Raw genomic sequence first — 61,064 nt, 5'->3', positions numbered from 1 at the left:
CTGATGCCATGCATTCATTTTTCCACAATGTAGAGTTGCACAGAGCTAGCCTTTGCGCCTGCGGCTCTTTTTGTGGCCCTTTTTGTGGTCTATGTAATTTAACAGTATCTGTTCTGCCTAACGGTTCTTAGGTTGGTACACAAGGTACATTGAAGGTTGTGTGGCTAGGAACAATTTTTTCTTATAAAGGTGACTTGTTCACTGTGATCCATCAGTCTCAAAAGTAAATTCTGAAGACTAATTTCTCTTCAAAGTTTTTGAGGGAAGCCTCCCTTAAACCTGTTCAGTTGTTGGTTTAATTTGATTTGCCTATTGTTGAGTACGTTATTATTTTCAAGCAGTTTCACTAGGTTTGAAAAACTTCACATGTACTCATTTTGTTGTCAATAATGGGGTTTCATTTTCTGAATCCCCCAAGAACTATTGAATGAGATGTTTGGTGATAGAAAACCCAAGACAGGAATATGTGTATACGGCATGAATTCAATTAGTCATTGAATTTCAGCTCAGTATCTATTACAAGGAATTAATAAAATTTGTGTATTCACAACATAAATCCAAGGCTCTAATATGTCTTGTTAATGTGAATCAGAAATAACTTTCAGTCCCCGGGAAATGTGGGAAATCAGGTCTCCTACTGTAACTTACGCTGAGTAACTTCAGGTACCATCAAGGAGTATGGTCTCAGGGATCAGGTTGCCCGCATCCCAATCTCGGCTCCACCACTTTCTTCCCTACAACATGCTGGTGATAGTACCTATCATGGGGTACAAGGTTTAAGGTGTGGGTGATGATATGGAAGAGCAGCCTAATAGAGGCGTATGTTTTGGGTATTAGGGAGAATGGTGAAGGCCAGTCGAGGTGCATGAACGTCACCATGTGCTTAAGCACTGCATGCCTCCCCTCTACAGAACTGGGGTGGTTCACGCTAACTCATACTTCGGGATTTTTTTGTTTAACCTCTTCTGTCACCTCCACAAAAACCAAAGAGTAAGTAGTTGCAATTATATGGAAGGGGGATTAACCATAAAAATCTAATTAAACTACTTTAATATTGCTGCTCTTCAACCCCCTCCCGCACCCTCCCATCTCCACTGATTTCCTGCACCTTCCACCTGAAAGAAATGGAAGCCTTGCATGGCTTTAATAATAAAGAACTAGGGTAGAAAAGCCACTTCCTCCAAAATGCATTTGAAGCCCAAATTGAAATGTTTTGAAATCACATTAAGAGATTTGTCTTCATCTTGTGTTGATAACACCAATAAGGTGTTATCATTGGCTTATAATAAATTACATGAGTTTTATTTAGAAATGTTATAAAGTCAGTAATTCCAGTTAACCAGACTTAGTAATTCCATTTAGTGATTCATCCTACTCCATTGTTTCTTCCCTCATTGGTCCTCTACTGTTTTCAATATCATTTTTTAAAATTGTGCAGTTTTGTTTTAACTACTATATGGATCGGCCTATTCCCTCCCTGCAACATCACCTCTCAAAGCAGTGGAGAACCTCACTAGTTAGGGTTTTTATCATTTTGCCATGAAATTAAGAGGCTTATTTAAACCATATAAATGTCTAGACATATGCCTGAACTCAGTTTTTTTAATCTTTGAAGTCATAACCTGTAGTAGCAACTGCTTTAGGGATGACTTCAGCCGTGGTTTTTCACAAGTTTGGCAGCCATGGCAATAGGACAGTCTAATAGAGCTTTTGCTCTGAGTGTCTGCTGTTCCCACCTCAGACTGATGCCATTCACAAAGACTTAACTTTGTTGAGAACCAGTGAAGATGTAGACTACCAACACTGGGTGGTTTCAAGTTCACGTATCAGCTGGAAAGCCTTTTTAAATGCAAGTTTCTACATCATGTAGCTGCTTTGAATTAACACAAGTGCAGCAAGTATGAGGAATAAAGACAAACCAGTAGGTGATGGAGGCTTATGGCTGCTCATTGAGCTGATTGAGTGGGTTTTTCATCTCAGAACAACTCATTACACTGGAAGTCCCAGGGCTGGTGTAGTGGTCATGCAGGAGAATCAGTAGAGCGGTTGAGTGGAATACAGCATGTTCCCAGTCCCATACTCTCAAGATCACTCTTTCCCACTATGGCAACTCCTAATTCAGCCACTGAGAAATGGCCACAAAGGCCATAGAACTGGAACTGCTTTTAGAAGTTTACTTGGGCAGTTACATTTCCTTTGGTTGAGCTTGGGGCCCAGAGCATGCAGGAAGATTCACCCCATAATGAAATGCACCTCTGAATGTGAAAATGGGCATTGTGCTTGGTAAAAATGGAGGTGGTCAGAGGGGAAGACAATACTGCCAAGTGAAAAGCTTTTCACACCATTAATGTAATCAAAACCACTAACAGGACTGGTGGATTTATCAGCATCCCAGTGAAGTTTTGTTTGAGTAAAATTTAACGATGTGACTGATTTTATTTTTAAACCATGCATCTGGGAGGCAGCAGGGAAAGCGCTCCAAAGTCAGACAAGTCTGGGTGGCAGTCCCAACACCCACCTGCCAGTGGATGACCTTGAGAAGATCATGTAGCTCTGAGCCCTGTTCCTTAATAAAATGGAATTACTAACTACCAATCCAAACAGCAGCCAGAAGTAAATGATGTGCGTTTTTCTAATAAGAACTCAATGAATGCTAGCCCTCCCAACTCCACATATCTGCACTCCCAGTCTCCTTCCAGACTCTACTGAGAAAGCTCTAAGTGTCAAACACTTGGGCAATGATGAGAACTAATTCCAATCTCCTGTCTTAACTGACCAACAGAAAGCTCTTCTTAGGACCAAGGCTGGCCTATTGAAACTTTAAAGTTTATATATATATATATATATAAATATTTTGATTGTAGAGAGGAAGGGAGGAGAGAGAGAAACATCAATGATGAGAGAGAATCATTGGTTGCTTCCTGCACCCCCCTTACTGGGGATCGAGCCCGCAACCCAGACATATGCCCTTAGCCAGAATCGAACCTGGGACCCTTCAGTCCACAGGCTGACGCTTTATCCACTAAGCCAGACCAGCTAGGGCGAAACTTTAAAGTTTTGAAGGGTCTGTTTAATATTCCAATACTTCAGAATTCTATATCCATAAAAGAGGGATAAGTTTGTTAATACCAAAGACACATGTCCATTACTGTGATTTGTATACATAGTACAAACATCTGACTCCCTGCCCTTTCCCCATAAGGTTTAATAGGCTTGAACGTAAATAATTGCTCCAAAATAAGGTAAGACCACTCAGATTTTAAATCATACTAAAGATCCCAACTAAAAATTTTAAATGTAAGCCGTACTTAAACAAAATGATGTTTCATGTTATGTAGATCCACAAATACAGGAATAACTCAGATTACAGATTCAGTTCCAAAGCACTGCAATAAAGTGAGTTGCAAACCTTTTGCTGGTGGAGGGTCTTGCCTTCAATTTAAAAAAAAAAAAAAGAAAAGAAAGAGAAAGAGAAAAAAACACCAAACATCTGTGAAATGCAGTAGAGCAAATCTCAATAAAATGAGGTATGCTTGTAAGTAAAATAAGAGACAACATATCCCTTAAATTCCTCTCAACTATGAGAAAGAACTGTACAAATTGGAGAGAAAGAAGGAAAGTATACTCACAGAAACCCATGTAAGCATGTTGACCAAAGTAAAACCTGTTTTACCTCAGCTGGACTTCATTTCACATGTATTTCTCAAAACCTGAAGCAGCAGCTTGACTTTAACAGTCTGACAACTGGTGTTAGAATGCACCTCAAGTTTGTAGTTGTGACATGTTGAAATGGTAGCCAGTTAAAAAAAAAAAAAATCCAGCTATAGAAACCTTACCAAATATGCCTAGTCCACCAACTTAAAACAAGGGTTTGTAAGAATTTTGACAACTTGTCCCTGTTCATTTTGGTGAGGTTTATCAGTGTTTGGGATGTGAAGGTGGAGAGTGGCCTAAGTGGGGATGTTCTTGGAGTGAAGTGACCAGGGTGCCCTGAAAGTTACACATGCTGATCCTCTCCCCTTATCCAGTCTAGCTTTATCCCACCAGTGGGCCAGGTTTAGCTAGTACTACATGTGGCAATGACCTAATTCACCCTACAAATAAGTGAAGACCTCAAATCATACTATAAGTTATAGGAAAAGCAGTCTGAGGTTTATGAGGCCACTTAGTATAACCCGCTTCTTGTAGTTGGAGACTTCAGAGGAGTTTGGGGCCCTCTGATAGTGAAATACTAAGGCCTTTAGCTCTTCCTGTTAACCTTGACGCTCCCATCACATGCAAGATTGTAGCCCAAAATAAACACAGCCTAGTGTGTCTCTACTTTTAACCTCTCACCTTTCTCAAGTCTCTTGTAAAAATTAAATAAGTATCTACCCACTGAGCAATTAAGTACAATTTTTTGTTTTGTTTTCACAATTTATTTTAAACTAATGACATTAAAATAGGACAAAAGTAAAAAGAAATATTGTATAAGCAATAGAGATTATAGTTACTGGACAGTCAAAACTGTAAACACTGGAATACGTGGGGGGATTTTGTTATTGTTTTAAAATTTTTTCTCATATACATAAGTAATCGTGCCCAAACCTTAGAGAGACTATGTAACAAACTTTTCAGGTGGTGACACTGTAGGATCTAATTAAACTGGGTTAGATTGACTTTCCAGTAGGAAAACCAAGGTCCTTTAACATCATCCCCACAATGAAGCAATAACCAACCGGGTCTGAAATGGAACTGGAAAGAAAGCGTTGGTGCGTAGTCAGTAACTTCTCTTCAAGAAGGAGTGCTTCAGGAGCTGAACAGCAGAGGGGCGCTCGTGCTGGTCCCTAAGAGAGGAAAACCACATTAGAAGCAACATCCAAAAATGTGCATGCCAACCAGATCGACTTGACTCAAAATGCCAACTTGAAGAAGAAAGTACAACCTCTGCCAGTCAAACAGAGGGATTGAGCCCAGTCTGCAGTTTTCAGCTGTGTGATCTTAGGCAAGTGACTCAGACTTTTTCCTCATCAGTAACATGGAAATAACAGTAATGCCTAACTCGTTGGGAGAAATACATAATGTATATACAGCTGCTAAACAATGTCTGGCACATAAGTAATTGTTCAAAAAACAGTAGCTATTATGATTAAAAAGTAGGTCCTATTTTTCACATTGTGGTTTTGTTCAGTTTGTTTAGGGTATAATTTATACACAAGTAAAATTACAATTTTAAAAAAAGCTTAATGCACTTTTAACCAGCATTACATTTATCTTTAAAATTTCAAGGCACAGGAATCCAGAACAAAGGCTGTTAAGGAGACATTTAAATATGTGCTGGTGATTAATTGAAATGATCCTATTTGGGGCATTCTTGGAAGAGCATACAGTAAAGGGAGACAGTTGCTCAATTAGTACAACTGTGCTTTTGTTTTTTCCCCTCAAGAAATCAAAAAGCCTTTGCCAATGAACCAGTCAATGAATGAATGAACCAGCCAATAGTTATCTGCAATGACCTATTCCAAGGCATTCTTTTGGTTAAACTGGCATCTTTGGATAAGTTTTGGAGCAAATAACCACTAAGAATAGCCCAGGTGGAAATGAAATACTTTGGGAAAAAAAGTGATATAATCATTTAGAAATAAAAACCTCTCCCCTTCTGGGAGGCTCTTCCTCTAATACAATAAGGCACACAGCCATCCAAAATAACTAATGATGATTCCTTTTGGTACAAAATCGCTCCTTGATTTCATAATTTGAGTGGAGGTTCGAATGGGCCGTATATTGCAGGGGAAATGTGAGCTGCTTGAAATCTCTGGGCATTTATCTTCCTCCTCCTGCCTTCAGTTCCTTACCTGGTGAGGCACACGCGCACAAAGTCCGCTGCGTTTTCTGAGAAGTGTTCAGGTAAGGGTGGCATCAGCCCCCGGTGTGCGCCAATGTAGAACATGGCTGCCACCCGGTCCATGGATGCCAGCGGAGGCTTGCCTGTGGCCATCTCAAACACAGTGCAGCCCACACTCCAGATGTCCGACTTCCTCCCATAGCCAGACTCATTGATGACCTCTGGGGCCATCCAATAGGGAGTCCCATGCATGGACTTAAGCATGTCACTGTGAGTGCCATTTACGCCAGCCCAGGCCAAACGTTTGGCACAGCCAAAGTCGATCAGTTTTATTATTCCAGTAGGCATGAGCATAACATTATTTCCTTTGATATCTCGATGCACCACGCAGTTCTCGTGGAGATAAGCAACACCTTGCAGAATTTGTTCTGTGTATTTACAGAACACCATCTCAGGCAATGGCCCAAAACGGTTGATAATACTAGAGATTGAGCCACCAGGAACAAACTCCATGAAAATGCTCACGGTGTTTTTTTCCAAGCATGTCCCCAAGTAGGCCACAATGTTGACATGTTTCAGCGCTTTGAGCAAATCCACTTCTTCCTGCAGTTTCCGGTATTCTCTTTCAGTAGATAATTTATCAGAGGTATCCAAAGCCACCTGTTTTACAGCTATTAGCTCTCCTTGGCTAGTTAGACCACAATATACCTAGAAGCAAACCAATACCTATGATTAAATATAACCAGCGTTTCAGTGAAGCTAAGATGGGGATGAGCAGCATGGTGAGTGCATATCACAAGTGGCCTGTATTGATTAGATCCTGGCTTCTCCCATCCCCAGCTGTGTAACTTGGGTAAGTTGTTTAACAGTTGTGACTTCAGTTTTTTCTCATCTACAAAGCTGAGGTACAGTTCTTACCTCACAGATATCTACAATGACTAACTGAGATGGTGATTTGGGAAAGCTCCTTGTGTAATAACTAAAATAGGGCAATTTCAGTGCTAAAGTGCGGGGAAGCATGGGACCTGGTTGGAAAGTCTGTAAGGAGCAAACTCCAAAAGGTTGGAACCTCCAGGGTGAGTTGGCTGAAGGCAACCGCCCCTGCCTTGACCTTTCCAATCAAGTGTACGTGCAAGCTCCCGGGTGTTTACTGGAATCCTTATGCTTAGTCTTTAGACGTCCTTGCTTAAAGGACACTGCAGATGCACGTGTCTTCTCAAGGATGCTTACCCTACTTATAGTATCTAAAAGTTAATCTTAGTTCAGGCTGTTACAATAAAAGCCTAAGGAGACAGGTGAATGGGGCGGTTTGATTTCTCTAGCCAGGCAGTCCCTTAGCCCTCTCTTTCACAGAAACGTGTATCAGAGTAATCATTCATCCGTCACTCAGGGTCTGCTGGTCAGCCCCGGCAATAAAGCTCAAAGGAGACAGAGGAAGGCAGGCCCTGAGGAAATTCAGCAGTCACCTCTGCCATGTCTTCCTACCTTTTCACTGATTCCTCAAATGTCTCCAGCTAGAAGCGTAACATGCGTTATCTGGGGGACAGTCTTCTCTTTACCAATCTATGTAAATACTATCAATACTGCTAGGACTTCAAGTGACCTTTTTTCCAATTCACAAAATGTAAGGAACATCTTTTGTTTCTTCCACTCAGCAATGATTCTCCCCACTTCTGGTAACATACTGTGAGCTGCTGAACAAAGAGATTTCTTTCCCACTGGACTTGAACTTAGGAGAAGGAGAGGCTAGAAATGTGATGGCCATTGTACAAGCACAAGGAACCTGAGAATGAGAGCTGGAAGGCGATTAGAGAGGCCAGGTCCTGAGGACATTGTTTCACCCCTGAAACACCTTTGCCCGGAGCCAGACCTACTTGAGATCCTTTAGTTACATAAAGCAGTGAACCGCCTTTTCTCTAAGCCAGTTTGTTTGGGTTTCCTGTTACTCCCAACTGAAATAGTTCTAAATAAAAGAGTATGATGTGGGGTGGGGAGGGGAGGGCTCACTAAGAGTATTAAAGAAGAGGGAGGGGTCAAGGAGGAGTGGGGGTTTGGGGTTTCATCTTGTTCCCCATTTAACTTACTGTGCCGTAGGCTCCCTTCCCAAGGATCTCACCCTTGGTCCACAGGATGGCTTCTTCATACTTTAAACTATTTTCAGAAAATATCTTCTTTTCATTGAGAAATTTATCCTCGTCATATAATCCTAACCCATTACTATGCCTCTGGAAGAATGAGATAAAAAGAAAAGTCACCATTAAACTCTAAGAGGAGAGAAGAGGTGGCTTTCTTACTTCTAACTTAGGATCAGCTAGCTAGGAAAAGGCAAATATGCACCCCTAACTAATTACATAGGATGCCCCTTCTACTTAACCCATGCCAACAGCCTCCGATCAGGTCATACCTGAAGCCTTCCCTTTTTCCACTATGAAACTTTCCCACTCCTCTGCCTACTTCTGACTTGTTGCCAACTGCAAGTGATGGTGGCCGACTCCTTTGCTATAGTGAGCCCTGAAAAAATAGCCTTTGTTCTTCATTTATTTCCACAAACATACACACTCAAACACACCCATGTTGACATAAGCATATACTTGCATACACATATTTACATTTACACACAAACATACAGATGAGATACTCTCTCATGCACACACCCACAACCAAAACAAGCAAATCTAGTAGTCAAGATCAGGTGCCACAGACTGAAGATGCATGGCCCTGACCCCTGATACTCAAGGGAGAACCTGCAGACAGCTGTATCAACATCACCTGGGTGCCTGTTAGACGGGCAGCATCTCAGGCCCCAGACACACTGAATCAGTGTCTGCATTTTAACATGATCCCCAAGAGATCTGCATTCACAGTAAGCTGTGAGAGGCCCTGCCCTGGAAGGGAGGAAACAAGTATCTCTTTGCAGAATTCAGATCATGTTTTCCAGTTGGTTGAGCCTGACTCCATGCTTTGTTTTGCTCTCTTTACGAGTCCTTAGAAATAAATGACGGTGGTGATGCCAAGGGATGGCGAAGGGCCTTCACGACCAAGACAACCTGCAGGGTCACCTTCCTCCCAAATGAGCGTGCGTGGCCCCAAAAGGGCATTCGGGTTCCTCCTTCCCACCCTTTCACATTTCTCTATCCAAATTGAAAGCTAAGGGCTCTGTGAAAAAGAAAAGGTCACAGAAAGTCAGTGTTTTACTCTAGGACTGCCAGATGGGGCTCTGAACGATTATATTTATTAGCTTGTTAGCTTTTTTTCCGTTTGAAATGGCAGAGTGGTAGACCCATCTCAGTCACACCAGCACCACATACCCCCATTTCCTACCCCAGCTTGAAGGCCTCTCTGAATCCCGATCTACCTCCCAGCAGACACCAAGGTCACCATGAAGGCAGAGCTGGCCTTTCAGGACAAGGAATATCTCCACAGTGACTAAGTGATTAAACGTGGGAGGCTGGAATCAGAATGCCTGGCCCCACCACTGACTGACTGGGTAATAAACGTCAGTTTCCTCATCTGCAACATGGGGACTTGCTAGTACCTTTAGTATTTATCTCATAGAACTGTTACGAAGCATATAAAGGAGGCAATATGATGCCCTCACTCATACATGGTAAGTTCTCAATAACTAGTTATGGTATAATTATTTACCTTGTATTCTGATCATCTATTTAAACTACTTATTCCTGATCCTGGTATAGTGTGAACTAGATGGTGAGCCACTTCAGGGCCCATGTTAATTTCTTTTTTTTAAATGTTTTTTATTAATTTAAAAAATTTATTTTTATTGTTGAAAGTATTACAGATGTCCCTTTTTCCCCCTCCATTGACCCCTTTTAGCCCACACCTGCTCCCGCCCCAGGCCTTCAGCACATCATATAAATTTCTTTCTGCTCACACACCACTGAGAGCACTGCTTTAGCCATAATTATCTCACTGCTGATATTTGTTGATTAAAAGCTTAATCATTGTATAAAAACATTGATCTATTTAAATAAGTAGTTTTGTTATAGTATTAACATACCCCCAAATTTTCCATTGTAGTGTGGGCTATCAGAATTCCAGAAGTAAAGCAGCATAATAAAAACATTTTAGCCCGAGAGTTAGAGGACCTGGATTCCAAACTTGCAACCAACGAGACCTGGACAAAACTATTTCATTGTTTACACTTTCTGATTCCTCGTTTGAAAATAAGGGATTTGAACCAGTTTATCCCTAGGGTCCTTTCCCACCCCAATTAAATCATTGATTCTAATTATACCAACCTGTATTTTGACCTTGGTTGTCTCTCCACCCAACTCTTGCATGGTATTTCCTCTCCTACTGAAGATGAGGTTTATGTTTTCAGGATCTGTTTCATTTGCCACTATCTGACAAGCGTTGCTATCTTTCTCATCAAGAGCTAGTAGTTTTTCAGCTAGACAACCTAATAGTTCATCTGTCAATTCTGGGTTCTTTATAGAGTCGAGATTTTCTTGGGAAATTGAATTTGCATCATTTAAAGTTTTTTCAAATGTTTGGTGTGTAATTGACTTATTAGCTAAACTATCATGATCCAAAGAATATGCCCAATGTTGATATGTTTGAGAAGATGCACTTCCTTGTGTGTCTTGGAAAGAGAGATTCATAAGTGTTTTAGATGTATCTGTCAAACTGTCAAACTCTACATCATTCGTCAAGATTTGGTTGGCAATTATTTTACCAAGAGATGCTAGATTCTGCTTTTCTTGTGGTACATGTTTGTTGAAACTCTTCTCACTGGTCACTGCCCTGCTGTATTCTGAAAGGAAAAGGGGGGTCTGGTGATGTAGCTCTTCAAGTTCATGCAGATCTCTGAGGCTTGTGGGAAGAATTTGATCGTTAGAAATGTCTCCTTCATCGGTGGACTCTTCCATAGAGACTTCTTCAACAATGGACAAATCTGAGACAGGAAGGAATTTGTTCTGTTCAGTGGACTGTTCATGAGTCTGAGTAAAGTTCATGGGCTGAATTTCGTCTTTGGAAGACAGGAAGTCATTTCCCAAAGACTTCACCTGCCGCTCTGGTTCTGAAATTCCACCACCATTTTCAGTGTCTTGTAGTTTGCTACCTACAGCCTCGCAACCCTTTTCTTTGGAAATTAAACTTTTGTGCCTGTTTCTAATTCCAAGCAACGCCTTTGGGGGTTTAGCATGTTGTCTTTTCTGAGAAAACCTTGTTCTGCTATTGCTGCTCCTCTCACCGTGTGAAGATCTACATTTACCGTTGATACATCTGCCTGACGGAGCTGAGCATATCTCTCGGTAATATTTGTTTTCATGCCGTTCAGCCTCTCTCATGTGACAATAAACTGGGGTCCCAAACATTTCATAGATTCCAGGTCCATTAGCAGTTGAGTTGATTTCTTTGAACATGTCACTATACTTAAGATCTAGGTAATTTAGTCTCGGCTCTATTGGTTGAACAGGGATAGGAGCTAAAGACTTTTTTATTCCTGGATTTTTACAGATGCAAGGAAATGTTTGCTTTTTAGGTTTCAGAGCCCAGTAAGTTGATTGCTTCTTTTCTGTCTGAGGCATTCTCCTTTGAAACTTGGGTGATGGCCGAGGTCTGGGCTCAACAAGCCCCAAAGAAGGGAAAACTTGAGTTTTTATGCTGGTTTTATGCACGGTAGGCTTCATGGGACCATCAATGGAAATCATGACATTCTGAGGTGTCCGGTTACTGGTCTTGGTTTTTGGATCGAACTTATTTCTATGGGTTTTCATCGTACGCCTGTCATTTTCTTGGTGTGCACGTATGTTGAAGCTGTTGTTATGAAGGGCGCCCTTTCTTTTTTGGAGGCTTGGCTTGGCTACGGCTGGTTCCTTGGGAGTCTCATCTCCAGGGAAAGTGATGTGGATAAGAGGCAATACCCCATTCATTTCTGATTTGCTTGCCTCTGCTATTGATATTTTTGTATGTGTCTCCATGTTGTTATGATCTTCCAGCAGCCTTTCAATGGGGCTGTCAGGAATTACACTGTACACACTTTTAAGTACAGTAAATTCCTCTAAAATATGGTTTGGTTCAATTAGTTCACCTTTATGCACTGAAGCGCTTTTTGAATCGTCTTTATCATTTCTAGTCCCTTTATCCTTGCTTAGAGTTGTTTCTGAATGCTGGGCTTCTTGGGACTTGATTGGCATGGTACATCCAACGTCTGAATTTTGTTCATAGTTTCTGGCTACGGAACCCTCTATCTTCCCCGATGAAAGACATTGAGAGTTCTCTTCTGCTTTTCTCATTTCACTGCCAGGGCAGTCCATATCCACTTCCCTGTCTGCAGGAAAGTTGCCTTCCTTCAAATTCTCAAAGGATACCGAAGACTGCCTTTTTTCAAAGTGAGAGGTTTGAATTTTGTCACATCCTTCTGTTTCCTTCAGTTTCCCATTCTCCTCCATCTTCAGGTGTTGTCTGTGATGGTTAGCCTTCCAAAAAGAGCACATGTTTCTGGACCAAATAGAGCTATTGGAGGACCCAAGAGTCTGATCCACAGACGCCTTGAATAAGGCGTCCAGTTGCTTGTTTGGTGGCCTTAACTCATCGGATCGACTAACAGGCTCAGAGGGCTTAGGTTCAAAAGATACAAGATTTTTCTCTCTCTCTTTTTGATACTTGTGATTTGGGGGGATAGTAAGAAGACCAGGTCTTGTGGGCAAGAATGACAATGGTGGCAGAGGGAACTAAAAGGAAAGAGAGAAGAAGCTAATGAGTACAGAAACATATATGCATATCATATTAACTGGTTTAAAGTAATCCTCAGAGATTCTAAGATTCTCTTTAGGGAGGCCTTGTATTTAGGAAGTACAAAGTTATCATTGAGATAATTTTAAAAGCTAAACGCAAAAAGAAAATTAAACATAAGAATTAGCTATTTTCCTCCAAGTTAAAAACAAACAAACAAACACTAAAAGCTCATTCCAGGGTTGTTGTTTTTTAGAACCAAGGTAAAATAATACTTTTAAAAACCAAGATTATCATAAAGATTCATGTTTCTATATTAAAAGAAGGGCCTTATAATGTAAGCATTAAAATATAAGATGAGACATTTTATTTCTCTCCTTCTTTCTCTTTATTTTCCAAAGAATTGATCTTAGTTTTTGTTTTTAATTTCCGCTTAGAATAGCTTAAAATTGCTGTTAACATTTACTTTAACAATGAATCACAGACTAACTCAGAATTTGTATCCAGAACACAACTTCTCCTCATTGTTTTGCTGAACTGTTTTGTTGAGGGTGGCTTTAAATGGGCCCACTATCTACTTGAAAGTTAGCAACCCTGATGGTTTTTAATTCTCCTTTGCCCTACACGTAGTTTCAAAATAAGCTAGTCTTTGTTATTATCAACCTCTAGAGGTCAGTGTAACCCAATATATACTGTCCAGTGTTCAGGTCATGAAGCTATAAACTCTTAAATTCCTGCTTCTATTCATTGAGTCCTTCCCTTGTGGATACAGATTTAATACCTAATTGCGGCAGAATATTTGTGGGCTGGATCTTGAGTGGCAATTGAGAGCTGTATGTTTCATTGTCATTCTGTTGCCACCTGTGTTTAAGAGGAAAGGAAAAGGAGAGGACCCTGACACCAGACATTTAATTAAGCTTTAGAACCAGGCAAGATGCAGTATAATCCCCTAGTTTTATTGACGATTTTCTACCATCTCTAAAAAAAATAACAGGAAATAAAGACAGATTCTCCCAGTGCTTAAACATCTCCCTAAGAGCAGCCATATTTTTGGGGTCAATAAACCCCTTTTACAGTAAGTTACCCAGGCATAGTACCTCGGCATTTTCTCAATGGCTCCTGGATACAGAAGAGTTAGACAGTTGAGAGCATTGCAAGGATCTTTCCAAATGCTTCTTTGATATATTAGATAACTAGGCAAATCTTTCTGCCACTGGAAATAAGAATGACCTAATTTCTAGATATGTTTTAAGAAGACAAATTTAAATATGTCTAAGAGAGCTCTTCATGTCATTATCTAGAGAACAGGAAACACCCTAGAAAAAGAATATACAAGGCAAGATATAATTTACCCAGCAATTATTTGCTACTCTATAAACTATATGTGAATTGTCGTTTTTCCTAGAAATAACTGCTGAGAAATTTGGTTTTGAGTTCTTTGATAGGGTTTTTTTCCAACAACAAAAGTTCTTTGGTGTTAATCCTTAAGTCAGTAACACTAAAACTAATCTTACCTCAATTCTTCGGCTGCTGTAGTTCTTATCAGAGGCAGAAAACTCTACAACAAGAACATTTAATAGAAGTTAGATATTCTTAGTACTAGAGTGAACACAGTCAGCCTCACACCAGAGTTTGGGTATGGAGTCATCTTGGTGCTGAGGTTTGAAAAAGTCAAAATTGAAAGTTATTCCAGCTGGAATCCATGTGGAAGGGGGTATGGTTTGATTACACAAAACCTTAGGCTTCTTCCACTAGAGGGGGTTGTTGTTTTATATATAATATTGTTTCTCATCCATGTATGTTATATGCATGTCTTATATATAACATTTGTATATATGTATGTGGATATATGTTTATATGTACATCTTGGCAGGAAACACGAGATCTCTGGACCAGAGGACAGAGCATTTGTTACTCACAGGGCATCACAGCACCAGTTCCAACAGGGCGATGCACTGAGAGCAGGTGTGTACCTGCACATTGCACCACCGGAATGAGCACAGAAATCGCGACTCAGCGTTTATACAGAGTGTTCGGCACTTCGGCTCATCTTTCCCTCCCGAGAAACGCAAGCAACTGTCCCCAGGAGAGAGGGGGCATGTAGTCTCTGGGCTTTATTGCCCTAGAAGGTGAGCCAACAGCTCCTGTGGAAACAAGTCTGAATCTCTCTGGAGCAGCACACTCTCTCTAATGGTTAAGACCCGTTTATCATTCAATCATCTTGCAACCTAGTTTCCTAGTGCCTTTTGCTCAGAAAGCCTGGACTGTGCAGAAATGTCAAAACATTCATGTATAATCGTCTCCCAACTGTTGTTTGAACTCATACTTGGCATCCATCAGAAGTTCTGAAGGGGAGCTGTGTGGCAGGGGGAGACGGGTTGACTAGGTAGTTGAAGTCTAGTTGTTGTCTTCTAAGCTTGGTTCCCCAAACCCCACCCACCGCCACAGCTTGATGTTGAAGCCGAAAGCGCCAGTGTGTCCAGAGTCACAGCAGCTCACACACCTGAGTGAAGTGGGACAGGTGGGGACAGCGTTAGGCTGAAGTCACATGCCCCAGCTAACGGGCCACCCATTGCCAAGTCCTAGTTGGTGCTGTCCATGCCAGATGGGGAATCCATCTCTGCGAGATCTCCATTGTCAAGAAAGCTGGCGACTTTATGTGAAATCTCCCTCACCTAAGATGAGGATCCCAATTGGAGGGGCACAGGCACTCCCCTCAGCCACACCTGGCCAAGGCACCTCCCCCAATTCTTAATGCCTAATTCAACAAATATCAAGTGCCTACTGAGTGGCCAACACTGTCCCAGAAGATGGCAACATAGTTGTGAACAACAAAGACAAATTCCTTGCCCTCATAGAGGTCATATTCTAGAGCAGTGATGGCGAACCTATGACACGCGTGTCAGAGGTGACACGCAAACTCATTTTTTTGGTTGATTTTTCTTTGTTAAATGGCATTTAAATATATAAAATAAAGATCAAAAATATAAGTCTTTGTTTTACTATGGTTGCAAATATCAAAAAATTTCTATATGTGACATGGCACCAGAGTTAAGTTAGGGGTTTTCAAAATGCTGACATGCCGAGCTCAAAAGGTTCGCCATCACTGGTCTAGAGGTTGAGATTTTCTACTGAAAAGATTCTACAACTTAATACCAGAAATACAACTGAATACAATTTATAGTGGGTTCACATGCATGGCTTCCTGAGTTAAGAAACCTTTCAGGCATTATTATAAACTAGAGGCCCGGTACACAAAAATTTGTGCACTCGGGGGGAGGAGGGGTCCCTCAGCCCGGCCTGTGCCCTCTCGCAGTCTGGGACCCCTCGGGAGATAACGACCTGCTGGCTTAGGCCTGCTCCCCGGTGGCAGAGGGCAGGCCCAATCCCTAGGTGCAGCCCCTGGTCAGGCTCAGAGCAGGGCCTATTGGGGAATTGGGGCACCACCCCCTGTCACCCACAGAGCAGGGCCGATCAGGGGGTTGGGGCGCTGCCACTCTCATACTCAGGGCAGGGCCAATGGGGAGGTTATGGCTCTACCCTGTCACACACAGAGCAGGGCCCGTGGGGTGGGGGGGTGGGGGCGCCGCACCCTGTCACACACAGAGCCGCAGGGCGATCAGGAAGCAAAGAGTATAGCAAGACAAGCATTGTGATGCGGGAACATAGGGAGGACGCAGTGCTTGTCCTATCCATGGATCTGTCAGAGCATTGATTCAGTCTGCATATGCCCGGCAGAGCCACCGTTTTAATCAGCTCCACTGGTCGATTGCTAGGGAAGAAGTGTGTATTAGCAGGGAAGACAACAGCAGGGCACGAATCTGGGTCTACAGCCCTCCTCCACTTCTTTGGTGACCTTGGGAAAGTTACTTAATAGCTATGGTTATCAGCATTATCTCAATTAAGGTGTTGTTGTTTTTTTAAAAAAAGAACTTTAAATTTTATTTTAACAGTTTATATTCATTATTATTTTACATTAGTTTCAGGTGTACAGCACAGTAGTTAGACAATCATGTTTTTATTATTTTTAAAGGATTTTGGATATTTTGTCATACATACAAGAACCACCACAAGAACAGCATTTTTATTGTTCAATTTTTGTGCCTGTGTTATTTATGAGACTAGCATTAAAAACCAGTAAACATTTCTAAAAGGAAAAGTTTTGTTTACAATGATAATAGTATTTACTAGCTTTGTTATTCAATATTATATTACGTAGTACCATGAAAATGTACCTAGCTTTGGTTTTCTTGATGTTTCTCAAATAAGACAACTTGATTGCAAGTTTTCTAAAAATTACATGATAGCAAAAGACATGTCACTAAAAATGAAGTTTTTTTGCAATGGTTGATTTTTAAAAAAACTTTTCAAAGATCCTATCACCACACTCTGGAAGCACAAAATGAGAGGCTTGGAATGACTGTAGAGCTGGACGGAACGTAGAGGCCACCTAATCGGAGCCCTTCATTTTAGAAACGGAGCGACTGACACCCATGAGGCTGTGGGACGTGTCCGGGGCCACGCTCGGACCTGAGAAGAAGACGGATGTCTTCCATAACATTCTGTAATCATCCTGGAGGGCAAACACCGAGCTGGCACATTAGAGACAGAAAAACATGCGGCAAACTTTCCTAATAACTAAATGTCAGTGGAAAGGATGTTCCGCACAAAGCAAGGTGCAGTTCGTGCTTTGTATGGAAGTTAGAAGACTGCAGTGTAGTCACAAGAATGTTCTTAAAAATGACTGTGTCTTTACAATGACTGAGGACTAAGAAAACCAGATGTTTTTAAGCAAATTTAATGTTTTCAAAGTCTGTTAATTGGTTGATTTCTTTTTTGCACCGAAGAACAAAGATACAATAATCAAGTATAAGAAATACTTGCTTTTAAGAAACTGTTAAAAGCAATGGGCCCGGCCTTGGCCATAGCTCAGTTGGTTAGAGCATCATCGCAATGTGCCATACAAGAATCAACCAATGAATGCATAAATAAGCGGGACAACTAATCAATGTCTCTCTCTCTCTCTCTCTCTCCCCCTATAATCAATAATTAAAAATATTTCTCTAACCAATAATTAAAAATCTATAATCAATCTATACTCTGTGGGGGAGCATGGGAGACTTGGTTGGAAAGTTTGTAAGGAGGAAAATTCCAAAAAAAGGGGTGGGCTGAAGGCGGCCCTCCCTGTTTATCGGAATTCTGACTTAGGGGAGTTTGGCTGAAGGCGGCCACTCCTAATTGTTCCTTGACCTGTGCACGTGTGGACCCTCGGGTGTTTACCAGACTTTTAAAAATATATATATTTTATTGATTTTTTACAGAGAGGAAGGGAGATAGAGAGTTAGAAATATCGATCAGCTGCCTCCTGTACACCCCCCACTGGGGATGTGCCCGCAACCAAGGTACATGCCCTTGACCGGAATCGACCTTAGGACCCCCTCAGTCCGCAGACCGACGCTCTATCCACTGAGCCAAACTGGTCAGGGCTTTACCAGACTCTTTATGCTTAATCTTTAGGTGTCCTTGCTTAAAGGCCACTGCAGACACATGTGTCCTCCCAAGATTGCTTACCCTACTGATTGTATCTAAACGATAAACTTTATCTCAAACTGCTGGTACAATAAAAGCCTGAAGAGGCAGGCTAACGAGGCTGTTTGGTTCCTATAGCCAGGCAGTCCCTCAGTCCTCTCTTTCACAGCAATCATGTGTCAGAGTAATCATTCATCCATCACTCAGGGTCTGCTGGTCAGCCCCAGCAACACTCAATCAAAATCTATAATCAATAATTAAAAATTTATCCAATCAATTATCCTATATAATAAAAGCTGAATATGGTAAGTGTCTGGTCATCCAGTCGTCCGTTCAACCAATCAAAGCATAATATGCTAATGACATTGTAAGGCCGCTTAACCAGTTGCTATGACATGCACTGACCACCAGGGGGCAGATGCTCCGACCGGTAGGTTAGCTTGCTGCTGGGGTCCAGCTGATCGGGACTGAGCAAGACAGGCCAGACATGCCCTGGAGCCCTCCTGTGGTCCCTTCCCAGCTGGCCAACCTCCCACGTCCCTTCCCGGCTCCAATCATGTATCAGTGGGGTCCCTCAGCCTGGCCTGCGCCCTCTCGAAATCTGGGACCTCTCAGAGGATGTCAGAGAGCCGGTTTCAGCCCAACTGCAGAACGACTTGTTGCTATGATGTGCACTGACCACCAGGGGACAGACGCTCAACACAGGAGCTGCCCCTGGTGGCCAGTAAGCCGGGTTCATGGCTGGCAAGTGCAGCGATGGTGGTGGGAGCCTCTCCCACCTCCCTGACAGTGCGAAGGATGTTAACTGCCAGCTTAGGCCCACTCCTCAGGAGGTGCGCGCCTAAGCTGTCAGTCGGACATCCCCCGAGGGCTCCCGAACTGTGAGAGGGTGCAGGAAAGATGATGCATTGTCATATGTAAAAACAAAACACTTGCTCTTGTCTGAGTGCATCTTTCCACATAAGGCATAAATTAACCCCACCAGAAAAACTAAAAGGCCACATTTAAACATAGTCAGAAACAATTTCCTCACAAAAATGGTAAAAATGGCATTCAGAAAGCCTGGAAATGATTGTTATTTGTAATGTTAAAGCCATTATTAAAATGAAAACTTAAAATTGGCTTCACCTAAGTCATTTAATAAAGAAAAATTATTTTCTCCTGAAAAGTCTCACTTTCTTTTGTTTTCTGCTTGTTCTGTTTAAATTGATGGGTAGCAAAGGTTCAAAATATTTTTAAAATCCTCACTCAAGGAGTGAGGATATTTTTCCCATTGATTTTTTAGTTTTTCAGATAGAGTGGACAGCAGGGTAGAGAGGGAAAGAGAAAGAAGCAGCGATGTGAGAGAGACACATTGATTGGTTGCCTCCTACCCACACCCCGACTGGGGACAGGGGTTGCACCTGCAACCCAGATACGCGCCCTTGACTGGAAATCGAACCCGGACTCTCCCGTGCACAGGCTGGTGCTCTAACCACTGAACATGCTGACCAGGGCTAGGTTCAAAATATTTTTATAACCACTCCATGTTTTGATAATTTCCTAAATCATAAGTCTCAACAAAGAATTTTCAAAAACTGCACTTTCCAGCCTCCTTTGCCATTAGAGAGACAGGTTCACTTGAGTTACATGAAAAAGGATGAGGTGCAGGCATCCTCTTTGCTGATGTGGGTGCAGCAGAGAAAATCCTAGGTTGATGTGGAGGCAGCTCCCTATTGGGGCAGAGGCAGCCTGGTTGGAGGTCAGTAGCAGCCGGGTTTGTGATGTAGTTGTGAGAATTCTTTCTGATGGTACAACCTACAGTCTGTTCTTCTACTTTGGCTTTTCAATGCTCTATGAATTTTCTAATATCTTTTAAAACTTCCTTTTTAACCCAACCAGAGTAGATTCTATTATCTGCAACTAAAAATCTTGATGGATATACACTGTAGTAAAAAAAAAAAAAAAAAGTAAAAATTAAGCCGTGTCTGGTGTGGTTGGGCATCCCCATGCATCAGAAGGTTGCTTGTACACTTGGTAGATGGCATGCAGATTGATGTGTCGCTCTCACATCAGTGGTTCTCTCTCCCCCTCTCCCTTTCTCTCTCTCTAAAAATCAATAAAAATTCTTTCTTAAAAGTTTAAGTCCAGTAATTTTCAGGAAATGGGTTCTTATTCACTCATGAAAAGAGCAATTGTACGCACTTTATTTCCAGCCTACAAGGTTTGTATCTGTTATGTTCTGGAAAAATAGCTAATCGAGGAATGCAAGATTTTTATGCTAGGGAAAAAGATGAGGGATCTTTTTTGGAGTCTATAAATTGTATTTTATACATTACCATCTGTAAAAGCTTATAATAAAGCAAATGCCTAGTGCAGGAATACTTATTTGTTAAAATCTATGGGAGTGACAGATTATTTATGGAGATTATATATAGATATATTTTAGTGATGCTCCCTCTTAAATAGACTACAATGAGCAAACAGACATAGAATAAATGATTACATAGGACTACAACAGAATAAATAGTCCTATGGTATATGCATAAGGTCTTCATAAAGTATGCAAACGCTTTCAACGTTAACCACTTGGCCTATGTTAGAAACAACATGTAAATAGGATTTAAAGCAATGTATTGATATTTAAGATGGAAGCAATGCACAGTAATGCTCCAAACATTTTTATTTTAGACTTTGTGATTCAACAGAGTAACTAACTAGCTCAACTGAAGACTGTATCAACTATGAGAAGTAAAGTTAAAAACATACATGTTTCTGTTAAATTTGTAATCCAAGTAACTAAAGCTTACAGCCACAAGAGCTTCCTGGAGATGCTGAATAAGGATCATGGCTCCTACATGAAAACCCAAAATACTACAAATCGATTTAAAAAGAATTACTAGCATCTCAAGTGGCAAGTCATCTCCAAACTGAGCCGAGTGAATGTATTATTTAGCCTCCTGGAAAGTGCCTGGGACACAACCGGGCATCTGCGAACTTGGCTTTGACTCTTTGGGAGTCAAAGGCCAACTTCAAGGACTGCTTGGAAGGGGCCAGGATTTGTTTATTTTAATTTGGCCTTTCAGGGTTCATGGTGTGAATCATTTCAAATGTTACTAAATTATTCTCCGCCCTCAGCCTGGGGAAAAGAGATTCTGAGTGAGCTCGAGAAGGCTGCCAGCAGAGGACAGCATCGCACAGGGGCAGGAGGAGGCTGAGGCCTGGCTAGCGCCGCCTCACCCCGGGGAGGTTGCCAGGGACGAGAGGAAAAAGAAAACAGTGGGGCAGCTTCCCTGGAGTGTTAGAAATGGAAGTCAGAAAACTGTGGAGAGAAACGGCAGCCGTTTGAATAAACATTCCATTTAAGAAGTTTATAGGTGGAATGTGATAGACAAATGTGATGCTATGGTGACTAATTTCTGACGCGAAAATTTGCAAATACCTGTGGTCTGTTCAATGCAAGGGTGCTCGTAGATATGACGGGATACCATATGTGGAATGGATCATTGTTTTGGAAAATTCCAGACTTACGGCCTCATAGAATAAAAGACTGGGACTGAGAGCTTTAGTGCCTTGTTCAGCCCCTCAACTTCCCCTCAAGGCAGGAGCTCTGGGTCAGCAACAGATGGGCAAATACTTAGATCTGAAAGGGAACAGATCCCTGTTGCTGATGGAAGATTGTATGAGGAAAGAAATGGGGTGGGGAGGGGTGCGGGGGTGCCAGAGGCTAAAGCCAACAGCAGTGAGCATATTGATGCAAAAAGAAAACATTGGGAGGCCAATGGACTTTGATATTCAGCAGGGCTGAAAATCAGCGTAATACTGCCCTGCTGTGGGCACAATGGCTCCAGGCAATTTCCGAACCTGATAATCCTTATACTGTTTACCAAGCTTCACCTTTGACCTGCCTGTATGCATTGCTAAAGGGCAAATGTGTATTCAAGTAAATAAAAAGCGGACCAGGCGAGAAGTTGAGAAGTCCGTGTGCCTCTTCAAGAAAGAGGTCTCCACCTGGCTCCCAATGCCTTCTAAAGTCGTATTTCTTGTATAACATTTTCATTTGTGCATCAGCCCCTCCTTCAGATCCTGAACCCCGCCGCCAAGGTTGCGGGGGCAGCGGGAGAAGGGGCTGGAGAGATCATATTTTAAAAAAAGGAAAAGGCCAGAGAATGGCTGGCTGAGGTGAGTGGGGTAGAATAAAGAAAAGGGACATGGAGAGTGCAGAGGGATGCCCGTTTTGGCAGAGCAAGTTGACAAGACTCACTAATTCGGATATGGGCAAAGGATAGACTCATGAGTGGTTTTTCATTCCCTCTGTGCTTTTCTGTGTTTCCAAAGTTCTGCACTGAGCACTTCTGAAATTAGGGAGAAAGCTAAATAGTCCATGTTATCGTTGTAAACACTTCAAGGACAGAAGCCAAGATACCTTCTGTCCTGGGTTGCCAATCTCGTCCATCACCACTCGGATCTCCTCCTTCTTTAACCAATATGGAATGACTACAGCCATCATCTTGGTCAAACTCCTGCAATTTCATAAAATAGGAACTCAGTTATTCAGTGTGCTACTTTGGGGGGGGGGGGGTGCAGAGTGGATGTTGACTTTTCTAGGCTAAAGTTTCACACTGCGGATTCCTTTTAAATAAAGTATTTAGGACTAAAATAATGGGAAAGTGTCTGCCCCCAAGAGCACCAAGCTCAGACAGACGTGGATATGATTAATTACATAATCAAAAATGACGATCAAAGCCGAAATCGCATAGATACATAGAAATTCAATATTTTATACTTTATCATGTCGGCACCAGGCTTCTAAGCCGCTACAAATTCCATCTGGGTGGGTAACTGGAAAAAATCCTTTGGCCACAGTCACAGTGAGCAACCCCAAAGGGAATGGTCTTTCCCATCTGCCTCCTTGGGGCGTCATTTACAAACGCGGAGGCTGGAAATCCCTGCTCCATACGGAGGCTGCCCAAAGGACCCTAGGCTGAACGGAGGCAGCAAGGCCGATTAAAGCTTCACTCGGTCAGCTTTCTGATCCAGTCACGGCACGTCTCCCTTTTACCCTCTAGGAAACAATCATTATGCTGAAAAGCATGTTTGAGAACCAACTTGACTTATAAAAAGTTCTCCAAACTCTCTAAAGAAGAAACGCTCTCTTGTTGGAATTCACCGATATGGGTAGGTTCCCTCATAGGAATACGTACTTGCGGGCGATTTTGCCCTTTTTCATGCCTAGAACAGTGACAGACGCAAGTAGTAGTTACAATATCCCATCACAAGCTGGATGCGATCATTAGCTCCCTGGCTTCTCTGACCTGGGTGACCAGCTGTGTAAGGAGCCTGCTGGATGGAAAGGCTTTGCCCTGCGTGCAGGTGCCTGTCGGACAGGCAGGCAGAGTATCGCAAAGCTCTGTCATTCATTACTTGCCAGCGGAGCCTTTTTATTTTCTCACTTTGTTCATTTAAATTATCATAGAAAATGATAAAAGTAAAACCCTTATTTATACTGCTACTAACAATATTTTAGGTCTTCAACCATAAGAATTTAGTTGCCATACCTTACTTTTATGCAGCAAGTCATGCTTTTAAAAGTATTTTCTTGGCAGGTGGGAGACCTGGACTGGCTCACCCTAGTCCTAGACTATTGTCAATTTCACTGCTCACCCTTCTCTGCATTTCAAAAATCCTACCACTATCTGGCAAATTTCTTCTTCCTCCCATCCAATTACAAAGGGGGGAGGGAGATCCTCTTTTTAGAATATATGGAAATACACAATAGTCTTTTTTAAAAAGCAGGAGAAGAATCACCTATAATCCTACAAATAAAAAGCAAACGTTTTTATCAACTGTTATTGACATTTTAAAACATTAATTTAATTATATTTCCTTTGTCTTTTTCCTAAGAATTTAAATATATAGTTGCATCCTATAATTTTATATCTTAAGATAAGCATGAATTACACAGCAATTTACTAAGCAAATGTCATTTTAATGGAATTTAAAATTTCTTTCCCTCAAAAAATACCTACTAGGGGGTCATAACAGCCCATGAGTCTTATAACATTAGCGCTATATGCTTATTAGGCAGTTTTCAATTCTTCTTATTACATACAGTGCTGGGAACATCTGTGCAATTAATACCCTAGTTTTGCATTATTTATTTAAAGTAGATTCCTGGATATGGAATTATTGATCCAAAGAGTATGAAAATTTTTAAGATTTTTTTTACACACACAGTTTTAAAGTAAAGTTTATACTTCACCAGCTATGCATGAGTGTGTTCCATTCCATCTTCTCCCTTATCAGTTATCATCACTTTTCATTTGTAGTGATGCAATATGTAGAATCGATTATCTTAGTATTGTTTGAATTGCATACTTCGATTAGTAGAAAAGTTGGAGATAGTTTCAGATGCTTAGTGACAACTGAATTGTTTTAGCATAGATAGTCTTTGTTCAGATCCTTAGGCTGTAACATTCTACGAGACCTCCAAATATTTTTCTACCATTTCACATAATTACAATGATTCAATGAAATTTTTGTGCTAAACTTTGGAAAATAGCAGTCCTCATGTAGAAGTGTTAAAGATACAACTGGTTCTCACGCCAGGTTTCTGTATTGATTAATGGGCTGTTATCAGCCTCAACTGCTCAGTTCATCAGTAGTTGGTCCTTTAGGAAAAGCTGGAAGATACAGAGTGTGGGAACACCTACTTACGAAATCCTTAACAATGACTAGCATTTACGCATGTAGTGCCAGACACGGTCCTATGCACCTACACATATGAACTAATTTAATCCTCACAACAGCTCTAAAGGCAGGAACGCTTTTCTTCTTTTTAAATGAGACCCAGAGAAGTGAAGGTACTTACCAGGTCACATAGCTAGCCAGTGGTATTGCCAGGAATCACACCCAGACTCAGAAGTCTGGTTCCAGACCTCTTAACAACTCTGCTTTCTTGCTACCATGAAAAGTTCAAAACAAAGAATCTCAACAAAAACCAGAAAGAAGATAAAAATAACAATGAGCAAAATTTTTTTAAAAGGATCCTCAAACCAAATTTGTAAGTTTTGCACAGGAAAGAATGAAAAATGTGTTACCTACAAGTGCCTGACACACACACAAAAAATGTCTTTTAAAAATAAACTGAGCAACCATAAGCATCGCAAACAAAAGGATGTAGAGAATGATATTTACTTTGAAGGTTTTCATGGAAGTGAAGACTCCTACAGAAAGAGCTCAGAATTTTTAATTCCTTTCAGAACGCTAAATCTGAAAGACTTTAAGATGTGCTCCGGTGCCACAAGGAAGAGAATGGAAATAATGGCATTCAGTTGTGAGGGAAGGAGAGAAAATGTTAGGCTAGCACATCCCAGACACACATGGATCTCATAAACCATTGACAACAATGCAGGAGGTGGTGACAGGCTAGAAATAGGGCAGCATTCTCATCTACAAACAGCAGAATGCGATACACGCAGAAGAGAAAGAGGCATAGAAATCATACATAATTAAATTTGGAAAGAAGATTCTTCTTAGATGAAAAAAGATTGGGAGAGTCTATAAAGAGCCTCTGCGAGTGATCCTGCAAGCAAGGCAGCTGCTCCTATTTGTCAACTATAAAAACCTCGGCAGACAGCCAGAAAGAAAAGAGAGCTTTCACTCAAAGAAAAGAAGCGAAGGATGACCTTCGGGTTTGCAATTGAAACCCTAGGGAAAGCGCTAGGGAAGAAAAGGCAAGTTCAACAGTGAAAGAGTCTGTTTTAAAGAAATGAGCTCAGAGTTACTTTAATCATAATAAGAAAAAATATAGAAGGAAAGTTCAATAAACATTTTAAAGTTGCACACAAGAAAGGGTAATACCGTGAAGGGATTTTTTTGGCCTTTTCAAAAAGAAAATTGCTTAAATATACCATAAAATATTAAAAGTAGCCCAGCCAGTGTGGCTCAGTGGTTGAGTGTCAACCTAGGAACCAAGAGGTCATGGTTCAATTCCTGGTCAGGGCACATGCCCAGGTTGTGGGCTGGATCCCCAGTAGGGGGTGTGCAGGAGGCAGCTAATCAAAGATTCTCTCTCATCATTGATGTTTCTATCTCTCTCTCCCTCTCCTTTCCTCTCTGAAATCAATAAAAATATTTTTTAAAAATTAAAAGTAAACCTGTTTTGTTTATCAATTTCTAATCCATGACACTTTCAAGATTGGCCTCTAGGTATTTTATGGTAGGTCTGATCAAATAATTGAATCGGTGCCCCTCTCCTAGGAACTGACCTTTAGGACACTTCACAATGGGCATTCCACTTGCTTAGACCACATTCCACTTGCTAAGACCATTATCTCTCCCCTCCGGACTTGCCCAGAATCCAGACCTGCACAGAGAATTCTCCGCCCAGAAAAAGCCCGCCTCCAGTCCTTAAAACCTCTGACTCCCACCTTTGGGGGCTGGCGCCATTTTGGGGCTCAGCCCATCTGGGTATCCAGATGACCTAATAAATTCATAATCCCTTACCACCTTGGCCTAGTGTGTTCCTCCTTGGGTGACCCTAACATTTTATTTCTATTACTATGTTATATTAGTAACCAAAACCAATGCAACCTTCAGTTCTGAGACAAAATCCACCACATAGCAGGTTTTCTCAGGCTCAGCGCTATTGACATTTGTGGCTGGTTAGCTCCTTGCTGTGGGATCTGCCCTGTGCATTGTAGATAGTTAGCTACATCCCTGGTCTCTACCCACTAGATGCCAGTAGCGCCTCCACCCCAGTTGTGACATCAAAAATGTCTCCAGACATTGCCCAATGCCCCCTGGGGGACAAATCACTCCCTCTTGAGAACCACTGTACTGAAGGAACTTTAAAAAGAAACACTCTAATGTGTTTAGAAAAGTTATAAATGAACAAAGTTAAAACGTTCATGTAGTATTAAAATAAAAGTTCCCATTCTACCTCAGCCCATCCCATGTCCCAGAGGAATCCTTATTTAACCATTTCTGTATTTTAATTTTTAATCAGTGCAAACAAATTAATCTCATCCTTTTAATTTTCATCAAGTTTTACATTCTAGTCTAAGAAAACTGTGCTTTTACAAGCCTTTACCATCACCCTACTCCATGCTTTACCCTCCCTGCCCTTCCCGCCCCGCCTCAGTTAGCAGTCTGTTTGCTAAGTTCCCGCCATACAAATTCCTGTGCATTTACTTACATAACATCGCCGTACACAACACACGGTATTGTTGTGGGGTTTTCTTTTTGATGCAAATGGTATCACACTCTGCAAATAATTTTAACCAAGGCATAGTTTTCTGTAGTATGGATATTCCATAGTGGGTTTTCTTCGTTTATTTTAATTTGTATCAAGCTTGACATGGTTTTTTTTAAGGTTGACATTATTAAAATGTCAGATAATGGTAAGAGACTTATAACAAAAAGGTCATCAGTTTGCCTACCCACCTTTCCCAGCCTTTTAACCTTTTCTTTTGGTATTTTCTTCCATATTCTAGAAAACATTTATTCTGCTATCTCTTGAGAAAGCAAAATGAGACATTATCTACTGACTTATTGTTATTATAGTTGACAATAAAAATATGCATAATAAAATGGAATAAATACATATCTATCAGCAATTACTTTAAATGCAAATGGATTAAATGCTCCAATCAAAAGGCATATGATGGCTAAATGAAGTACAAAACAAGACCCTTACATATGCTGTCTATAGAGACTCACTTCAGGTCAAAAGACACACACAGACTGAAAGTACAGGGGTGGGAAAAGATACTTTATGAAAAAGAAGTAGCTAGGGTAGCAATACTTACACCAGACAAAATAGACTTTAAAACAAAGGCTATAACAAAGAACCCAGCAATTCCAAGTCTGGGTATTTATTCAAAGAAACCCAAAACGCTAAGTGAAAAAGACTTATGAATCTCTATGTTTACTGTAGCATTATTTATAGATATAGAAGCAACCTAAGTGTCAATCAATAGATGAATAGCTAAAGAAGTGATGCATATGAACAATGAAACATGATTCAGCCATAAAAAGAAATGAAATTTTGCCATCTGCAACAACATGGATGGACCTAGAGCAGTGATGGCGAACCTTTTGAGCTTGGCGTGTCGGCATTTTGAAAAACCCTAACTTAACTCTGGTGCCGTGTCACATATAGAAATTTTTTTATCTTTGCAACCATAGTAAAACAAAGATTTATATTTTTGATATTTATTTTATATATTTAAATGCCATTTAACAAAGAAAAATCAACCAAAACAATGAGTTCGCGTGTCACCTCCGACACACGTGTCATAGGTTCGCCATCACTGACCTAGAGTGTACTGTGATGAGCAAAATAAGTCAAACTGAGAAAGACAAATACCATCTGATTTCACTTACATTGGAATCTAAAAAACAAAATAAACAAGCAGACCTGAAACAGAACGTTTTGATAGTTGTGGAGGGTGGGTAAAAAGAGGGGGAGATTAAGATGTATAAATTGCCAGTTATAAAAAGTCACAGGGAATAGTCAGTAATATTGTAATAACTGTGTATGGTGTCAGATGGGTGTGAGATGTATCAGGGTGATCACTTCATAAGTTATATGATGTCTAGTCACTGGGTTGTACACCTGAAATAAATGCAATATTGTATGTCAACTCTAATTGAAAAATAAAAAAATTTTTTTTTGAAAGGGTGAAAAAGTGCCCTGGCTGGTGGCTCAGTTGGTTGCAGAATTGGCTCATACACCAAAAGGCTGCGAGTTCAATTCCCAGTCAGGCACAGACCGACATTTCAGGTTCCATCCCTGCGCAGGGGCGCAACTGATTGATGTTCCTCTTTCATATCAGTGTTTCTCTCTCTCTCCCTCTTTTCCTTCCTCGCTCTCTAAAAATCAATAAAAAGAGATGCTCAGGTGAGGATTTAAAAAAAAAGGTGGAAAAAGTAAGCCAAGTTTTTCAACTAGCAGAAAAATATTTGTGAATCATATATCCAGAATATATAAAGAATTCTTTAAACCCAAAAATAAGAAAATGAACAATCCAATTAGAAAATGGACAAAAGACTTAGATGATTCAGGCTGATGGCAAAGAAACACATGAAAAAATGTTCAGCATTGGTTATTAGGGAATACAAATTAAAACTACAATGTGACACCACCCACAGTTATCAGATGGTTAAAATAAAAAATACTGACAGTACCAAATGTTGACAAAGTTGTAAAGAAACTGGATCTCTCATTTATTGCTGGTGGGAAGATGAAATAGGAGAGTCACTCTGGAAAATTGTTGGGCTTTTTTTTAAAGTTAAACATACATTACATATGCATGATCTAATAATTGGACTCCTGAGCATGTATCCTAGAGAAATGAAAACATATGTGTGTACAGAAATCTGTACACGAATGTTCGTAGTAGCTTTATTTGTAATAGCTCCAAACTGGAAACAACCCAAATGTCTTTCAATGGGTGAATGGCTAAATAAACTGGGGGACATCTGTATCATAGAATATTACTTAGTCATCCAAAGAAACTATTGACACACACAGCTTGGATCTATCAGCATATATTCATTAAGCTGAATAGAAAAATCCAATCTCAAAAGTTTACATATATGATAATTCCATTTACATGACATTTCTGAAATGAAAATAAATTATAGATATGGAGAACAGATCATGGTTGCCAGGAGTTACAGAAGAGGAGTGTGTGTGTGTGTGTGTGTGTGTGTGTGTGTGTGCGTGTGTGTGTGTGTTTATAAAGAGGGTAGTAGAGGGAATTACTTGTGGTGACAAAACAGTTTTATATTTTGATTGTGGTGATTCACAAGATAAAATGTCATAGAACACTGCACACAGACATACACAAACAGAAAAAAAAAGAAAGGCATGCATGCAAAGACTAGTGAAATCCAAGGTCTGTAGTCTAGTTAATTGCATTGTGTCAGTGTCATTTTCCTGGTTTGACAATGTATTAAAGTTATAACTATAATTCTCACTGAGGGGAAGTTGGTGAAGGACACGAAAGACCACTATGTATAAGTTCTTGTGAATCTATAATTATTTCAAAATAAAAGGTTAACATTTTTTTTCTGTTTTTCATTTTCTTTGTTGTTTGGGGATGATTTTTGAAAGGAGAAAGGGACTGAAACATGTTTACTCCACCATCTCCAAAACTCATTATTATTTTTAAATAATATAGTCCATACCTCATTAAATTTTAAAAATAAACAATTTTGTAGATGTATTTTTTCTGATCAATAAAATACTGAGTAGTAATATTTTTAACTCTTTGGGCTATGTCAATTTTTATAAAAACTCAAAAGGTACAAATAAGGATGCTGTGTAAAGTACGTCTCTAATTCTGTCCCCGTAGACAACCACTGTTAGTAATTTGTTGTAAATCTTGGGTCCCATTCCACAGTTTCCTATGGATCACAGTGTGTGTTACTTGTACTGTCACTATAGTAATAGGAACTTTTGGTGGAGTCATTCATCACAGGCAACAGGTGACAGCTAGAGACAAGAGGAGGCATTTGACACGATCAGATTCATGATCTTCTCCTTTTCCACATTAACATCCATAAAGACAAGCCACACTTTATTATTTAGTGTGGATGCCACAATATTTTGTGGTATTAGATACACACACATACACACTCAATGACTAGCTAATTACTGCTCTGAGATTAAACTCCAAGAACACTGTCTTATTTATTGTGTTTTAAATTTCTCTATGATTACATTAAAATATAATTGTAGTAATTGTTATAAAATATTCAAGCAACACAAATGAAGCAGTAGATGAAGTATCCATTCTTCATTGGCTGTTTCTTTAAAGAGAGCACCTTACCTCACTGCTGCTGACGCTTTGCAAGAGTATATTTTGGTTTTGGGTAACTGTCATATTGGTTGGAGAAGAGTTTGTATCATGACAAATGTCAAGCAATGATTCAGCATGTTCGTCTGCCAAAAGAAACATAATGTGTTTTGATAAGACTCATCTCAATTTTACAGGAAGATTTAGTTCTTGGTTCTAACATCAGTTCCATTTTGTTAAAGATTTTTCTGAGATAGTGATCTGGGATCCTGATGAAGTTTCAGGGGATAATTTTCACAGGAAGAGATGTGAGGACAACATGAATCCACAGAATAAATGAGGTTTTGTTTGTTGTTGTTGTTTTAAAATTAGGTAAAATTGCCAAGTGAAACCACTAACAATGGGCTGGAAATTATATTTGCTTTATAGTTTCCAAAGAGAAAAACATTTAGCTACTGTGAGCACACATCCTTGTCTAGCACTGAAGCCACGTTAAATTGACAAGATTTGAACACCCATCAGTGAACACCCCGTTAGCTCCTGAGGGGCACTGTTCTCATATTCATCCCCCTCCTGACAGCCTGCCTTCTCCAAATAAGCATGGGCTCTTGGATGACAACATCTCCCTCTTCCAATGGCTCTTCCATTTATCTTGTAACTGAAACAAGATTGAACAAGTGATCTATACTCAGACCCTCTATTTCTTCATCATATTTTCCTTCTTTACTCTTTGCAATCTATCTTCTGCCTCTATCCTGCCATTGAAAGTTCCCACTTCCTACCATATCTGCTTTGTAAGCTCTTTTCTAATTGAATGTTGTTTCCATTTATTCCTCTTGCAACTCTCTCCCAATTCTCCTATGTGCACACCACTCTCTAGCGGTGGGTGCACCGCCTCAGCTCAGGCCCGCCCCACCCCCCCCGCAATTTTCTCTCTGTCATCAATCGTTCAATGATCTTGTCCACTCTCAGGTCCTTACGATCTCTGTTGTGTAGAGAACCTCATGACTAATATATCAACCCACGCTTTCCCAGAAGCCCTATCCTACAGAAAATTGCTACTTGAAAGTGCCCAGATTCCATCAGTACAATTTTTTTTAGAACACATTACCTTCGGTATCCTCACAAAGCCAGTGTTCTTCTAGCTTGTTGATTGTATTCCCATCTCCCCACATCCCAGGGCTGAACCTTCGAAATCATGTTTGACTCAACTTTTGTCTTTGTGTCTTCACTATCAACTTTACATCACCAAGTTCTGTGAATTCTTCTTTCACAATAAACGCACCACATCCAGCACCTCCCAGACCACTACAACACCTTGCCCAAGGACTCCTTTCCTGGTTCTTTCCACCATATACTTTCTTAATAGAGTTCCCTGCCATGAGTCTCTTTCTTTGAATCCATCCTACACAATAAGAACAGGATAATTTTCTGAAAACATGTCTTTCATCATTCTCTGGTTCAAGATTCTTTAGTGATTCTATTTTATTGGGGAAAAAAGGGATATCCTTAGCTTTACATTTATTGGGTCCTCAATGGACACACTTTCTTTATGCATCTGACGTTATGTGTTCATTTTCCCTGACATGAACTTTCAGTCTGGATTCCTGTTTGATCCTGAGATACCCATGCTCCCTTACAGCATGGTGCCTCTGCTCCACAAAATCAAATCCCATCATTTTTAAAGGACCGACTGAATCTCACCTCTTCCATGAGACCCTCTCAGGTATACCCTTGTTTCCTGACCAGACGCATCAAACAAAAAGTCCATTTAACAATAAAGTCAAGCAGGTTACACAAAATCATGTGTCGCTCAGTGGCATTTTTTCCCCATTATGCCTTTTGCCGTGGCTGTCACCATGTTTTTGCTCAGACTATCTTTCCCCATCTATATATAACCTTCTCTTTTTTTCTTCCTACCATATTTCATCCAGCATTGAAGAACCACCATAAGTCCCTTCCCCTTCCTGTTCCCAATAAGTTCTTTCTCCTCTGACTTATGTGATATGTCCCTGACCATACTGAGCACTTTCAAAAGTTTGGACCATATCTTAGACATCTTTGCATCCCTCAGAGAACCTAGTCATGGGCTTTTAGTCACTGCTCAATAAATAGTTGTCAGATAGATTTCTTAAAATGGATGCATCAAATACATGTAGAAAAAGAAAGATGTCTAGTAGGGCCCTTATATTTGGGGAAATTTGAAAGTGAAATAGGAATATTTACCTGGTTTTGGCATAGAATTCATTAGAATGTCCAATAACTGCTGTTTCTTAAAACTCTTTATTTGTGACACATAATGTATTGCTGATTTTCCACTAAAATCACAGAGCTTAGGATCTCTAGGAGAAATAGAATCAGCATCAAAGGTTACTAGTTAAATCTGTTCAAATAAGAAAATGAACATGGAAGGAAAAATATTGACATCAAATAAATGAAAGCAATCTTACATAGTTTGGGGATAACAATAATTACTTCAAAATGTATGAGATAGTGACAATTTTTTATAAAACACTAGAGGCCTAGTGCACGAAATCGTGCCCAGGTAGGGTCCCTAGGCCTAGCCTGTGATCAGGGCCATCTTCCGCCCATTCTCCAGTCCCAGTCCTGCCCCGCTGCCAACACCCACCCCTGTTCCCTGTTTGCCATCTGGTGATCTATCAGAGCCTGTGGGCTCGGGGAGGGACCAAGAGGTCAGCTGTTCCACACCCGCTCGCCAGTCCCTAGTCCTGCCCTGCTGCCGCCACCCACCCAGTTCCCCATGGTTCCCTGTTGGCCATCCAGCTATTGGAGCCTGCAGGCTGGGGTGAGGGGCCAAGAAGTGGTCAATACACCTCATAGTGACTGGTCGAGGTTGTTCTGGTCGTTATGCCGTTATGGTCGATGGCCTTTTATTATATAGGATTATGATATTTGCAGAAAATTTTTGAACATAAACTTTCATAATCCGTTAGTGATACATAAATTCAGTAAAGATAAAAACATATTGATAAACCATTGTCTTATCATTCCAAATAGTTGACTTGATTCTTTTTCTTTCCAATGTTTTAGCTAACTGGTTACCTTCTTGATATCTTTTTCTAATGCTAACACCTAATCCTATTATCATTCAAAATAGTAGAATGACATAATCTCTCTTTAAAATTAAGCTGATATGCTCTTGGTTGAGTGGAATGATCTTGTCATAAAATCTCTCTCTGCATGGTCTTTTCATTTTTCTTTCCTTTGCTCTATGGTGTTTAAGCCCAATTGGCTGATCTTAGGGCTTCTTGCAATAGCACTAATATCCTCTCTATGCTGTACTGAATCCTAACATCAGCTCAGAGAGATCCAGAGGGTAAATGATGAGAACCCTATCAACAGGTCATAGTGAGGGAAACAATGATAAAACTTCATTAGTCATGTTCTGGGACAAGGAGAGAGTTGATCATGGTCTCTGGTCTAACACCTTTGAATTTGAATCTGTTGCTATGGGACTGGGTAATGTCTTATGATCCACAACAATATTCCGCTATGGCCTTTTCTCCACCAAGGTCATGATTCAAAAGAAATAGCATAAGATCAAGGGTCAGGACACTGTCACTACCTCAATAAATGGCCTTAAGCAAGTCACTTAACTTCTAGGTACCTCAGTTTGTTCATCTGTCTTGATAGTGTTTCTCCTTTGATCTCCTGTATTCTGGACCCACTTCAAGACTATTGAACACCCTCTCTGCAGTGGTTTCTAGTAACCTCCATTGTTAACAATCTCCTCAGATATTTCTCAACACTAAATTCTGAGGTAGTGTCAAACTTCCATCTTCAACCTCTAATACTAATACTTTTAAAATAGCTCACATTCTAAAGTATACTTTTCTTTTTGAAGGCCCTTTTTCCTTTGTTTTTTTCCATAACAAAATCTACATGAAAAAGCTTGGGCCATCTGTTCTTATTTGATGACAAGATGTCTAGGTAACAAACAGCATTAGGAAACCAATTCTAACATGAGAGACTGTTTGTTAACCTCTGACTTTTTTTCTTTGCCCCCTCCTAAAAGAACATGTTGGCATGTAGTAATTTCTAGGTAACTGGAAATCACTACTATAAATTGCTTTAGGCAATGGACAATGCTTTCCAAAATAATTAGTAACATCTTGAAGGTAGGGAGCTACATACTACAGAATTATCTGACATTCCCAGTAACTACCAAAAGAGTATTTTAAACCAGGGTTTAACAAATAGCAAAGCATAATACAGCCAGCTGTCCAAATTGCATGTTGTTGTATTTTTCCTTTCCAACTCTGTAATCCCAATTGGTGCCAAAAAACTTTTGTTTTGCTATTTTGGTTAGTTAAATTAATTATTCTAACTAGCTGTGGGTATTCAAAAAAAAAATGTGTCCTATGCTTTAAAAGCTTCCTTATAAAAGCATCAAAATGTACCTCCTCAGGATGTCCTAATGACCTGTTAGTTGGATATCCTGAAGGTACACACACACACAAAAAAGAATATTTAATAAACAAAATAAAGGACCAATGTAATAAGAATAATAGATAGCGACATCTAGCATCTGTGCATCACTTTGCAACTATGAAGTCCCTTTTGTGAACATGCATGTGCATTTAGTATACATAATTTAAACATCAAAATGACTCCTGTAAGTAAGAATGGCATATATGCCCTTGCGCTGGCGCTGGCTGACCACTCATACTCACGCGCGGTGCCTGAGGAGCTCAGCCAGAACCTCCGCGGGTCTGTAGGCTGTTGACATCTCAAGAGTCTCAAACAGGTCTACGTCTCTCACAGCCAGCATCAGAGGGGTCAGGCCATGCTGGTTTGGGAAATTTACGTCCAGGAACTCTTCTGATGCCTTTAAAAATGTGAAGCTTTATTTACGGAATGTTTTTCTGAATGTCTATTTATACTAATCTTTGAATTTTCATTGCTTGGCCAAATTCTTATTTTGACTTCAATCAATACCTTCTTTCTCAATATGTGTATTGGGAGGGAGCTGATGAATTGAGAGAACACAGGCCTGAGAGGCAGACAGACCTGGGGGGTGAACTTTAGCTTTTTAAGTTGGTTATTTAGCCTCCCTGATAGGATTATATCAAGGACACTCTGTTAAAAGGTGATTAAATCACCCTGATAAAATAAGGGATGCCACCAGTTACACAATGAATAATTTTCATCTGGGATGTAATTATATCAAAAAAAGGTGATATTTATCTAAAATTCAAATTTAACTGAGTGTCCTGTATTTTTATTTGCAAAACCTGGCAACTCTCCTCACTGACCTTCACAGTCCTCAGCTATAACGCAGGAATAACAGGGTTGTTTTGGTGATTGGAGAGCGTCACACACATGCTCAGTAAATGTTTGTGGAATGATGACTGAGTTACAATAGTAAGGCCACTCATTTAACTGCACTTATATAATTAAACTAGAGGCCCGGTGCACAAAAATTTGTGCACTCAGGGGGGAGGGGGGTGCCTCAGCTCGGCCTGTGGCCTCTTGCAGTCTGGGACCCCTTGGGAGGTAACGACCTGCTGGCTTAGGCCTGCTCCTGGGTGGCAGAGGGCAGGCCCAATCTCTAGGTGCAGCCCCTGGTCGGGCTCAGAGCAGGGCCAATTGGGGAGTTGGGGCACCGCCCCCTGTCATGCACAGAGCAGGGCGGATCGGGAGGTTGCGATGCCACCCTCAGTCACGCTCAGGGTAGGGCCGATTGGGGGGTTGGGGCACTGCCCCCTGTCACACTCAAGGCAGGGTCGATGGGGAGGTTGCGGTGCCACCCCCTGTCACACACAGAGCAGGGCCCATCAGGGGGTTGGGGAACTCCCCCCTGTCATGCACAGAACAGGGCCCATCAGGGGGTTGGGGAGCTCCCCCCTGTCATGCACAGAGCAGGGCCGATCAGGGGGTTGAGGAGCTCCCCCCTGTCACTCACAGAGTAGGGCCCATAGGGGAGTTGGGGCACCGCACCCTGTCACACACAGAGCAGGGTGGATCAAGGGGTTGGGGTGCCACCCTCTATCACGCACAGAGCAGGGCCGAACAGGGGGTTGGGGCGCCACCACTGTCACACTCAGGGCAGGGACGATGGGGAGGTTATGGCTCTACCCTGTCACACACAGAGCAGGGCCTGTGTGTGTGTGTGGGTGGGGGGTGTTGGGATGCCGCACCCTGTCACACACAGAGCTGCAGTGCGATCAGGGGGTTGGGGAGCTCCCCCTTATCAGGCACAGAACAGGGCTGATCAGGAGGTTGGGGTGCCTTCCCCTGTCATGAACAGAGCAGGGTGGATAGGGAGGTTGTGGCCCTGCCCCCTGTCACACACAGAGCCGCAGGGCGATTAGGGGGTTTGGGCGCTGCCCCCTGTCATGCTGATCCCAGTGCCGGGAGGCCTCGAGGCTCCGCTGATCCCGGTGCTGGGAGGCATATTACCCTTTTACTATATAGGATAGAGGCCTGGTGCACGGGTGGGGGCCGGCTGGTTTGCCCTGAAGGGTGTCCTGGATCAGGGTGGGGGTCCCGCTTGGGTGCCTGGCCAGCCTGGATGAGGGGATGATGGCTCTTTGCAGCTGGTCACACACCCTTCAGGGTGGGTCCCCCTGGGGTGCCTGGCCAGTCTGGGTGAGGGGCTGAGGGCTGTTTTCAGGCTTGCGGGTGACTGAAGCTCCCAACCGCTCCTTTTTTTCTTTTTTCTTTTTTTATTCTGGGCTAGCTTTAGCTCTGAGGCTTGGCTCCAGCTCTTAGGCCTCGGCTGCTGAAAGCAGCTTTCTGGTTTGTTTGGGTTCTATAATCGAAACACTGTTTCAACTCCAGCTCTGAGATCCCGGCTGGCTGAAAGCAGGGTTCTGGGGTTTTGTTTAGCTTCTATATTTGTAATAATGTTTCAAACTGCAAGCTCAGAGGCCGGCAGCGGCAGGCGGGGAACATTGGAGTCCTCCGTCACTGAAGCAAGCAAGCCTCATGTTCGCTTCAAGCTGCCTGGCTGCTGGCCGCCATCTTGGGTGGCAGTTAATTTGCATATCGCCCTGATTAGCCAATGGGAAGGGTAGCAGAGGTATGGCTAATTACCATATTTCTCTTTTATTAGATAGGATGGTGGATATATAGAAGTTATTTGTTGTTTTAATGTTTTAAATTAATTAAAATTTTAATTTGGATAACTCAAAACTGAAAAGCTACTGCAAGGCCAAATTATCAAAATTGTTTATTTCATAGACCAAAGTAATTCACTAATTTTCACCTCCATTTCACTTTATGCCATATGAATATAGTAAGTGTCTCTACCTCAGTTTCTCTAGGGACAAACTAGAGATAATGATATTACCTCAGAGTGGTGTTCTGGGAATTAATTAGTTAACTCTTTTTTTCAGCCTCTGAAAAGAAACTACCTCTTATATCAATGTTTATTATTAGTTAGAACCAACATGAACATTTTGAACCTTACAACAGCACATTAATTGTGTAGTCTTACAACACACTTTAATTCAGCATCTGTGGGTTAGGCTATGGGTCCAGTTATAGACATTAGTCTCTTAAAACTCGGCTACCAATCTTTAGGGGTGAAAAATATGGTCAAGAAAACAGACATTGGATTACAACTATTGGTATGTTGCAAATACCAATAAAATAAAATTTACTGTCTTTCAAAAAAAATTCTATGCCAGAACTCATGACATATGGCAATTTTAGATGGTCATTTAATACAACAAAAAATGTTGAGCCCTTTGGATTTTGTTGTATATTTTCTTGAACTCTAGGTGACTATAATGTTCACTTTTCCTTTATCTATTTGTGTCTCTACCATGAGGGAATGGAAGAAACTGTTTCCTAGCAGCCATTGATTTTCTTTCAGTGAGAAGGTCATGTGATCTGACAGTATCTCTGAGGGGAAATGCCAAGAGTAAGCAGTGGCCACCAATAATTAGTGTCCTTCGTTATGCATATGGTTTTGAAATTTCATTAGGAAAGAATATCAATGGGTAGAAAATCTAAACAAGATCAACACCCTAAGAAGAAAGCACTTCTTAACTCCTTTAGTCACAGCTAAGTATTATGCAAAGCATAGTCTCTCTGGTTCCCTTTTCAAGGTAAAGTTAATAATTGCAACTAGTCCAGAGGGATCTAAACAGCAGCTGTACAAATGGCACTGATGTCAAGGGAACGCTTCTGAGCAAGTTGACAGTGGCTCTCCAGGGTCACCCTGGGAGCGCATCATTTCCCGGGGCGCTGCTGACTTGTAGCTTCCAGCTGCAGGGAGGGAAAAAGGCTGGTGCTTTGTTCTTTTATTATCTTGTTTTTCACCCCAGTGTCCTGTTTGATTCTCTTTCTTTCTCATATTTCCTGCCTGAAATTTCCTGGGACTGCATTTGAAAAGAAGTTATTTTTCTTTAAAGAGAGTCGTATGTGGTCTGTGCCCTTCTTACCACCCACCAGCCTACATACCCAAAGGTAGACTTTAACATTGATTTGACTGACCAACAGTTCCTGAAGCTGTTCAAGATCACCTTGCCATGAACTTCGTAGAAGTTGCATCTGGGAAGCCGGGATTCCATTGGTGGCCAAGAGCTGCCTTTGGACATCACAATTAGCCACATGGACCGCGGTTCGATTGTCGTAATTGCAAAGGGTGATATCTGCTCCCTTTTCCAGAAGAAACTCAACAACCTGCAATACCACAACATTCTTATTTCGCATTTTTCAGTGCCAATGGTGTTTTCAGGGCTGAGTGGAAAACTTACTTAGATATGGCTTCTATTCATGATATAGGAAAGGAGATTAAAAGGGGCACAAGAATGAAGAATTGATTTGGAAGCTGCTGATTGCTATTTGCCTTTTTAAAAAATCTCCATGATGTGGATGGTTTGAGGATACTATATTTTTTTCAAACTGGAGGTCTGTAAGTATTTCATGTTAAATCCACATAACACATTCAAGTCCTATTAGTATCATCTGTAGTTTAGAATATCAAACCCCCAAACTCAGGCTTATAAGTTATTGAATGTTACAAGTATTTCTGGGGAAAGAATGAACTCTGTTTAAAATGATGGAGGCTTAATTTATTCAACAAATATGGTCTGAGTGACTAGTGCGTGTGTCAAGAACTGTTCTTGGTGCTGAGACTGCAACAATGAACAAGACAGATGACCAGACTTTAAGGCATTTACAATCTAGTGAGGAAAAGAGATGGATAAAAAGGCAATTGCAACACAGTGTGATATATGCAACGATAGAATAAGTACAGAAAGCTGAGGGGGGACCTAGAAGAAACCTAATCAGCTGTCTTAGAGGGGCTGGGAAGACTTTCTGGAGAAAGTCATGTCTAAGTTGAGAATTGTGGAATCAGACTCAGTTAACTGGGCAAAGACTGCTGGGAAAGATGGTTCCAAGCAAAGGATATAGTATGAACAAAGTACTGTGAATGCTATGGACAGAATTGTCTCCTAAAAATCCATATGTTGAAGCCCTAACCTGCAATGTGATTATATTTGGAGAGAGGGCCTCTAAGAAGTAATTAAAGTTAAAAAGGTTATAAGAACGGAACCCTGATCTGATAGGATTAGTGTCCTTGTAAGAAGAGACATCATCTCTATCTCTTTGCTTGTCTCTTCCTCTCCCTCTCCCTCTCCCTCTCCCTCTCCCTCTCCCTCTCCCTCTCCCTCTCCCTCTCCCTCTCCCTCTCCCTCTGCCTCTCCCTCTCCCTCTGCCTCTGCCTCTGCCTCTCCCTCTCCCTCTGCCTCTCCCTCTCCCTCTGCCTCTGCCTCTCCCTCTCCCTCTCCCTCTGCCTCTCCCTCTCCCTCTGCCTCTGCCTCTCCCTCTCCCTCTCCCTCTGCCTCTGCCTCTCCCTCTCCCTCTCCCTCTCCCTCTGCCTCTCCCTCTCCCTCTGCCTCTGCCTCTCCCTCTCCCTCTCCCTCTGCCTCTCCCTCTCCCTCTGCCTCTGCCTCTCCCTCTCCCTCTCCCTCTCCCTCTGCCTCTCCCTCTCCCTCTGCCTCTGCCTCTCCCTCTCCCTCTCCCTCTGCCTCTCCCTCTCCCTCTGCCTCTCCCTCTCCCTCTCCCTCTGCCTCTGCCTCTCCCTCTCCCTCTCCCTCTCCCTCTCCCTCTCCCTCTCCCTCTCCCTCTCCCTCTCCCTCTCCCTCTCCCTCTCCCTCTCCCTCTCCCTCTCCCTCTCCCTCTCCCTCTCCCTCTCCCTCTCTCTCCCGATTCCAAGCCAAGAAGAGAGTTCTCATCAGAAACTGAATCAGCCAGAACCTTGATTTGGCTTCCCAGCCTCCAGAACTATGAGGAAATACATTTCTGTTGTTTGAGCCCCCAAGACCATGGTATGTTTGTTATGGGAGCCCAAACTAACACAGTGGACAAGAAGACAAAGAACATTCAAAGCTCTGGAAGGAGGAATGTATGGCTGGAGCTCAGGAAGTGGGAAGCAGGAGTAGGAGATGTGATGAAATCATCAGCAGCTAAATTGAAAGGCCTTACCAACCCCTTTTTGGCAATTAATGGTATAATCTTCAGGGAAATGAGGAGCCAGTAAAAATTTTGAGCAGAGAAATAACATGATCAGATAGATATATTTTTCAAACTCACTCTGGCTGCTGAAATGGATTGATGTGGGGAAGAGTGGACGTTGGGAGACCAAAGAGATCATGGAGATATGATGGCGAGGATTAAGAGAAATGGCAGAGGCACTGACCGCCTATGTTTTTAAAGATAGTTGTGTGGTGAGCAACCTTGGAAAACAGACGTAGTGTCTCCCTCTGGAACGCTGGGAAGACTCACTGATCGGCTATTATAAAAGACTCAGGTGTCCTAAGTTCAGGGTTCCTCTCTTACGATCCAATCCACTGTATGTGTAGGTATCACCTCTCTATGTTGCCCTGTGGAAATTGGGGCTCAGGGAACTGAAGCAAATGCCAGCTATTGCTATTATGAATAATAAACTGTGACTTTTCTCTGACCCAGGAGGCTTGTGTCTTCTGCCAGACTCTGAAACTGTGGCAGGCAAAATGATAGCTTGCCTATAAGGAGAAAATCTCAGATGCTTCATAGTTGATAACTTTTGCAAAAGTGAGATGATGAGAGAGAAAAGCATGACAGAGGAAGAATGAGGAAAGTTCATGGAAAATGGTAGCAAATATGTTATCCAATTTGTATGGTAAACTGGACAATAAAGGATCCTCCACTTTATTGACAATTCGTGACTGTTTAAGGAACTAAACAGGAAGGTAGTTATAGGCTGTGTATCAGGAAATAAGTTCAAAATAGCTATTTCCAGGTTTTTGATAATTCTTCTGTATCTTCCTCACCAATTTGCCAGTCAGCCTCAGGTTCATGCCATTGTAGCAAATAAAGCCAAGATTTGTTCTGGGTAGACGGAAAATTCAACTCCCTTTCAAACAACAGTTACAGAGATGCATATCTTCACTGAGGATGGAAGTAGGAAAACTCATAATTAAAATGGTAAAAAACAGCAAACAAAAAAACAACAACCCACAGGCTAACTTGAACCTTGGCTGGTTCACTTTGACTACGGGTGGTAAGATGCATGATGCTTGTTACGGAGGAATGATAATAGCTATCTTGCAGCTTGGCTCTTCCTGCTGACAACCTTAGATCCATTTAATGATGAAAGTAAAGCCTCAGATTTTTTTTTCAGTGGGTTTAGCTACTTTAAGGGAGCAATGGCTCTCTTGGGGATTTCCCTGAGACAGAAAAATTCCCATGATAAACTACAGCTGAGGCATTAACTAGTGTTCAGGATCTCACTGGCCTAGATTGGGCTACAATACTGGTGAAGGTGACTCACTGGAGAAAGAAATGGACATAAAGAAATCTAGACAAATTCTTATGATTCGTCCCACTGCCCCAGAACATTCCCCTAGACCTTATGTCAAAGTCAGGTGAAATTTTAAGAGATATTATCATGAAAATGAGTCAGCAAATGATTTATATTAATGTAGAATCCATAAATTTTTTTATAAAAGGCCTGCTGTGAAAGTTAAGCCTGAGTCAACCAAAGGCTTCAAACGCTGAAGCTCCAGGCAGAAAGCACTGGGGCCTTCGCCAATGAGCCCTCGCCTGGAGCTGAAATAGATGGCGCCAGTGATAATTACTTTTCCACCTGACATAGGGCTTCAGGTGGGCTGAAACCATCAGGAGTTCATTTAGTTGAACAACAAGAAGCCTCCATGTTTCTGGAAACCAAAAGTAAATGTACCTTGCCTATTAGCTTGTAACCACTCTTTCTCCACATTCCTAGCCCCTCCACAGCCTCCTGTACTTCAACCTCATCTGCTTTAAGGAAAAAGGGCATTAGAAGTGGGGCCAGGGAATTCTGTCTTCAAAGGGACTGAAGATCATGGCCACCCATGGGAGTATGTTGGTGAACTTTGGGGAGGGGAGAGACTCAAACCTTTATGGCTCCCTTGAAGCCACATTGCTTGCTGCCCAGATCCTTGGGGCAAGTGAGTTTATGAATTCAGCTAATGGGGTTTGGGCATGGTTTGCAGTGGGGAAGGAAATCTAACGTGGCTTTGTGGGTGGTGCCCTTTGGTCAATTCAATGTACTATGGCTGCAGCTTCTATAACTGAATCTGTAATAGGAATCAACGTATGTATTATAAGTGTATACCTTCCCAATCCCATTAAGGGTCAGGGAGGATTCTTTTAACCATGATGAGTTACTATGTAGAGAAGTACGAATATCTTTGGATTCCCTGGTCCTTTTGAGTCTCTCTGTAACTGATAGTTTTGCCAATTGGGGAGCCTTTGGCAAAGGGAGGAAGTTTTCACCCACAGGTGTCCTTGGGGAGCCTCCCTGACATGTCCAAAAGATACATCACTTTTGAAAAGTGGATATCAGCTTGCTAGTGGCTCTTATCAAAACACCCTCATGAAAGAAAATATCCCAGCTCTCCAAAACTGTAACAAGCACCTTATATTTAACTGACTGCTGGATCAGCCAGATAGTTCAATTTTAATTGCCGATTACCTTAGCCTCACCAAGAAGTATATTAACAACAGTGGCCAACAGCCCCAGATCTTGCACCTTCCATGTAAAACACTTATCAACACTTCACTCCCATTCCTGTAGCCACCACTCACTCATTCTGTGGGGCAAATGAACGCTACTAGGCTACTGGCACGGACAAACAGTGCTGATAATCCTTCTATATCAAGGACCAGGCTCAATCATTCAGACTGAATCGGGAATCTTCAGGCTTACCAGCCAGCTGAGAGGCCACATGGAGGCACTAGCAACCTGTGCCCCCTGACTAATGTAGTTCCCACTTGGGGGCGGGGGGGGGGGGAGGGGACAATGGTAAACACCACCTCCCCCCCCAAGGAAAGATACTAATTGTGTGAAAACCTGACATTAACTTGTATTCCTCCTGAAAACATGGTGACTTATACTTTAGAGGTGGTCATAAGAGAGCCTCAGATCTTTAAGGAAATACTATCAGTAGATGATGTAGCCTCAGATGACTTCAGAGCTCTCCCCAAAATGAAGCTACTATTGGTTTTTTGGGGAGCTTCCAGAGGGATAGTTGACTTGTCATTTGAGCCCCCTGTGGATAAGAATTCCTAAGACAGAAGTCATACAATTAGACAAAGTAGGACAAAATTTGTCCCTAAATTGAAGCTACCAATAACACTACCTCATCCCTGAAAGACTTTCAGATCAGCAGTCAAGTCACTGGCCAGGGGTTGTTACAGATGGTAGAATTGCCCTAGACTTCCTGCTTGCGGGCCAAGGTGAAGTCATGGCTAGTACATGCTACTGTATCTGGATTGATGCCTTAGACTGAATGGGACAATCAATAGAGAAACTTAAGAAGAAAGCCACCTGGTTTCTATGGCAGATCCTGATGGTTTATGGGATTTGTTCAGCTGGAGGAGTCCAGGACCCTGAATAGCATGGTTGAGGGTAGCCTACAATATGGCCTCATTCTGCTGCTTGGAGTCCTATATAGTAGCTTTACTTAGATGTTGTCTGAGACGAACTGCTGGATTTGGGCCCAGCCTCTGTTGGTAAGATTAGTCAGAGTGACCAGCAGAGTGGTGTACTCATGGAAAATTCACCAGAAACCAAGACAATGTAGAAATGGAGGATAGATATTTTTAGGAGAGAAGTTTCCCTGGGTCTCTTACATTCCTACAAGTCTAATGAACAGAAGCACTTACTGCCTTTTCCCCAGACTCTTTTCAAGCTTATTTGAGTAGTGTTTGTATAGCCTTGGCTAGAGATAGTATCTCCCTCTGGAGCAAAGAGTAGGTTTGCTGAATGCCCATTATAAAAGATTTGGCTTCCATAACTTTAGGGATCCTCTCCTGCAATACAATCCATTGTTTGAGCAGAGGTCACCTGGTACCCTTCCTATCATCCTGTGGGAACTGGGGAACTGACATAAAACTGATAATACTCTGGCAAAGGCTATTGTTTCTGACCCTGTGTTGTTTCTTATGCCAAGAATCCAATAAATTGCATCAGGCTAACTTGAAGAGGCCCAAAAGAGGAGTGAAAGTGGTCAGAGAAGGATGTGGGCTCAGTGAAGGTGCTTGTTAATTTACTTGTCATCAGAAGAGAGATATCTCAGTATATTATTATTTTTTTTTTTAATTAAATCTTTATTGTTCATATTATTACATTTGTTCCTTTTTTTTCCCCCCCATAACTCCCCTCCTCCCAGTTCCCGCCCTACCCTCCGCCCTCACTCCCCACCCACTGTCCTCATCCATAGGTGCACGATTTTTGTCCAGTCTCTTCCCACATCTCCCACACCCCTTTCCCCCCCAAGAATAGTCAGTCCATTCCCTTTCTATGTCCCTGATTCTATTATAATCAACAGTTTATTCTGTTCATCAGATTATTTATTCACTTGATTCTTAGATTCACTTGTTGATAGATGCATATTTGTTGTTCATAATTTGTATCTTTACCTTTTTCTTCCTCTTCCTCTTCTTAAAGGATACCTTTCAGCATTTCATATAATCCTGGTTTGGTGGTGATGAACTCCTTTAGCTTTTCCTTATCTGTGAAGCTCTTTATCTGACCTTCAATTCTGAATGATAGCTTTGCTGGATAAAGTAATCTTGGTTGTAGGTTCTTGGTATTCATCACTTTGAATATTTCTTGCCACTCCCTTCTGGCCTGCAAAGTTTCTGTTGAGAAATCAGCTGACAGTCGTATGGGTATTCCCTTGTAGGTAACTGAGTTTCTTTCTCTTGCTGTTTTTAAGATTCTCTCTTTATCTTTTGCTCTTGGCATTTTAATTATGATGTGTCTTGGTGTGGTCCTCTTTGGATTCCTTTTGTTTGGGGTTCTCCGCGCTTCTTGGACCTGTAAGTCCATTTCTTTCACCAGGTGGGGGAAGTTTTCTGTCATTATTTCTTCAAATAGGTTTTCAATATCTTGCTCTCTCTCATCTTCTGGCACCCCTATAATTCTGATGTTGGTACGCTTGAAGCTGTCCCAGAGGCTCCTTACACTATCCTCGCATTTTTGGATTCTTTTTTCATTTTGCTTTTCCGGTTGGATGTTTTTTGCTTCCTCGCATTTCAAATCATTGACTTGATTCTTGCGCTCCTCTGGTCTGCTGTCGGGCGTCTGTATAATATTCGTTATTTCAGTCCGTGTGTGCTTAATTTCTAGTTGGTTCCCCAATATAAGATCGAGGGTCTTATTAGTTTTCGTGTAGAGCTCATTAAGTTTATCGGCAGCTTCTAAACAGTTCTTGAGAGACCTTAAAAGTGTGGTTCTGAACTCTATTTCTTCCATTGACAATTTTGTCCTGTTTCTTTGTCTCCGCATTTTGTTATGCTTCCTTGGTGCACCCCCTAGTGGTCTTTGTTCGCAGTCTTATAGATAAATCTTGATTGCTGTAGCTAATTCCAGGGAGGGTTTGACCTCCAGGCCAAGTGGCTATGAGAATCAGCTGTGTCAGCGGTGAGAGAACTTCTGTCCTCTAGGGAGGTGCTAATCTAGCCTTTGCCTGAGGCTATCCGGCAAATGCCTCTGTGCAGGGCTTGGGCGGGGCGGGTCCCACAGGATCAACAGTGTGGGCCGGAGAGAGCAGTTATGGCGGCTCTCAGTCCTGTCCCCAGGGGCTCTGCCTCTCTGAGTCCCAGCACCCGCTGCAAAGCTCGGAGAGAAAGCTGCACTCGCTCTGACCGAAGCCAGACAGTCCCGCTTCTTCCGCCTGAGTCTGGGTCCCTAAAGACTCGCCCGGATCTGGAGCTCAGAGTCTGCGACTCCCTCCCGATTGAAAACAACAACCGTGCCCTCCGCCGCCAGCCCGCTCCGCGCACTCCGCACCTCAGAATTTGACTTCAGCACTGCGCCTCCTCTGAGTGTCCGTATGCGTTTCTCTTTCCTCCTAGTTGTAGGACTTCCACTCAGCCAGCGCCCCTGTGGTTCTGGGTGATGTCCCTTCCGTTTTCTGGTTTCACTTTTGAAGTAGTTGTTCAAAGCAGCAAACTCCGGCGTTAACCTATGCCGCCATCTTGGTTCTCTCTATCTCAGTATATTAAATGCTAATGAAAAATAGCATCACTGTTTACAATAATAGAAATATGGAAACTGCCCACCTGTCCATCAGAGTAAGATAGACAAGTTGTGGCATAAATGGAATACTAAATAGCAGTAAAAATGAGAAACCACAGCTACATGTGTTGAAGTGGGTGAATCTCAAAAACATAATAATGAACAGAAGTAAGTTACAGAGACTCACATGCAGTGCAAATTTGTTCTTATAAAGTTCAAAAACAGGAAGAATAAACAATGAATTACTTAGGAATATGAGTATAAGTAGCAAAACTAAGGAAATGTTTAACCCAAAATTAAAGATAATGATTATGAATTATGGGGGGTGCGATTTAGGAGGAGCAGATAGAGGGCTTTTGATGCATGGCTATGTTCTGATTTTTGGCTTGGCTGGTGGGTATATGGACACTAGTCTCATTTTTCTTTAAGTTGTGCATACATGCTTCTTTTTAAAAAGCATACGTAACATTTTAGAATTTGTTTAAAAGGTGTTAATAGAAAAGAATCAAAAGAGGGGAAAAAAGCTAACAATTAGTCAAGAGAGAGGCTAATTGAAGTGGCCAGCAGGGTTAAGGACCACTTGCATTTAGATTCCCAAGAACTTGTAGAGGTACCGACCTGTGCAGCTGAGTGAAATTTGTCTTTTTCACTGTAGGTTTCCCATTCTAAGCCCTTTTCTATTCCCCTTATAGCTCCCTTCTTGCTGACCATCTCCAATTCCAAGTGCTCATATTGTTCTCACTTTCACCAGCATTCTTTTTTTTTTTAATCCTTATCTGAGGATATGTTTTTATTAATTTTGGGAGAGAGAGAGAGAGAGAGAGAGAGAGAGAGAGAGAGAGAGAGAGAGAGAGAGAAAGAGAGAAAGGAAACATCAATCAGTTGCCTCTCAATCAGGGATCGAATACAAAACCTAGGTATGTGCCCTAGCTGGGACTGAACCCTCAACCTTTTGGTGTATGGGATAACACTTTAACCAACTAAGCCACCCTGCCAGGGCTCACCTGCATTCTTTATTTTTTAATTTAAATTCTTTATTGTTTAAAGTATTACATATGTCTCCTTTTTCCCCCATTGACCTCTCCCCGGCCACCCCCACCCCCCCAGCACATACTCTCACCCTCACCTGCATTCTTAAAAAGAATCTTATAAGTTCCCACATACAATGGTATAAATGATCAATAAGACCCAAATGGATTATTTATTATTTAATCATTAGTTTACCCATTTAATAGCACCTAGATGTGTGAGACTCTTTAGATGGATATATAACTAGCACAAAGAGGACAATCTTGTGTCCTTGTCCATCTTACTATTATTTATTTACTCCTTTCTCCCTACTTTCAGGATTATATGCATTTGTTAGAATAGGGTACACTTTTCTAGGTCTGATGAAGCTGAGGGTGGGGAGTGGAAAGGAGGAAAAAACTCAGGCCCCATTATATGGTCTCACTAGACCATAAGTTCCTCAAAGGTGACATCTGCATTTGATTCAACTTGGTACCCAACATGAAGTCTAGTATTCTGTTGACTGAGTAGGGGAATAAATAAAGATGGCGACTCTCTAGATTATTTAGGTTCTCCCAGTTCTCCTTCCAGTTGCCCCTCACTCTTCCTCCCCCACCCCTCCATCCCCAACCCCTGCTTTCTGCCTTCAGACATTCTTTCATGGAGTTGGGTGGTAATGCTATTCCCAAACATCCCATCTTGGAATCCTTAGTTAGAGGAGTATCCATGGGCCCCGGACACCACATGTTACCTCTGTTAGATTCTCTTCTGCTGCAGTAATGAGAGGTGTATTCCCAGTCTTTGGATGCTGAAAGTCAAGGTTTCCAAGAATGGAATGGACTTTAGTAATATGGTCACAGATGAGTTCCACATCACCTCTTGAAACTACTTCCAGCAAATCATGAATCAGTTTATTTTTATTCATCTTGCTCATTCCATATAATTGCCTTTAAGAGAAAATAAACAATTTAATTACATGAGACATAAAGCCGTGGGTAATTCAAATGTAACAAAGTTTATTTTTAGATCTCATTTCTTTCTTTTATGTATACGATACTATAACAGTTCTTAAAGACAATTTTTAAAACAGAGAAAACCCCATAATCCCACCAATCTTGGTTCTTTGCACACATACGGGGTGGAGTAAAAGTAGGTTTACAGTTGTGAGTACGTGAAACAGTTTATTCTTGCATTTTTATTTATTAATTATTGTATTATTTTCCACATGAACAACTGTAAACCTACTTTTGCTCCACCATGTATTTTAAATTGGGAACAATCATAATTTTACTATCACTTTTCAAGATCTGCTATGGTACAGGATAAGAAAGGATGCTCAACACGAGAATGGAAAGAGCACAAGTTGTAGAGCGTGACAGACCCAAACTCAAATCCCTCACCCACAGATTATCAACTGTGTAACCATGAGCATGTCACTCAGCTTCTCTGAACTTTATTCCCTCATCTTGAAAATGGAAATGATAGTCCCCTTTTCAAATGGTTGGTGAGGATCTGAGATACTATATGCAAAGTATTGGCTTGTTCTATTGGTGAAAGTTCTTGTGGGATTTCATTTTCTTTAGCATTGTTTTTAAAATCCCTATAATTATTTTCTTTTTGAAAGTCTAATCTTCCCAAGAGTACTGTAAACTCCTCAATAGCCGGGACATTCTGTGCCTTCCGCTGTTGTAATCTCCATAATGCAACTCAGGGTGAGTCATTGATGAGTGTGGTGGTACCACCATTCTAGATTTTTCAGGGGTGTCCTAATTTTAAGTATCCCAGCTCAGTATTCCAAATCATTGAAATATTTCTTAAATTGCATTTTTTGAAATCACCAAACCACCTAACCGGAGCCTCTTGCTGTTGGAAAAGCACAAACTCCTTTGTCAAACTCTATATTCCAATTCCAGCTCTGGCACCATCGTCACCATGTTATTTCATTGAGTGGGCAATTTATTTGCAGTGAGCTGGCATTTGGCTGAAAGCAGAAAAGCAAAAGGCCCATTTCATAGTACAACTTTGTGGGGGAAAAGCTAAAGGAATAAAAAGAAAAGATCTAGAATTGGTCTTTAATCTTCTAAATACACAAATGCCTTCAGAATTCATGGGCTAGACTACGTGTACTTCACCCCAGAGTTAGTACTATTTGATAAATTCATCCATTCATTTAAGAGGATGCTATTGTCCTTCAGCACCTTTCATAGACCTGTCACATAGAATATAATATAAAATAGTTAAGACAAAATACAAGAAAGAAAGCAAACAATAGATATTGAATCTTATAGATACCAGAGAAATGCAATGGTCACGTGGGCTGGAGCACTCCATGATAAGAAAGCTATCAATAATATTTGGAGACTCAGAGTGAAGGAGAAAGGGCAGTTTTGACTGGAGGAAGGACATGAACAAAGGCCAATACCCAGGGTCAACGAGGAGAGAGTGGAGTGGGTGGGAATTCACACTTTACTTCTGACTCGGTTGGGAAGGCCAGGGGGCGTTCTGAGTATTGCCTTTTAGGAACACTGGTACTTTAGGAAGATTATTATCATAGAGAATAGAAAGGTAGAAACAAAAAATTGACAATAAAACTTAAGAGGGCCTGTGACACGTTGGCCATAGATAATGAAAGATGGGGCCAAGAGGATGGGGTTGGGCAGCTGTGGGGATGTGATGCAGGAGGAGACAGGCATTCGCTTTTTCGGAATGAGGTCAGCAACAGAGCCAGCATATGAGTAGTGTGTGGGTTCTCAGCTTCCTGTAGGAAAGACTTCACAACACACGTCCAGGTGGGTTTGAGAGCATGTTTATTAATGCGGGGGACAGTGGAACAAAGAAGAAATTAGGGTAGAATAAGCAATGGGAGAGAGCCTGGGAGGGGCTCTGCTTTGGCTCCCTAGAAATGTGATAGGAAATGATTGAGCCCAGATGGGGCTGCTGTGAGCTCACAGGGAAGTGAAGGTCACAGTGACAGAAGTGGGAAGTCAGAGAAAAAAGGGGTCTTGGAGACAGGATCAGGGGGTGAGCCCTGGTCAAGCTGCCACTGTCCATTGCTCCTCTGGTTGTTCCTCCTCTGGTGGATACCTTTAGAGTTTAGGAAGAAATTAAAATTCATGCCCAGGAAGGGGATGGGCATGCTCTAGAGCAAGACCTGGCTGATATCCTTTGTTTTGAGGGTTTTATCTCTCTGGAGGTGAGAATTTTAGGGGAGGTTTCAGCAGAATATTCATCAACTTTCCAGGTGCAATTTTTAATATGCTGATTCATTATTTGGCCTGCTTTATTTTTTTACTTTATCTTGGGTCTGTTTGGCTCTAATGGTTTTGTGTGTGTTTTTTGTTGTTATGTGTTCCTCAGACTTCATCTGTCCTTGGGTTAGCTGGCACAAATGGCATTATTAGGGTCTCTGTTCTTTATCTCCCTGACCAGCATGATTTAAGCTATGTATTCTCTGGCGAGGGAGTGTCCTTGGTTAGGGGAGATAGATCTTTCCATTCACCAGGTGGCTGTAAACAGTTCAAATTGTTTGGCCTTGTTTAATTTTCTTGTCTCAGTTTCCCCATTCTCTTGCCCAGGATTTTCCTAACTTCTCACTATCCTGCTTACCAGTGCCTCATTTTCCTCATCTGTAAAATGCAGATACTAATACTAATGTTCTAATGGTGTTGTTTGGAATTAGACAAAATATGTATAAAGCCTTTCACTAGAATAGTGAATTTACAATAGTAAACATGTAATCAATGTTGGATATTATTGCTGTTATTATTATTATTATAGTACTAGAGGCCTGGTGCATGAAATTCGAGTTCTTGGGGGGAGGGGATTCCTCAGCCTGACCTGAGCCCTCTCACAGTCCTGGAGCCCTTGGGGGATATCCAACAGATGGCTTAGGCCCACTCTTGTGGGGAGTGGGCCTAAGCTGTCAGTCGGACATCTTTAGCACTGCCATGGAGGCAGGAGAGGCTCCCGCCACCACTGCTGCGCTCACCAGCCATGAGCCTGGCTTCTGACTGAGTGGCACTACCCCTGTGGGAGCTCACTGACCACCAGGGGGCAGCTTTTGTATTGAGCGTCTGCCCCTGATGGTCAGTGCACGTTATAGCGACTGGTCATTCCACTGTTCGGTCAATTTGCATGTTAGCCTTTTATTATATAGAACTAGAGGCCTGGTGCACAAAAATTTGTGCACTTGGTGGGGAGGGGGGTCCCTCAGCCTGGCCTGTACCCTCTCGCAGTCTGGGACCCCTCGGGAGATAACGACCTGCTGGCTTAGGCCTGCTGCCGGGTGGCAGAGGGCAGGCCCAATCCCTAGGTGCAGCCCCTGGTCGGCCTCAGAGCAGGGCCGATTGGGGAGTTGGGGCACCGCCCCCTGTCATGCACAGAGCAGGGTTGATGGGGAGGTTGCGGTGCCACCCCCTGTCACGCACAGAGCAGGGCCGATCAGGGGGTTGGGGCGCCGCCACTCTCACACTCAGGGCAGGGCCGATGGGGAGGTTATGGCTCTACCCCGTCACACACAGAGCAGGGCCCGTGGGGGGGGGGCGCGGGTTGGGGCGCTGCACCTTGTCACACACAGAGCCGCAGGGCGATCAGGGGGTTAGGGAGCTCCCCCCTATCAGGCACAGAGCAGGGCTGATCAGGGGGTTGGGGCGCCTTCCCCTGTCACGAACAGAACAGGGTGGATAGGGAGGTTGTGGCCCTGCCCCCTGTCACACACAGAGCCGCAGGGCGATCAGGGGGTTTGGGCGCTGCCCCCTGTCACGCTGATCCCGGTGCCAGGAGGCCTCACGGCTCCGCTGATCCCGGTGCTGGGAGGCATATTACCCTTTTACTATATAGGGTAGAGGCCTGGTGCATGGGTGGGTGCTGGCTGGTTTGCCCTGAAGGGTGTCCTGGATCAGGGTAGGGGTCCCCACTGGGGTGCCTGGCCAGTCTGGGTGAGGGGTGAGGGCTGTTTTCAGGCTGGGGGTGACTGAAGCTCCCAACCGCTCCTTTTTTTCTTTTTCTTTTTTTATTCTGGGCCAGCTTTAGCTTTGAGGCTTGGCTCCAGCTCTTAGGCCTCTGCTGCTGAAAGTAGGTTTCTGGCCTTTGCTTACAATGTTGCTATCCTGCTGGCTGAAGCCCGGCGGACTAAAACAGGTTTCTGGGGTTTTGTTTAGCTTCTATATTTGTTACATAGTTGCTTAGAGTTGCAGCTTAGAGGCCTGCAGCGGCAGGCGGGGAACGTTGGAGTCCTCCGTCACTGAAGCAAGCAAGCCTCATGTTAGTTTCAAGTTGCCTGGCTGCTGCCGCCATGTTGGCTGGCAGTTAATTTTCATATTGCCCTGATTAGGTAATGGGAAGGGTAGCGGTCGTATGCCAATTACCATGTTTCTCTTTTATTAGATAGGATTTTTATTATTATGTAACATCATTTTGAGCAAAAGTAGTAAAAGACTTGAGGACTTGATTCTCTATTTCAATTTGTTCTCTATTAGAAATTCGGGGGGAACACTAGTACTAGTATTTAGCCTAGGAAACTTAAATCAAAAGGAATAAGCAAGCCCTAACGGGTTTGGCTCAGTGGATAGAGCGTCAGCCTGCAGACTGAAAAGGAATAAGCAGTAATGATAAATGTCAATTAGAAAGTGACAAGAATTGCAAGGAAGATTATGGATTGGATTCTAATCACTAACTGCTCCCAGAAATTGTCTAATTACAGAAATCACCCGAATGCTTAAGCGGGAAAGGCAGGGGGAGGGATCAGAGATTGGGGTGGAGGGTGGAGGAAGGTGCATCCCGGAGACAATAAAAAGGTCAGTGGTTGCCACGGGTGGGGGAGTGGTGTTGAATAGCTGGAGCACAGAGGATTCCAGGGCAGTGAAACTACTCTGTGACACAATAATGGTGGGTACATGTTCTACATTTGTCCAGAACCTTAGGACGTGCAACATCAAGAGTGAACCCTAATGTAAATTCTGAATGTTGGATAATAATGACGTGTCAATGTATGTTCATTAATTGTACCAAATGTACGACTCTGGCACTGGATGTTGATGGTGGGGAGGCTGTGTTTGGAGGGCACAGGCAATATATGGGAACTTTCTGTGTTTTCCACTCAATTTTGTTGTGTACCTAAAACTGTTCTAAAAAATAAAGTCTACTTTAAAAGTCTATTTGTTTTCCTTTCTTTTCTTTTTTTTAAATTAAAACAAAAAATGGGGACAGTCCCTTGATGGGGAATCGAACCCGAGACTCTTTAGTGTGCAGGCTGACACTAACTACTTAGCAACACTGGCCATGTCTGGTTGCTTATTTATTACCTTACCACTGTTCTTAAGCTTTAGCCCGTACTCTGGTTGTCTGCTTCTGATGGCTGTATCATGTTCAACACCATACTATTTTATTATCCCTTTCCTTGGACGTGGGCATCTAAGGGGCCTCCAGCTTCCCACTCCACAAACAACACTGTGATAAATATCCTCATTCGGGCCTTGTTTCGCATCATGCCAAAGTTTCTCCAAGGTGAATGGGCCAAGTGTATTTAATTTCACCAAATACTGCAGGGGGCGGGAGGAAGGGAAGGAGGTGTGCGGGGAGGTGGGCGGGGTGTTCTGCAGAATGGCCATGCCTGAATGCTTTCTCTAAGCTCTTGTCAGGGAAGCAGACATTTGGTTGATTGCTGTCTCTTCGTCATCATTATCCTAGTCATTAGCATTAAATGCACCGTGTACTTTACCAAAAGCTAAAAAGAGAGATGATACGTTCAAAATCAGTTTTAAACACTAGGAGACATATCTGTCTCCTCAAATTGCTTTGCAACTTGGATTTGTATACTTATTTTTGAAAATGCAACAGTATTTGCAATATCTTTCTAGGTAAAAGAAACGCTTTCAGAAACAAAGGATAAGTAAAACCTGTTCTTCAATAAAGCTGAAAATCGGATATACAAATAATAACTGGGCAAGAAATACACATTTGTATTACCAGTTTATTTATAAATTGGAAATAGGACCCCAAAGGTATTTTTTTCCAAGGTTATTACCCCTAGCAATGAAAAGACAATATATGTTATGAAGTTGTGGCTTAATTATTTTTGAAAAAAATTTTTTACCTCTCAATTGCACTTGACATACAATATTAGTTTCAGGTGTACAACATAGTGATTAGGCATTTATATAACTTACAAAGTGATCACCCTGATAAGTCTAGTACCCATCTGACACCATACATAGTTATTATAATATTATTGACCATATTCCCTATGCAGGACTTTACGTGCTTTAATTTTTAATGTAACTTTTAAATTAGAGTATTTTACAAGTAATAGCTACCATCTAAATAAAAAATTAAAACCTCAACCAAACCACAACCCAAAAGTTGTTAAATCCAATCACTACATTAGTGGGCAATGTGGTCGTTATTTGGTCATCCATGGCCTCACACACTCAGTAGCGACTGGAAGAAGAGAAGAATGACATACAGCAGTATCCCTGTGTATACTAGTAGTTGGCTCTTTCCATTAACATGGACGGACGCACATGGCTTTTATTAATGAGCTCCATTTCCACTGTGATCTTCTGTCTGTACATTTCCATTTTAAGTTTTTTCATAAGAAAACTTTTCTCAATTTTCCCCTTTAGGGTTGTTTGGAACAATGATTTTTAAGCAATATTTCATTGCACAGGGATTTCTGGTTTAGCATCTATTGAAGCCCAGTCTCTTTTATGGTTAATCTAATTGTAAAACAACATCTTTTTATTACACTGTATATTTGATTTGGAATCTTAAGAAATGAAGACTGAAAGCAATGGGAATCCTCTTTCATTTTGAGAAAATTGGGCCAAGAACACATATATACAATACTGAGTGGTTACAAGAAGCTTTATACCATGTAAATTCAACACATATTTTGGTGACTAAAAGAAAAGATCGTGCCTGGGTATAATTCAATGGAAGCAATTTTATATACTTTTCTTGTTCTTATCAGTTTAGCCTATGGTCTAGAGCAGTGGTTCTCAGCCTTGGCTGCCCATTAGAATCACCTGGGAATCTTTTTTAAATCCTGATTCCTGGGCCTCATCCTCCGGAAACTCTGTTTCTTTGTTACTAATGTTGTGGCCCCACCCCATAATAAAGAAACAGAATTTCCGGAGGATGAGGCCCAGAAATCAGGATTTTAAAAAGATTCCCAGGTGATTCTAATGGGCAGCCAAGGTTGAGAACCACTGGTCTAGAGGCATTTGTATGAAAGATTTCAAGGAATTGTCTCATTGGAAAAGTTTATTACAACAACTCTAAGTATACAATTATTTGAGTTTTCTCTATCCACTTATCTGATATTCCTCCTCTGAGACATCCTTTGAAGAGAAAAAAAAAAAGTTACAACATATGGTATTATCTAAAACATGATGAAAAATGGAGATTTGGCTTACCTATGGTGTGTTTTGCCGAGGGAGTTGGTACATAGCTGAAGAAACATCGAGCCAAACATCAGTCAACATCGTCCTAATTCACCATGGCACTGATTTCTGGGACAGCTGTCAACCACACTTCAACAAGGGATCCATTTGAAAGCAGCATAGATTTAGATTGTTTTCTTTGCTAATTTCCTGGTGTTGCACAGCTCAAAGCACCTTTACAATATATTTAAAGCTGGTTCTGAGTGCACAAATCCTTCAGCTAGCTGCAAAGCAACCGCTTAGTTTACGAGCTGTCACCCAGGTAACCATCCACAGTGCATTTAGCTTGGAGAATTGAAAGCGGGACAATCTCACCCAGGACGGAAAACAAGTATTGCACACTCCCCAAAGTTGCTGTTTAAGTGCTTCAAAGAGTTGGATCCCTGTGCACTTCCATGATTGGCACCAACCCACAGAGATTTTTACCCAGGAAAGCCATTGTCACTGCTGTAACGGGCCAGAGGGGCTCCTTTCCAAATCTGAATCATAAAGCGTGAGAACCCAACAGATGCCCCCCAAACTGATTGTATTCTTGGAGTCATGCTCGAGAAAGTACAGTGAGTGGACATTCTTACATTAGAACATAATTCTCGTCTACTCGTGTAATTTCGAAGTAAAGCCCCTGTCAATGGGCTGCATTTTTTGTGAGTCGTAATAGTGATAAACCCAGCTGTACGTGCCTTTAAATTCTGTAAAAACATACTCAGGCGAAGTATGCTCAGGGCATTTTAAACATAAGGCCACCTGGCATTTGTGTGCGGCTAACTTTTTTCCTGCCACTTACTGGAGGACGCTGGGGGTTCTCCTCTAAAGAGACACTTAACGTTATAGATACTCAACTGAATAGAGTGCTAACCTTTTATCCTAACAACAGCTAATATTTACTTATTTATTTAATATATTTTTATTGATTTCAGAGAGGAAGGGAGAGAGAGCTAGAAACATCGATGATGAGAGAGAATCATCCACCGGCTGCCTCCCACACATCCCCCACCAGGGATTGAGCCTGCAACCCAGGCACATGCCCTGACCAGGAATCAAACCACGACCTCCTGGTTCACAGTTCAACACCCAATCACCGAGTCACGCTGGCTGGCGACAGCTATTATTCATTAAATGCTTACAAGGTTAGTCCTTCACATGAATGATGTCATTTAACCCTCAAAACAACTCTTTAGAGTACACACTATAAGCACGATCATTCCCACGTTACAGATGAGGACACTGAGGCTTAGACATTTTAAGCTAGTAATTGGTGGAGCTAAGGGATTGAACCTAATGAGCCAGACCACAATGTTGAACTATTCGCTGCTTTTACTATGCTAACACACGACGCACATACTTCTCTAGTGAGTGAAGCCTTCAGGGTAAAAGCCACTCAGAGATTGCTAGGTTTATGTAACTATCTCTTCACCCAATTCAGTGTGAAGCAGTCTGACATTAATCCAAGCACTGCCATTCTCTGTTTTACTTCCTGTACCCTACCTTGTTTCTCATCCCAGCAGGAATAGGACTCTCTTAACATTGGTGCCAAGAGAAAGCTATACGTACTGTGGTTTCTAATGTTGAGGATCTCTGCAGGGTCACTCTTGGGTTCTGGTCTGCCATCCATTAATAGTTCAGTTGGTTTCCTAAAGGGTAATTCTCCTCTTGGCTCTCATTTTGAGAACTGATCATTCATTCAAATCATGTTTTTTTCAAGAAAACTCTGGTTTTCAGAAACCGTGGCGAGTCGAGCATGCAAAAACAAACAATATTAGGTGATAAGGCCACCATGGAGCTGTATAAAAGGCCCCAGGGAAGCATGGAAGAGGAGTGTCTAACTTTCGGGGTTGGAAGGAGTGGTGTATATTAGTTTTCTAGGGCTCCCATTACAAAATACCACAGACTGAGTGGCTTAAACCACAGATAAGAACTTATTTTGTCACAGTTCTGAGGCAGGAAGTCCAAGATAAAGTCCACATGTGGTATTTCCCGAGGCCTCTCTCCTGGGCTGGCAGACAGCTGTTTCTCACTGAGTCCTCCCATGGTCTCCTCTCTGTGTATTTGCAGACCCGGTGTCAATCCACATGTCCCAATCTCCTTTTCTAGTGAGGATTCCAGTCATATTGGGTTAGGGCCACTCTAAAGGCCCCATTTTAACTTAATCTCCTCTTTAAAGGTGGTACCTCCCAATCCAGGGGTCCTCAAACTTTTTAAACAGGGAGCCAGTTCACTGTCCCTCAGACCGTTGGAGGGCCGGACTATAGTTTAAAAAAAAACTATGAACAAATTCCTATGCACACTGCATATAATTATTTTGAAGTAAAATTACAAAACGGAACAAATACAGTATTTGTATTTGCATGTGGCCCGCGGGCCGTAGTTTGAGGACCCCTGTCCCAATCAGTCACAGTCTGAGGGACTAAGGATTAGGGCTTCAACATATGAATCTTGGAGGAACACAGTTCAGCCCATAACAGAAGGACATAGGAAGTCTTCAGAAAAGACAATTATCTGAGCTGAAACTTGAAGGACAAACAACAGGTAAACCACAGACAGAAGGACACTGCAGGAAAACTAAACAACAGCATCCCCAGAGAAAAGAGAAAAGCACAAAATATTGAAAACATTCAGGGAGAAACATGAGTAAATCTCTATTTTAGAAAGAACCTCCTGACAGCAGGATTGAAAATTAATTGAGATGGATCCAGAGACACAGAAGCATGGAACAGACTGTCGAATCTCAGAGGGAAAGCGGGAGTGGGTGAGTGGAGAGATTAACCAAAGAACTTGTATGCACATATGCATAATCTTGGACACAGACAATAATGTGGTGAAGGCCTCGGGTGGGGGGTGGGTGCGGGCTAGGAATCAATGGGGGAAATAGGGAGACATTTGTAATACTTTCAACAATAAAGATTAGAAAATAAAAGAAAATTAATGGAACCCAGCCAGTGGCTCACTTGATTGAGCATCGACTCAGACACCAGGAGGTTGCTGGTTTGATTCCCAGTTAGGGCACGTGCCTGAGTTGCAGGCTCAATCTCCTCAATGTTTCTATCTCTCTCTCCCTCTCCCTTCCTCTCTCTGAAATTAATAAAAACTTATTTTTTTAAAAAGAAAATTAATTGAAGAAGAGAGAGACAGAAAAGGTAAAAGATTATTATAATGGGTCAGTAAAAAAATAGCAGTGACAACTTAAATCAATGACAGCAAAGATAAATGAAAGGAGTTGTGTCAAGATTTTAGGTTTTTCAGGAACATGGTAGGCCATGCTATTTAGATTAATACTTTTACAGATAACAAATAAAAATGCTGGATAAAATATTTTAGGATTTTCTTAACAGTAAAGAAAAAGTAACAAGATAATAAAAAATTACCAGGCCATACCCTGGCTGGTGTGCTCAGTTGTTAGAGCATTTTCCCAAGCATCTAAGGGATATGGGTTCAATTCCCAGTCAAGGGCACATACCTGGGTTGCAGGTTCAATCCCAGGGCCCTGTTGGGGTCCATGTGGGAGGCAACTGAGAAACACTGATGTTTCTCTCTCTCTCTCTCCACTTCCCTCCCTCTCTTCCACTCTTTCTAAAAATCAATAGAAAAAACATCCTTGGTGAGGATTAACAACTACAACAAAATCAATGGTGAAAAAATGTATATCCTTGGATGAGGATTAATAATAATAATAATAATAATAATATTATTACCAGGCCAAAGTATAGGTGAAAACAAGAACCCATATTGTCTAAGAATGCCTACTACCACCACTTGTTTTCAAAATTGTGCTAGAGATTTTTGTAAGTACATTAAGGCTAAAGAAAAAGAAAAGAAGCAAAAAATAAAACACAGAAATTCAAAGATTGGTAAGGAAGAAACAAAATTGATATTATTTATGGTTAATACAAATAGGTATGTGAAAATGCAAAACAATTATAATAATTAATAAAATAATTGCATAGAAAATCAAGATAAACAATATTTCTATATGCTGGCCAAGAAAAAGTTAGAAAATAAAATTTCTGAGAAGGTACCATTTAAAATTTTATCAACAATATAACATATCTAGGAATAAATCTAATGAAATATGTCCAAGACTTTTATGGAGAAAACTAAAATTTTTATTTACAGGCTTACTAAAGATACGAATAGAAAGATATACCATGTTCATGGATTAGAAGTCTTAATATTGTAAAGATGCAAGTTCTTTTAAAGTGTCACAATCAAAGTCATAGTTATTTTAGAGACAATAACAAGTTAACTTTTAA

The 61,064-nt window shown here is 41.7% G+C and overlaps 1 protein-coding gene across 1 annotated transcript; it reads right to left on the bottom strand.

The window, feature by feature from the left end:
- Positions 1-4,759: 4,759 nt before the first annotated feature.
- Positions 4,760-49,310, bottom strand: MAP3K19 (mitogen-activated protein kinase kinase kinase 19). The gene is made up of 11 exons (XM_059704889.1): positions 49,128-49,310; positions 39,307-39,495; positions 35,535-35,689; positions 33,067-33,182; positions 30,874-30,986; positions 22,458-22,554; positions 14,038-14,081; positions 10,084-12,522; positions 7,909-8,049; positions 5,835-6,532; positions 4,760-4,826 (listed from the first exon to the last, which is right to left on the bottom strand). Exons 1-11 carry the CDS (start codon positions 49,308-49,310, stop codon positions 4,760-4,762), a joined length of 4,242 nt encoding a protein of 1,413 aa, XP_059560872.1.
- Positions 49,311-61,064: the final 11,754 nt, after the last annotated feature.

This window comes from Myotis daubentonii, chromosome 7 (genome assembly GCF_963259705.1).
Source record: "Myotis daubentonii chromosome 7, mMyoDau2.1, whole genome shotgun sequence".
NCBI classification, from domain to species: domain Eukaryota; kingdom Metazoa; phylum Chordata; class Mammalia; order Chiroptera; family Vespertilionidae; genus Myotis; species Myotis daubentonii.
Note: the sequence above shows the minus strand (reverse complement) of the source record. Positions and strands in the feature narration are given on the sequence as shown.

Coding starts and splice junctions, on each gene's coding strand:
- MAP3K19 (XM_059704889.1), bottom strand. CDS start 49,310: ATGAGCAAGATGAATAAAAATAAACTGATTCATGATTTGCTGGAAGTA. Junction 14,082..22,457: donor TTGGCAACCCAGGACAGAAG/GTATCTTGGCTT, acceptor TTCTTGTTGTAG/AGTTTTCTGCCTCTGATAAG. Junction 6,533..7,908: donor GGAAGGGAGCCTACGGCACA/GTAAGTTAAATG, acceptor GTTTGCTTCTAG/GTATATTGTGGTCTAACTAG.